Raw genomic sequence first — 60,948 nt, forward strand, 5'->3', positions numbered from 1 at the left:
ATCAATCCGCCCCCTCAGACCCTTGCCACGCTTGCAACTGCTTTACAAGAGCAATGGCTCTCACTTCCTATTGAACTGATAGACCGCATAATTGAAAGCATCACACATCGCTGTTTGTGCTGTATTGCTTCTAGAGGCAATCATATTCCATATTAAAGGTACTTTTTCTATTGCAAACCGATACTTCCAATTTGTTTATTTTATACATGTGCTAATTTCTATACTACTATTAATGTCTGATAATTTCTTTTTATGTTGTTTAATACCTTACTATGTGTTGTATATTGTGGGTAAGTTTCATAAAATTCCATGTGTAATTTCTTGAGTTATCGCGATTTTTGTGAATTTTCCTTAATTTATGATAACCAGTGTATAATGTTCAAACTCACAACAAATGTAGGGCTCCATGGGCCGAACACCCGTGCCAGAGAAAATTTTCATAGAGCGTTTAGGGAGCCCATGGTGGGCCAAAAACCTACTTTATTTTTTTTTTATCTCTATGTCATAAATTCAATCAACAATAGTTCTGCAATTGACTGATTGTTGACACGGTTTCCATTAGATGATTACTTGCCGATGTCAGCCTGCGGGTGAAAGACTGCTCGGATCAATCTGTGAAGGAATCGAGGGTGTGCGGTATTGATCCTCGTTAAAATGTTTTACCGAAGTACTTGATTTCGCGCCTATATCTTCGGTCTAATGAAGGGAGGCATCACCTCTGCAGAGTTCAAAAAATTGTGATGGCAGGTCAGTGGATCATTTTCAGGGATGCTTCCTAGATCGTTGCCCATTGAGCAGCTTTAAAGCGACATAAATTAACTACAACAACAACAATGAACAAAATTTACGTGGTAGCACTATGTCACCAAATTACCTCTAAAGTAATCTGAAATCAAGCATTTAATTTGTTTAAAGTATTTTCGTAAAATGTTTTTCGGTAAAAGTAAATAATTTAAAAATAGCGATAATTGAAATTAAAAAAATATTCTTATGCAGTGAAAGGCAAAATTAATGGGAAAGTGGTACTAATTTGCTTAGTAGAAACGTAGAAAATTACCATACTATTATTAACCGTGATCCCCCTTTTTTTCTCCGGCTTTTTAATTCCTAGTAGGAATGTAATTTTTTTTTTTTTTTTGGTAATCTTTAAGAATAAAAAACAGTCAAATAGTTGTTAAAAAAGATTTGTTAGATTACGGAATTATATATCTTTACTGAAATATAAAATTAAAAATAATTAGTTTGAGAAAAAGGTTTTTTGATTTATATTCAAAAATGTATTAATAATTAATTTTGTAAATTAAAGAAGCTTCAATTATAAACGCTAAGATAACTGAATATTTTTAAATTGTTTGGAAATGATCAGCCTATGAAAGATTTTACCTTTTAGGTAGAAGACGTTAGATTTCATTACCATATATTATTAAAATTCTAAATATAATATTTCTCCTTTATTCTGACATAAATACGAAGAATTAACGAAAAAAAATATGTTTAATGAAAATTCTGTGTCCAAGGGTTAACGGTCAATTCATTTAAGTTGTGTAGGGGATGCATATTGAAATACTAAAAAATAAGCTAGGTAATTTGGGAGCATTTATGAAGTTTGGGTACTCAATCGTTTAGAGAATAATCGTAAACAAGCGCCATGTTATCGCCAATGATGCTTAATTAATATGGTTAATAACTATTGTACGAATTTAAAAAATTACGTATTTTCAAATATTCCAAGTTAATGGTAAATTTCAATATTATGTCTAGTAATGCTGAATACAGTTAATTCCATTTGAATGGGCTGAACTGCAAAATAAGGTTTTATTTTGTTTATTAATTTTGTCAGCATATACCGCTCAGTTTTGTTCACGATTTCATTGCATTGTTCCGAGCTATTGTTTTTCTTATTTTATTAATTCTGTTCGAAGAGCGGATATTCAGCTAGTTGAAAATAAGAAGATGTTGAATTATAGTTGTAAAAATTAGTTCGTTAAAAAATTAGTTAACTAACTTTTTTCGTTTCCCGAAACTCTGGCTTTTCCACAAGTCAAAGGCAAGTTCAATACTCATCAGTATTTAAATCAAATAACTTCTACTAAACTACTATTAGATGTATTTTCTAAATTTTATGAAGTTTTTAATTAAATATATTAGCATTACATTCTTATTTGAGATTCATTTAAACAGAAATAGTGATATAGTACTTGTATATTAAGTGAATTGGTTACATAATACTATAAAATAGTAGCTTTCTCTTGATCTTCAAGGAAGGATAAATAAATGATTTTCTTTTGAATATATTTTCTATTCATTTATTTATTTTTCAGTGGTAAGTAAGAGTACAGCATATGTAAAATGTATAATATAGGAAGAAAGAAAAGAATCAAGTTGGATCTGAGAAATTTGAAGCATGTCAATTTCCTTTCATTCTTACACAATAGACAAAGAGTATTGGTAGCTAGTTTGACTCTATGATGGTGCACAATCACATAAGGCCTATGACCGCTACTAGTGGCAACATCCTGAGAAAAGGAGCAGCTAAAAATCTGCTTGGTCAGCTGTAAAATAGAAGCATATTTCTTGATAAAAAATTAGAAATCATGTTACCTAAAAATTCTGCAGTGGGTCAAAATCCAACCCAAGACTTCAATTATACTAATAACTGTGTCAGAAAATAAAGAGCTTAATTGTTTTTACGAATGTTAAGACACAGAGATATTCTTCAAAGTAAATGAGAATCTGCGTAAACCATTGTAGAAACATAAAATCCTGGAAAACATATCTCACAGAAAAGCTTTTAGCAGACAATGCTGTGAGGCTATTCCCCGGGACAAATATGAATCATCAGTAGAACAAACTACATTGTGAATACTAATTACATTTTTAGATTAAAAACAAACTATATTTATTACAGAAAACTCCATATATGATCCAGGCAAAAGCTAGAAGAGAACAAGTTGCTTCAAATTACTATCGCAATCAAGATACCTTGTTAAGATTTCAACCAATGGTTAAGAATATAGTTAAAAGCATAACTCTTCAAATTGTGAATCCAATATAAGATTGCATACATTAGTTTGAATAATCTTGAATTACAGAGTGAAAAAGGGACATTTAGGGGAGAGTCGGGTAGCCCCCTCTCACTTAAGGAGTATTGCTTATATTTCTGTATAATATTGAGTAATAATCAATATTTTTGTATGTTTCTATTGTTTTATCATCTAATTAAATAATGCAAAAAGAATAAACCAAAAAATAAGAATAGCTTAACTTAAAAAAATGGAAATTTAAAGAAACATGTTTTTCAGCTCTTTTCAAAATATGTCGGGTAGACACGCCCAGTTACAAAAATGATTTTGATTGTTTTTTCAGGTGTAAATGAAAATGACCAATGTATTGACAATAGGTAAACCTCGTTTATCATTTTTATCACAAAATTATTTTATTTATTACATATTTATATACTTTTAGTGAATTCTATCATTTAATAACAATCATTTAATAACAACAATATTTGTTGTTAAAAATGCATATAACATTCAAATTTGAAGCAATAAAATAATAATCTTTGCAACCGTACATTTATCGACGAAATAAAATTGGGCGGTGATACCCGAAATCCATTTTTTTTTCGTAAATTTGTAATTAATCGAGCAATTTTTCACATATAAACTTCTTTCTTTGTGCAAATTAAACTTAAGACTACATACTTTAATGCTGCATGTATAGAAAAAATTATTTTTTTAGTATTAAAATGAAGTTCAATCGAAACATTCAACCAATTTTTCTTAATTTCATGACTACTGTATTCAACATATTTTCAAAACTATTGTTAATCATGTTAACAGCTGCATAAATACTTGAAACTTTGAAAATAATCTTTTTTTAATATAACAATTAATGTCCGATGGCCCATTGACTTAAAAAAATATTCTATACATATGAAATTGACAGTGGGTGGGAGTACCCGCTGGACGGGGCTACCCGACTCTCCCCTAACACAGATCGTCAAAAGAAGAATATTTTTGAAAAACTAGTCTATTAAGATGTTTACTGAATTTGTTATTTATTTAACACATTAATTTGCTATTCATTCTCAACATTAGTTTTATACAAATTTAATTACAGCTTTAAACACAGGAGAATGATCTCCTTGTGTAATCAAAAATTTTTAAGCGCAATTTTTTTAATATATAAGATAGTCTTATAATATATAAAACAGTTTTAGTTTTAAATACATAAAACAGTTTAATATATAAAATAAAATTTTTTTGTTCTTAGATTATTCTCAAAATAATAAAAACAGCCAGCATTCCGAGCTTATTTAGCAGAAAAACTTAACTTTAACTTATACATTTTAAGTTTAAGCAGTGACTAGATTACGGAAACAAAATGAATGATTAATAACCACAGCAAATCCATAAACAAATTGAGCAATAATCAAATTAATAGAATAGATTAACATAATACAGAAATATGCCAAATCTAGGAACTTTTTTTTATACCATAAAATTAGAAATATTGTAATACAAGCAAAACACATACTAATAGTCGAAATCTAACAAAAAAACATAAAGAAATAACAGTGGTTAAAAACAATTAGAATAATTAGACTGAATAATAGTATAACAGTAAGATAAATACAATATAATATTACTAACAGTATTAATCCGTAATTATATAATCAGTACAAAATTACTAACAGTACTAATCAGTAATTTTATAGTAATAGTAATTTTACTATAGTAATAGTCAAATTACTATTACTATAAAATTACAGATATAACAGTATGATAAATAAAATATTAAAAAAAAGAACTGAAGATTAAGAGTATAAAATGTAATGATATGAAAAATCTAAAGAAAGTATGTGAGTCCAGAGTGCGTGGCCAGATTTGTCAACAAAAAATAAGCACCTTTTAAGCACTCACAAAAATATTTTAATCACTTTCCAAAAAAAAAAAAAAAATCATAATTAGGTTCTATGCAGTAATAAAAAAAAAATTTCTCTCTACCGTTTAAAAGTTCTAAATTTATAGACATAAAATCAATAAAATTCAAAAACTGTGCATAATCATGATAAAATAATTAGTTTCTGATAAATGTTGCAAAGAAAAATGTGAGAAATCATGCATCTTTTGTCATTTAGAACGACAATCGGCAGGTCAAAGAAAAAAATCTCTATTTTAAAGATAGTGTGTAAAATTAGTAAAATAGTGTTATTTATTTAGATAGTAAAATAATGTTCTTTATTTACTACGAATCACAGCATGTTATTAAAATATATAATTTTAAGCATTTATTTTCAAATATTCCGTTCTTCCACTGAGTTCTTCAATTCATATTAGGTTATTAAAAAATGTAACAGGTGTAGTTAAAAGTTTATTTGCCCTTGAATCACAACAACAGCATTGCCACTGATTTTGTCATCAACAAACTTCATATATAAGCAGAATATTGTCGAGAAAGAAAAAAAACATTTCAGTGAACCTAGGACATTTATTCTATAAATCTCACCTTTTTACGTCATTGTCATAGTTGCCAACAGGGATAGGGAGAAAATCCAGTAGATTTTACGAAATAATATAAATTTCATGATAATTGTTGAACTAAATATTTTACACATGGGGAATTTTAAAGACTTTTAAAGCAATCAAAATAGAAAAACTGCAATAGTTTTCAGTTATGATTGACATTAAACATACTTGAAATCTTTTGTATTACGTTTACTTACAATTTCGAATAGGCATTTAATTCATCAAAGATAGTTAAAAGATTAAATTTAAAAAGAGAGTTCTGAATAAAAATAAACAGAACATTTTAGAACAAAAAAAAAGTTTTGAACTGATTTCTATAAATGAGGTTCACTTCATTATGCATCAGAGTAATACTTATTTTAATATTCAAGCAGGCAATAATCTGTTCAAAAATTCTATAGCCGTAAAGATTTTTTTTAGAAAACTTACTCAATTTTAGGGATTTTTCGAAAATTTACAAATTATACATGCATCTAATGTTAATTTGAATTCGCATGTCGAAGAGTTTTTTCTAAAACCTTGTTACCACAAATAAGTTTAAAGTAAACCAATTATTGTCTAGTTAGTGCATAATTACTTTTGTCTTACATTTAAAATTAAAATTATCATTGTTGTATTTTCACTTGTAATCAACTATCATTACGTTCGTATTTAATAGAAGTTATTCTTATGTTTCATGATTCTACTTTTTAGAGTCAGATTTTAGAATATATTTTTCTACTTTCTAGAACACATATTTAATTCTGAACTTGTTATCGTGAAAACTATCCTGAAAATTCTTAAGTGTCCTTCAACTTGGAGATTATACTGTAATTGTAAGCTACTATTTCTTATATAAAAGAAAAACATTCTGACTTTCACTTAAAAAAATAATGTAAATTCTTGCGAACAACAACTTCTAATGTTTGGTAACATGATAAGGCTTGTACCAGTTCCAGGAAGAAAAAAATTTGATGACATCAAGATAAATTTTCATAAGCTCTTTTACACAAAAATTTGCTCATATTTTTTGACAGATATTATTCAATGTGTATAAATGTTATGGATAGTATTTTACATTCACGTGATTATTAAAATATAAAAAGCGGAAGAAATGTTTCGATTTATTGGATGAAATGCTTGTGCATGCTTTTCTGAAACATCATACATTTTTCAAGTATACATATGGAATAATACTGAGTTAAAAAAATTATTCAAGTATTGTTTTTTTTTTCTAAGCACAGGGATAATTTGGCAGTAAAAATTCAACCAAGTCCAAAAATAGATTTACAGGATCTGTCCCTCAAATCTGGGGAAAAAAATTTCCTGTACTTTCCCTGCATAGATTATATAGAATATATTAAGAGAAATCACACAATTATTTTGCTCTTGAGTGACCTAAATTAGGCTAACTATACTAGTTTAAGTTGTTTGAAAAACTTAAAGAAATAAGGAAGAGTTAAAACATATAATGCTATAGTAACTGCTTAGTATAGATGAAATATCCCACTAATTGTGTCTTGACTGGTCACCACATTTAAAAGAAAATAAGAAATAAAATTCCCTGCATTTTTTCTTCTGTTGTTTTAGGTGACTTCCAGGTATTTTTCAGGTTTTCCCTGTTCTCCCTGCAACCCTGATTTCAAATATTATGCGACAGTTCTGAATTAAGGAAAAAAATCCATTCTAATAATAAAAATATGTCATGCAAAGACAAGTAAAGAACTTCTGAATAATTTCTTCTAAAGGAAAAATAATGAATGTTTTGAGCAAATTTAGGAAAGAATATATAAATATATTAAGAATACAAAATTTGTGTTTCGCATTTCTAAAAAATTTAGAAATGAGAACACCCATGCTAGAATTTTGTAGTGATTTAGGTGATAAAAATAAATAAACGTCTTGTGGCAAATAAAGAGCTATTTAATAATGGCAGGGGTGATTGTGAGCCCAACTCAGAAGTCCTGAAAATTTCTCGAGTAAAATCACAAATCACGCATTTAAAAAAATTAATGTCTCAATAAATTTATATCATTGATATTTTCTAGACATTAAATTTTAAATATTTTATATGCAGCATAATTTAAATGAATAATTATGTTTACTTTTATCTCTGATCATGTTTATTATTCTACCAGAAAAAATATTTACAAATGAAGAAAGATGCTAAGTATATATTCTAGTTCTAATATTTGTAAATAAAATATACAAGAATTTTTATACATAAATGTGATCGATAATTTCTTGAAACTTCTTGAATTTCTGGATAGCGAAAAATCCGAAATTTTTGCAAAGCACAACCATCTCTATAATTATATCTTTTCACTGCAACCAAAGTTTCTTTCTTTGACAAATTTAAAATATTACAAAAAAGTTTTATTCAATCATGGGAGACAAAACAAAATATACTAATTCATGAGAAAAACAAAGATCAATTTTCAGTAAAATTTGAAAAATTCATCGTTCTCCAAAAATTTCAGGACAAGCATTGAATCGAATTTTCAAATACAAAATAAATTGAACCATATGAAAAAAAAACTTAAATGTCAGGGTGACCAACCTTTTTGAGTGATGAGCGCAGGTAGATTAACAAAGGGCCGCATGCATATTTAGTCATTTTAGAGGCAAAGATTTTTATCTAAACATTATGAAGCGCTAAATATTTTTTATCAGTAAACTCAATAACATATTTGCAGAAAATTAAACTCTTTTAACTATTTAAATTTATTTAAAACTAAAAAAACTAATACTTTTTTAAAAAACTTTTTTCATTTTTCACAAAAACTAATTTATTAAAAATATATGTATACATAAATATTGAGGGAGGGATATAAATTCTAGTAAAAAAGAAGCTCAAAGAATGAAAGATCAAAAAATATATGCATTTTATAGAGAAATATAAATTTGAATTAAATATTTTAATTAAAGAAAAATCATAATGCTTAAACAAAAACCAAATGAAAAGAAATTTTTTATTGCGTTCAGAAGCTCCCGCCGGTCGCAGGCTGTGCACCCCAGTAATTAGACTAAATATAAAAAAATTCTACATATACAGATTTTACATACCATAAAAGGAATTCTGTTGTAGAGTTTTAGACCAATATGGATCAAGCACTGAAAGAGCAGAACCTGAAAAGTAATTTAATTTTAATAAATGGCCAAAACATTTGATTAAAACATGAAAATATCATTTTATTTTTATTTTTAACTGAAAAAAAGTATTACTATAGAATTTAAATTAATCTGAAATGGAGAGAATATTGAAACAACAGAGTTTCAAATTATAGAATGAAAAAAGGTGAAAAATCTTTAACATTCAAAGTAATTTGTCAATTATTTAAGATTAACAGAAAGATATCTTTAATTGAAAAAATTACAAAACCAGGGCTCAGAACTTATGATGGCCCGCGACCGATAAAATTTAAATCAGACCATCATAAAATAAATAATCCATGGCATGCATATATATATATATATATATATATATATATATATATATATATATATATATATATATATATATATATATATATATATATATATATATATATATATATATATATATATATATGTATCTACGCAGATGTTTTTTTAAGGTGAAGTGCCATTGCCATTGCCGGTGCCGTCAGTAAGTATTAAAATATAGAATAAATATAGATATATCAAATAAATATAACAATGTCAACGAATAAATTAATATAAAATTGGATATAACAAATATTTCGGACATTCACCAAAGGGACTATGTGATTGTTGACATTCACCGGTGAGAGTCGACATTCTCCAGATTTCGGTCATTCACCGTAACATATATATAAAATCCATAACAATTCAAGTGAAGGAACGTAATTTTTTTTTTTTTTGCGTTATTTACTAGTTTTTTTTTGTTGCTTTATTTTGTATTATAACATTTAAATGCATGAATGAATTTCCATAGCAAGTCTTCGTTATCAACCATTCTATGTAGTTACTTTATGAATTAATAGATGGCGCAATTAAAATTCTTATAAAAATTTCCAGCTAACATTAAAATTTTTTTAAAATTTTTTACTTGCCATAATTTAATATTTGTATCAGTGAATTCTGATTATTAAAATACAATTAATTAAAGTGACTTCAATATTAATGCATTTGTATTAAATATATAAAATAATTGCTTAAAAAAGGAGTTCGCTAATTCACTTTTTGTCAAAACATTTCATTATGACAGGTGTAAAAAGAATTAATTTATTTTTGAAAATGGTAAATCTTATTAGTGAAACATACGATAAATTCAAAATAACTTGTACATTTTCGATGCATAAAATTGTTTTGCTTTTTATTAATTGAAGATTTATTAGCTATGTTTCTTCTGGTCAGAATAGCAACAAATATTAAAACAATTGTAAAAGCTTGCTTATCAATTCACGATTAATTGGTATAAAATTCAGTTAAGTTGTTTTTTAAAACAATATATATTCTGTAAATTGTAGTGTTTAATCTAACTAACTGCATAGAAAGTACGAGTCATTCCTTATTATAAGAATCAAATTTAAACTAAGAATAACTAAAATATGTAAATTTATAAAAATTTTCTATTTGTGTGTTGTTTGAAAAATAAATCATTTAAAGTAGTCATTCCTTTAATTAAACATTTACTATTGGTAAATGAAGTATGAAAAATTTATACAATTTTACTGTGCAGTCACATAACAGTCATTCATCTAAAATAATTATTCATTTATAAACAATTTAAATATGTCCCTAAAGACCAAAGGATAAAAAAAACTTTTTTAACTGATTTGCTGATTTATAAAATTTGAGTGAAAGTAAAACATCAAGTTAAGCAAGATTTTTTTTCCCTTTTTAAAATTTTTCATCCGATTGCAAGTAAAATATATTTTTATTTGTTTGAGTTACTTTACACTTTAAATGACAGATAGTTATCCATTATGGTAATTGTAAATTAAACAACAGTGTTTCAGACAGAACGCTTTTGATTAGTCAACTTAGTAACATATTTGCATGAAATTAAGTTCTTTTGAACAAATTTATTCAAAGCCGAAGAATACCAAAATCTTACTTTGCAAAATAATATTTCTTTTATAAATATTATTTTGCAAAGCTGTGGTAAATTCTTAAATTTTTTTTTCTTATTTTGTTTATCTTACATTATATTATTTATTTAATGTGTTTTTCGATACATTAAAGATCCTATAAGGAAAAAAAAAAATTTATTCGGAAAATTTCAAATAATGCTTAAAAACTGGTAAAATCCCGGAAAATTAGTTTATTTTTATCATATTATTTTTTTAAACTCCTTTTACAATACTTTCATGATAGTTTAACAGGTGAAATATGTTGTTCTAAGTATAAAATCAAGGGTGTCTGTTTGTGAAAGAAAGCATAATGGGAAATAAAATAAAATAAAATAAAATGGCGGGAAAAAGGATCAAATTTCAAGCCAACCTACTTCCCTTTAATATTAAGTTATAATTTTCAAACTCGGACCGAATATAGGCCTCTACGTGCCGGACCCCTCTACCAAAGCAAAATTTTATAACCCAATTAGGGGGGCCGCAATGGCCCCTTAAGTCTTCCGTTTAGCAAACCGGGAGAGGGTACTTGAAGCTTTGTTGTAGCGCAATCCTCGTATAAGCGTGGTCCAACGGCTAAGACCATGTGCTAGTGATTTACGCATGGAGCGAGGGGGCGTTGGTTCAAACCCCATCCGTGGTCAATTTTTAATTTTTTTTATTTTTTTCTTATTTTGTTTATTTTACATTATATTACTTATTTAATGTGTTTTTCGAGACATTAAAGGATCCTATAAGGAAAAAAAATTTTATTCGGAAAATTTAAAATAATGCTTAAAAACTGGTAAAATCCCGGAAAATTGGTTTATTTTTATCATATTATTTTTTTAAACTCCTTTTACAATACTTTCATGATAGTTTAACAGGTGAAATATGTTGTTCTAAGTATAAAATCAAGAGTGTCTGTTTGTGAAAGAAAGCATAATGGGAAAAAAAATAAAATAAAATAAAATGGCGGGAAAAAGGATCAAATTTCAAGCCAACCTACTTCCCTTTAATATTAAGTTATAATTTTCAAACTCGGACCGAATATAGGCCTCTATGTGCCGGACCCCTCTACCAAAGCAAAATTTTATAACCCAATTAGGGGGGCCGCAATAGCCCCTTAAGTCTTCCGTTTAGCAAAAAGGGAGAGGGTACTTGAAACAATGTTGTAGCGCAAACCTCGTATAAGCGTGGTCCAACGGCGAAGACCATGTGCTAGTGATTTACGCATGGAGCGAGGGGGCGTTGGTTCAAACCCCATCCGTGGTCAATTTTTAATTTTTTTTATTTTTTTCTTATTTTGTTTATTTTACATTATATTATTTATTTAATGTGCTTTTCGATACATTAAAGGATCCTATAAGGAAAAAAAATTTTTATTCGGGAAATTTCAAATAATGCTAAAAAACTGGTAAAATCCCGGAAAATTAGTTTATTTTTATTGTATTATTTTTTTAAACTCCTTTTACAATACTTTCATGATAGTTTAAAAGGTGAAATATGTTGCTCTAAGTATAAAATCAAGGGTGTCTCTTTGTGAAAGAAAGCATAATGGGAAAAAAAAATGGCGGGAAAAAGGATCAAATTTCAAGTCAACCTACTTCCCTTTAATATTAGGTTATAATTTTCAAACTCGGACCGAATATAGGCCTCTTTGTGCCGGACCCCTCTACCAAAGAAAAATTTTATAACCCAATTAGGGGGGCCGCAATGGCCCCTTAAGTCTTCTGTTTAGCAAACCGGGAGAGGGTACTTGAAGCTATGTTGTAGCACGATCCTCGTATAAGCGTGGTCCAACGGCGAAGACCATGTGCTAGTGATTTACGCAAGGAGTGAGGGGGCGTTGGTTCAAACCCCAGTCGTGGTCAGTTTTTAATTTTTTTAACTTTTTTCTTATTTTGTTTATTTTACATTATATTATTTATTTAATGTGTTTTTCGATACATTAAAGGATCCTAAAGGGAAAAAAAAAATTTTATTCGGGAAATTTCAAATAATGCTAAAAAACTGGTAAAATCCCGGAAAATTAGTTTATTTTTATTGTATTATTTTTTTAAACTCCTTTTACAATACTTTCATGATAGTTTAACAGGTGAAATATGTTGTTCTAAGTAAAAAATCAAGGGTGTCTCTTTGTGAAAGAAAGCATAATGGGAAAAAAAATGGCGGGAAAAAGGATCAAATTTCAAGTCAGCCTACTTCCCTTTAATATTAAGTTATAATTTTCAAACTCGGACCGCATATAGGCCTCTTTTTGCCGGACCCCTCTACCAAAGCAAAATTTTATAACCCAATTAGGGGGGCCGCAATGGCCCCTTAAGTCTTCTGTTTAGCAAACCGGGAGAGGGTACTTGAAGCTATGTTGTAGCGCAATCCTCGTATAAGCGTGGTCCAACGGCTACGACCATGTGCTAGTGATTTACGCAAGGAGCGAGGGGGCGTTGGTTCAAACCCCAGCCGTGGTCAATTTTTAATTTTTTTTATTTTTTTCTTATTTTGTTTATTTTACATTATATTATTTATTTAATGTGTTTTTCGATACATTAAAGGATCCTATAAGGAAAAAAAAATTTTTATTCGGGAAATTTCAAATAATGCTAAAAAACTGGTAAAATCCCGGAAAATACTTTCATGATAGTTTAACAGGTGAAATATGTTGTTCTAAGTATAAAATCAAGGGTGTCTCTTTGTGAAAGAAAGCATAATGGGAAAAAAAAATAAAATGGCTGGAAAAAGGATCAAATTTCTAGTCAACCTACTTCCCTTTAATATTAAGTTAAAATTTTCAAACTCGGAACGAATATAGGCCTCTATGTGCCGGACCCCTCTACCAAAGCAAAATTTTATAACCCAATTAGGGAAGCCGCAATGGCCCCTTAAGTCTTCTGTTTAGCAAACCGGGAGAGGGTACTTAAAGCTATGTTGTAGCGCAATCCTCGTATAAGCGTGGGCCAACGGCTACGACCATGTGCTAGTGATTTACGCAAGGAGCGAGGGGGCGTTGGTTCAAACCCCAGCTGTGGTCAATTTTAAATTTTTTTTATTTTTTTCTTATTTTGTTTATTTTGCATTATATTATTTATTTAATGTGTTTTTCGATATATTAAAGGATCCTATAGGGAAAAAAATTTTTTATTCGGGAAATTTCAAATAATGCTTAAAAACTGGTAAAATCCCGGAATATTAGTTTATTTTTATTATATTATTTTTTTAAACTCCTTTAACAATACTTTCATGATAGTTTAACAAGTGAAATATGTTGTTTTAAGTATAAAATCAAGGGTGTCTCTCTGTGAAAGAAAGCAAAATGGAAAAAAAAATAATAAAAAAATAAAATGGCGGGAAAAATGATCAAATTTCAAACCAACCTACTTCCCTTTAATATTAAGTTATAATTTTCAAACTCGGACCGAATATGGGCCTTCTATGTGCCGGACCCCTCTACCAAAGCAACATTTTATAACCCAATTAGGGGGGCCGCAATGGCCCCTTAAGTCTTCCGTTTAGCAAACCGGGAGAGGGCACTTGAAGCTATGTTGTAGCGCAATCCTCGTATAAGCGTGGTCCAACGGCTAAGACCATGTGCTAGTGATTTACGCATGGAGCGAGGGGGCGTTGGTTCAAACCCCTTCCGTGGTCAATTTTTAATTTTTTTCATTTTTTTCTTATTTTGTTTATTTTACATTATATTATTTATTTAATGTGTTTTTCGAGACATTAAAGGATCCTATAAGGAAAAAAAATTTTATTCGAGAAATTTCAAATTATGCTTAAAAACTGGAAAAATCCCGAAAAATTATTTTATTTTTATTATATTATTTTTTTAAACTCCTTTTACAATACTTTCGTGATAGTTTAACATGTGAAATATGTTGTTCTAAGTATAAAATCAAGGGTGCCTCTTTGTGAAAGAAAGAAAAATGGAAAATAAATAAATAAATAAATAAAATGGCGGGAAAAAGGATCAAAATTCAATCCAACCTTCCTCCCTTAAATATTAAGTTATAATTTTCAAACTCGGATCGAACATAGGCCTCTATGTGCCGGACCCCTCTACCAAAGAAAAATTTTATAACCCAATTAGGGGGGCCGCAATGGCCCCTTAAGTCTTCTGTTTAGAAAACCGGGAGAGGGTACTTGAAGCTATGTTGTAGCACGATCCTCGTATAAGCGTGGTCCAACGGCGAAGACCATGTGCTAGTGATTTACGCAAGGAGTGAGGGGGCGTTGGTTCAAACCCCAGTCGTGGTCAGTTTTTAATTTTTTTTACTTTTTTCTTATTTTGTTTATTTTACATTATATTATTTATTTAATGTGTTTTTCGATACATTAAAGTATCCTAAAGGGAAAAAAAAAATTTTATTCGGGAAATTTCAAATAATGCTAAAAAACTGGTAAAATCCCGGAAAATTAGTTTATTTTTATTGTATTATTTTTTTAAACTCCTTTTACAATACTTTCATGATAGTTTAACAGGTGAAATATGTTGTTCTAAGTATAAAATCAAGGGTGTCTCTTTGTGAAAGAAAGCATAATGGGGGAAAAAAATAAAATGGCTGGAAAAAGGATCAAATTTCTAGTCAACCTACTTCCCTTTAATATTAAGTTAAAATTTTCAAACTCGGAACGAATATAGGCCTTCTATGTGCCGGACCCCTCTACCAAAGCAACATTTTATAACCCAATTAGGGGGGCCGCAATGGCCCCTTAAGTCTTCCGTTTAGCAAACCGGGAGAGGGCACTTGAAGCTATGTTGTAGCGCAATCCTCGTATAAGCGTGGTCCAACGGCTAAGACCATGTGCTAGTGATTTACGCATGGAGCGAGGGGGCGTTGGTTCAAACCCCTTCCGTGGTCAATTTTTAATTTTTTTAATTTTTTTCTTATTTTGTTTATTTTACATTATATTATTTATTTAATGTGTTTTTCGAGACATTAAAGGATCCTATAAGGAAAAAAAATTTTATTCGGGAAATTTCAAATAATGCTTAAAAACTGGTAAAATCCCGGAAAATTAGTTTATTTTTATTATATTATTTTTTTAAACTCCTTTTACAATACTTTCATGATAGTTTAACAGGTGAAATATGTTGTTCTAATTATAAAATCAAGGGTGCCTCTTTGTGAAAGAAAGAAAAATGGAAAATAAATAAATAAATAAATAAATAAATAAAATGGCGGGAAAAAGGATCAAATTTCAATCCAACCTTCCTCCCTTAAATATTAAGTTATAATTTTCAAACTCGGATCGAACATAGGCCTCTATGTGCCGGACCCCTCTACCAAAGAAAAATTTTATAACCCATTTAGGGGGGCCGCAATGTCCCCTTAAGTCTTCTGTTTAGAAAACCGGGAGAGGGTACTTGAAGCTATGTTGTAGCACGATCCTCGTATAAGCGTGGTCCAACGGCGAAGACGATGTGCTAGTGATTTACGCAAGGAGTGAGGGGGCGTTGGTTCGAACCCCAGCCGTGGTCAATTTTTAATTTTTTTTACTTTTTTCTTATTTTGTTTATTTTACATTATATTATTTATTTAATGTGTTTTTCGATACATTAAAGGATCCTATAAGGAAAAAAAATTTTATTCGGGAAATTTCAAATAATGCTTAAAAACTGGTAAAATCCCGGAAAATTAGTTTATTTTTATTATATTATTTTTTTAAACTCCTTTTACAATACTTTCATGATAGTTTAACAGGTGAAATATGTTGTTCTAATTATAAAATCAAGGGTGCCTCTTTGTGAAAGAAAGAAAAATGGAAAATAAATAAATAAATAAATAAATAAATAAAATGGCGGGAAAAAGGATCAAATTTCAATCCAACCTTCCTCCCTTAAATATTAAGTTATAATTTTCAAACTCGGATCGAACATAGGCCTCTATGTGCCGGACCCCTCTACCAAAGAAAAATTTTATAACCCATTTAGGGGGGCCGCAATGTCCCCTTAAGTCTTCTGTTTAGAAAACCGGGAGAGGGTACTTGAAGCTATGTTGTAGCACGATCCTCGTATAAGCGTTGTCCAACGGCGAAGACGATGTGCTAGTGATTTACGCAAGGAGTGAGGGGGCGTTGGTTCAAACCCCAGTCGTGGTCAATTTTTAATTTTTTTTACTTTTTTCTTATTTTGTTTATTTTACATTATATTATTTATTTAATGTGTTTTTCGATACATTAAAGGATCCTAAAGGGAAAAAAAAAATTTTATTCGGGAAATTTCAAATAATGCTAAAAAACTGGTAAAATCCCGGAAAATTAGTTTATTTTTATTGTATTATTTTTTTAAACTCCTTTTACAATACTTTCATGATAGTTTAACAGGTGAAATATGCTGTTCTAAGTATAAAATCAAGGGTGTCTCTTTGTGAAAGAAAGCATAATGGGAAAAAAAAATAAAATGGCTGGAAAAAGGACCAAATTTCTAGTCAACCTACTTCCCTTTAATATTAAGTTAAAATTTTCAAACTCGGAACGAATATAGGCCTCTATGTGCCGGACCCCTATACCAAAGCAAAATTTTATAACCCAATTAGGGAAGCCGCAATGGCCCCTTAAGTCTTCTGTTTAACAAACCGGGAGTCTTCTGTTTACTTGAAGCTATGTTGTAGCGCAATCCTCGTATAAGCGTGGGCCAACGGCTACGACCATGTGCTAGTGATTTACGCAAGGAGCGAGGGGGCGTTGGTTCAAACCCCAGCTGTGGTCAATTTTAAATTTTTTTTATTTTTTTCTTATTTTGTTTATTTTGCATTATATTATTTATTTAATGTGTTTTTCGATATATTAAAGGATCCTATAGGGAAAAAAATTTTTTATTCGGGAAATTTCAAATAATGCTTTAAAACTGGTAAAATCCCGGAAAATTAGTTTATTTTTATTATATTATTTTTTTAAACTCCTTTTACAATACTTTCATGATAGTTTAACAAGTGAAATATGTTGTTTTAAGTATAAAATCAAGGGTGTCTCTCTGTGAAAGAAAGCAAAATGGAAAAAAAAATAAAAAAAAATAAAATGGCGGGAAAAGAGGATCAAATTTCAAACCAACCTACTTCCCTTTAATATTAAGTTATAATTTTAAAACTCGGACCGAATATGGGCCTTCTATGTGCCGGACCCCTCTACCAAAGCAACATTTTATAACCCAATTAGGGGGGCCGCAATGGCCCCTTAAGTCTTCCGTTTAGCAAACCGGGAGAGGGCACTTGAAGCTATGTTGTAGCGCAATCCTCGTATAAGCGTGGTCCAACGGCTAAGACCATGTGCTAGTGATTTACGCATGGAGCGAGGGGGCGTTGGTTCAAAACCCATCCGTGGTCAATTTTTAATTTTTTTTATTTTTTTCTTATTTTGTTTATTTTACATTATATTATTTATTTAATGTGTTTTTCGAGACATTAAAGGATCCTATAAGGAAAAAAAATTTATTCGGGAAATTTCAAATTATGCTTAAAAACTGGAAAAATCCCGGAAAATTATTTTATTTTTATTATATTATTTTTTTAAACTCCTTTTACAATACTTTCATGATAGTTTAACAGGTGAAATATGTTGTTCTAAGTATAAAATCAAGGGTGCCTCTTTGTGAAAGAAAGAAAAATGGAAAAAAAATTAATAAATAGATAAATAAATAAAATGGCGGGAAAAAGGATCAAATTTCAATCCAACCTACCTCCCTTTAATATTAAGTTATAATTTTCAAACTCGGACCGAATATAGGCCTCTATGTGCCGGACCCCTCTACCAAAGAAAAATTTTATAACCCAATTAGGGGGGCCGCAATAGCCCCTTAAGTGTTAACAGGTGAAATATGTTGTTCTAAGTATAAAATCAAGGGTGTCTCTTTGTGAAAGAAAGCATAATGGGAAAAAAAATGGCGGGAAAAAGGATCAAATTTCAAGTCAACCTATTACCCTTTAATATTAAGTTATAATTTTCAAACTCGATACAATTCAATTGGGATAGCCCAGTTAAAGTGTACCATTTTAATTTTGATAAGGAGTATTTTAGCACTGGTAAATAATTTTTAAAAATCTGCTACCTCAACATTTAAAATACAATTACAGTCATCTCCCTAAAAATTAAAAACAATTGCAATAACAATTGTATTTATCTAATTGTATTTAGATCGGTTGTATTTAGCTGAACTAGAGACTCTCAAAACAGAATCAGAAATATTCAAATATGAGAAATAATATTTTATGCACATTAACTTCTGATCTAAAAATAATTTGCTGTAAGTTATTGTATTCTGAAGTTACTGCTACTACAATCTCTTTTCTTATAATATACAGTCCCTGGCCCGCACTCTAAAATTCTATGTAAAATATTAATCATCAGGTGATACTAAATAGCTCTATTGTTCTTACAGGACTAAAACCCGTTTGCACTTGTTTACGTTAGTGTATCAATTGGTTAAATTAGGCGATATATAATGTTAATTCAACGATTGGATAAATTAGATGATATATTAGATAAATATAGAATATTTAATACATCAGGTATTATATAAGTATATTATAATAAATATACGAAATTATTAGAAGCACTGTAGTTTTTTAATAATTACATATTTTCCACTAGTTTATAGGCAATACTTTTGTATTTAAACATACATGCAATGGGTTTTAATTCAAGAGATATTTATTGCCTAATTTATTTTAAGTTTAAAAATATAATGTTTAAGAATTTAAAACTCGATTCTATGATAGCACACGTCTTAATCAATAACAATGGTTTTCATAAATGAAACATAGTGTTTTCGATATTCTGCCCGAACCACGTAATGCAGAAATGAGCTGATTGTACACTTCACCCCACTCTGTTACCACATTATCCGCATATCTCACTTTCCCCCTACCCCGTAATTATAATAATATAAAGTTATAAATACTCTTTAATAGCAACGTGAATAATAATAGTGGCATTGTTGCTGTCACATTGTTACCATAGCGACGAAGGCAGTAAATGTGACCTTGAGTCCCCAATTTTAATTATAAGAGAGGGCAGGCATAGAATGGTCAGTAAGGTACTGGGAACATGTCGAAGACCGAAGACTCTCCGTGTAGTAAATAGTGACTGATGCACGTTAAATATGTCGGGTCAACAAGTCCTCCATGTTCCCATAACAAATCAATACTTCTGGGGGTACTGATCCAGGAGCTCTCTTGTCTGCTGGATTGTGATCAAAATTACAAGGATACAGAATTGAACAATGGTAATCGTAAACTCAGAATTAGGTCGGCTATTCAACAACTGTTATAAAATTAAATTATAAGGATTAAATCGTGGTGGCTCAGGAGATAGAGCACTCCCCTCCCATTAATGGTTCGATTCCAGGGATAACTGGTCGATAAGAATTCCGTTCCCGACTCTCACCGACCACGTTCTGATGTAAAATATCCTTAGTGGTAGACGAATCATGGGTTATAGTCCCCTTGCCATCAGGCTAACAAAGGGAGGTTTTCCTCTCCATGTGGGATACCTAAGCGTGAGATAGTTGCATCAAAAAGTCCTCTACGAAAGCAAATTTCTCTCAATACTTGATCCAGAAAGTTCCCTTGTACTCTAGATTATGTCCAAGATTACAAGGCTACGGAGTTGAACATTACTAGCCATAAACCCTAAATTGGATCGGCTGTTCAAGTGATGGTTATAAAGTCAAATTAAAAGGATTATAGCCGACCGGCCTGTGTAGGGGGCAGGGAACTGTCCTTGCATCAGAAAGGTCCTGGGTTCGAATCCCGGGCAAGGCATGGATGCTTCTTTCTCTCTCTCTCTGTGTTCTATGTCCTTTCTCCTTTGTGTGTGTGAATGTGACCCGCCCTATAAACGGGATTGTGGTTGTGTGAATGGTGTGGCAGAAGTCTAATTCTTGGCCATAGATGGCGCCACTGAAAAACAAGATCAATCGCACCCCCTCTGCCTAAAAAACAGACATACGACAAAAAAAGGGATTATAGATGAGAGATGATTATCTACTCATATTAGTAGAATACAAAGAGCAGATATCTAAAAAAGATGTTTTTAGTATTAGATTAGCAATGTTTATTATCGATTGAATTACTTTATTAATTAAGTAACGTTTCAAAAACGATGATCAAAGATGATATCTTTGTAACTAATATTTTTCTGGGAATCGGTGAAAATTTTATATCAGTCAAAATTGTTTACGAGTTTTTAGGAAAATTGGAGTTATAATCGAACATTTGAACTACCAACTCCACTGCAATTTAGGCAGTGGAAGATTTCTGTATCGTAATCTGTAGCCGAATAATTGCCAAGTCTTGTCAACTTCCGGGCAGAGGCTAGCGAGAAACTAAAAGAAACATCACGGAAATAAACCTACTCGAAATGTATAATCTCGTAGCCGATTCAGGGCAAACATCTAAATGTTTTTTCTTTCTTTTTTCCCCTGCAAAATCAGTTTGGTGCCTCGACGATTGTAGTTGGCGTGTCAGATCACAATACGTAAATATCCCTTTTAGCAGAGTAGGACATCATATTATAATATCCAGGAAAAGCGGGATTCGACCTGCTACCTCCACGCTTAGAATAAAGTTATTTATTCTTTTTTCTGCTCCTTTTTAAGATGTTCATTTAATAGTTTGCTACCCGCTTTTGTCTCACCCCGTATGAAGTTTGAATTCAAAAAATAAAATAAAAAAATAATAATAACTAACTCCGCAGTGGACTGATCGTTAAGACACGGTTCCCAGCAGATCACCGAAGTCTGGCATCACTGCCTGCGGTCAGTGAGCAGGTGGGTGATCACTTGGATCGGTCTGCGTAGAGACCAAGGGTGTGCACTATTGGTCCTCGTTAAACTGTTCTACCGGAATGTGCTCGACTTCGCGCGCAGGTCGTCAGGGTACCGAAGCGGGGATGTCATCCCCTCTGCAGTGATTGAAAATTGTGATGGCATGTCTTCGGATCATCCTCAGGGATGTTTCCCAGACCGTCGCCAGTAGCCCATTGTGCAGCTCTAGCGCGACGTAAATGAACTACAGTAACAACAGAAACTAAAAACGTCACAGAAAACAAGTAAGCTAAAAGCGTGAAAATATTTTCGCACAATCTTTCGCAAATGATTTTAAACCAATACTTTAGTTTGGCTTTTTAAATTAAAAAAATTTAATGAAAATAAAAAATGCATTTTTTTCTTAAATAGTAATTAATTATTTCAGGCTGCACTACCTTTTTAAATTCAGTGTTACTTGCGTTGCAAGTTCACTAATGAAAGGTCGCATGTTCGAGTGTTTGGACATGTTGACGTACATGTAGTAATTTTTTTACAAATAATATTGTTTTCACTAAATTCTTAACATCAATTGACTTAGTTACATATTTGCATAGTATTTGGCTGTCTCTGTTGCTTGATCTGTTGAATGTGCCTTGTGAATGAACCGTTTTAACTTAATTGTAATTGCTCTGCTTATGTTAATCAGTGTGAAAGTTCTTTTGTTTGTTCTGTTGCATGTGTGTGTCTTTTGACTGAATTGTAATAGCCCTTGACGTTAACTGGTGTGAAATTCCTTCTGCCTGTTCTGCTAGATGTTCCTTGTGAATGAAATGATGAATCTGAATTATTATTGCCTCAATGAATATAATTTATGTGGATGTTTGAGCGATTATGTAAACACGTCAATTAAGTCCAACAAAATTAGTTATGAGCGTTTTGAAATAAAAAGATTTTTTTATATATAATTATTTTGGTCATTTCGAGTAGCCGCTTCAATTTAAAAAGTCATACTTACTGTGTGATTGGTTTTAAGGAAGAGTATGTAATAAAAGTTATGTGTACAAAAATTGTATATGGATATCATCAGATCGAAAAACTGTTTTTTGCTTTTTTTACGTGGATTAAAATTTTGTTATTTAGGGTTTAATAAATAGGCCAAGTAATGAAATACTTGCATTGCTTGACCCATTCGCTTTGAAACTTCTCGAAGGCAGGGCTGTCTTCTTTAAGTGTTACATACATGGTATGCTTCATCTAAAGTTGCTGTGTCACTTTGCAATCGGACAACGTATATATCTATATTCAAGAACACTTTTATTTCATTCATGTTCAGTTCCTTTAACATAGTGGTGATACTTCACCAGTGTCAGTAACCGAAACTGATGTAAAGCCCTTCAAAACTGTTAATACATTTTTCAATTATTTTGTATTTTAAATTTATTGTGTTTTTAAAATTGAAACAGATATGCTAAATATAAGTTTTCAAATTCTAATATGCCTCATAAATTTTTAATGAAAAGTCTTATTGGTTCCAGTCTTTAAAAGTTTGCATGTATGCTTATGTCAATTAGAGATTTTTTGTTAATCTTCAAACTTAATTAGGTAAACCACAATGCAACTGTCAAATCATTTGCATTGGTAGATGTGAACAACACATATTAAAAAATTGACAAAACTATTAAGCAATGTAAAATTGATACAATTTATATATGCTTCAATGTTATAAAATCTGGTTGACATGTATTTTAGCATACTGACTGTTACTGAGTAGATAGTAGGTCCTTCAAAGTCATTGAAAAATCCTTAAAAAATTTTTATTTTTTTATATATTTTGAAAATTGAGTGGGAGTGAATTTGAGGGGGTAAATTTTGAAACTGAGTAAATTTTGAAAATTGAGATTTTTAATGAATTCTGTAATGAAACTTTCATTGTTTAAGCGAAAAAATTAAGCTAATGTTTTTCATAACCTCATTTCTATTGAATATTTGCATAAAAATAAGTGATAAAAAGCATATTTTCTTATGTATTTAATTTATTATTTTTATTGATTCCTTTTAAAAATGCACATTTTTATAATATTTAAGATATTTTTAAACATTTGATCTATAAGTTTTGCTTCTTTAATCAGTTTGAATCATGCATGTGTATTTGGTGCTTTGTAACATCTAAGAAATTGGAACACTGCAAGCAAAAAACTCAATGACGTTTTTTAATTGCGTTATATTTGTTTGAGTATTTAGTTATTTAATATTGTGTTTATTTTCTTGTAAAATTTTTCATTAACTGTATAAACTTGCAGTAAATCATGCTAGTAAATGATATAACTAAGTAAAATATGGAACGTAAAAAAATCAAAAATACATATTGCAAATTGTATACAAGTTTCATTAGGAGTACACATTTGTATACATTTAGTACATTAAAACATCTTTAATGCAGAAAACATTACAAAAAAACATACGTTAGAAGTAGTGTGAAGTATTCAAATCAGCCTAATTATGAATGCTCCATTGTAGCTTTGAAGCTTGTGCATTATTTTAATTTATTTTGATTTCTTTAAAACTCTTATACTTATCAATCTTTTGATCATAATTTTAATAACTTGTAGGATTCATCTTCACTGTGCTGCTTCTTGGAACAATTCAACTATAATAAAATGCTTGCTGGGAGAACTTGAGTAATCATGAAACAACCTGGGAGAGAATGAAGAATGCTTTGAATACCTCTACAGTAAGTTCTAAGTAATATAAAATTTGTATCACATGATATTTGTAAATAAGAATGTATAATAAATGTCTGTATCACATATACACACTTAAGAAATCAGATGTTCTACAGATAACCTTGGTGATGTGCAGATTAACTCGAGTAACCTCCTTATTAAGTACGCTTTAATAATTTTTTTTTTAAAATTCGTTAAATTACTTTTGTAAATTTGTTTTTTAATATTACGTACAAAACTTTATATATGAATCCCATGTAGTGAGATACTTGTTGCTGAACTTTATTCAGCCCATTTAATATCATGCTCAAGATTCTCTGTAATCTGGTACAAAACAATTTTTACAAATAACTATATAGAATTCTTCATGAAAGCACATGCTCACAATTTTGTGCTAATTTACTTCTGCAAGTGTTTTAGTATTTTGCAATTTAATTTGGGTTGTCTCTTTACATCTCAATACACTCGCATACCTTATTTGAAAAAGTCATTCTCAATCAATTAGGAATTCATCTCATTATGAACTTAATGTTGATAATAGATTGAAGTTTTACAAATCAATGACTAAAAATGAAGAAACTTTTAACACAAAAATTTAGTTGCAGTTTTAAATTGCCTTTGTATGAGAAAATGTAATTACTGTTTCCTCACTAAAATGCTTTAAAAACGCACAAAGATTATAAACTTTTTTCTTATAACTAAATAATTAATTAAAATAACATAGAAAATATTTTAACTGAAATTTTTTTCTGAAAATTTTCGTATATTTTGTGTCTACAACCAGTGAACCTTTAAAAATGTATCATTTATGTTTTTAAAAAAATTGATGATGTGTGTCATTTTTAAGTGCTTTGTGGATTGTGCACGAATTTGCTAATTCGCACTTCGTGGACCACTTTACTCCGCGAATAAATGGAAGTTTACTATATAGTTAAAAAATATCGACAAATAACTAAAACTGAAATAGCTAACTTTTGCATTATGTAAGACTTTTTTTCTTTTTGTTTAAAGGAACCAAATATCTTTTTATTATGTTTAATATATATATATATATATATATATATATATATATATATATATATATATATATATATATATATATATATATATATATATATATATATATATATATATATATATATATATATATATATTTATATATATATATACACACACATAATACAATAATTTTTTAATAAGACTAATTAAAAGATCATAATTGAAATTATAACATTTAGATCTTAAAATAGTTAAAATTACAACCTGAACATTTATGAAACTATTCTAGTTCTTTTAGTACAAAAAGGAAAACAAAATATATTGACCGAACTTCCAATAAAAATTATGAAAACAAAAATACATTAAAGCTTTTAGAAGATATAGTTATTTTTAGCTAATTAGTTTTTTTTTCTTCTTTTTCTACGCAAATGTTTTTAAATCAAAATTATCTGTTTTACACAAAACAAAATGTATTCATATTTTTCATAATTATCTAAACATGTTTAAATAAATTATGTTAACCTTTTCTCAATTAATAATATTATTAACAGTCATAAATTTGTTCTTTCATTTTAAAATTTTGTATTATATTTACTGACTACTTTCTTATTGTTGAACAATAACATTCTTATTTTAATATGTTTGAAATCTGACAAAATAGAAACAACATATGTAATTACATTATGAAAGTTAAAACATATTAAACACATTAAAAATTTCAAATAATTTAAAAATTACATTCCCTTATTCGGTAATTACTTTCTCTTTCAAGTGCAATTTAGGTTGATACAGTAGTTGCAAAACAATAGTTTTTTCTTATAAATGTAAAGCTATTTCATTTTGGTAATTAAACTATTGATGTGTTCTTATACTTGCTGACTATTTTCTTATTGTTAAACAATAACACTCTTTATTTAATATTTTTTGAAATCTGACAAAGTAAAAACAACATACAATATTACATTATGAAAATTAAAATATATTAAACACATTTTAAAAATTTAAAAATTACAGTCCCTTATTCGGTAATTACTTTCCTAATGTAATTATTTTGGTGGCAAATATGCGTTGAAAAAAAATTGCTATAAAAGTAAGTTATTATGTAGTTTGTGCAAATTAAATTTTCTTTTGACTCACTTGCAATTTATTGAAAGCGGCTATTTATTTATTGCCCCTTTATCTATTTGGGATAGTTTATACACAAATATTGGGGATATATTCAAAATGATGTGTAGAGCAAAATTTCAAATTATTTTAAAAATATGAGTTATGTATACTTAAATCAAGTAGAAAGTCATACTAAATCAGATTCGATGTGCTTTCATCTATGGAACTGTTGATTGATGTTATAAATTACTTAAAAATTCAAAATTGCATTTTGGGGACAAAGAAACAGTCATGACATCTCATTTGTATTATTTTCTTAAAAATGTAATTTAAATACGAAGTGTAATTGGTACATATTTTTTTTTTACTTGTTTTGAATTTTTAGGCACAGTTTAACATGAAATAATAATAATTAAAAAATAAGAAATGTTACTTTAGCATGGAAAAGAATTGAGAAAATGACCCTTTACCTACACCTTCAATTTCTGACATCTATGAATTTGATTTAAATATGGTTTTCCTAGCATTATAAAATATCAATCCAAACATGATTTAACCCTTCTACTAAGATTTCTTCCACGAAGAATTTAAATATAATTTGTCTCCTGAAATCCTAAGTAATATTCTGTCGGTACCTGAAAAATAAACAAAATAAGATCTTTATTTCTAATTAGCTAAATTTCTCTTAAGTTAAATTTATTCCAGTTACAAATATAAAAATAACCTTCCTTATGATGCAACTTACAAAATGTATATCGCACACTTAAAAAAAAATTTTATTCATAAAAAGCATTTTTTCATAAATAAAATAGTTTTGTTTTAATTATTTAAATTATGAATTCTAAAAGAAATAAAACTTATTTCTCATTGTTCAATATTGTTAATTTTTAGTATACATTTTTTTATTAAAGCATTTAATTAATTTTTCCTAATTCTTATGCGAAATTTAACAATTTTTCTTTTTAATAAAGTTATAACTCAGAAAACAGATTTATTTGAAAATATGCTTTAGTTCTTTAATAACTTGTTCTATATCACTAACTTATATTGCCTGCTTTTAAATAAAATTAATTTTGAAGCAAAATTTTCTACGTACTCTTGAGAAAAGGTAATAGATATTTTTACCAGAAAGTTCTTTAGTTTAACATTTACATCAACCAAGTAGTTAAAATCACAAAATTTGCTTTTAAAGAAAAGTGGCTTCTGTGGAAAATTGTGATATGTTGATTGTTCCTTTTGTTAAATAACTCATATAAAATAATCATACCCTGGGGAACAAATTTTTTGTTGTATTTATACAAGTACTTGATCTTAATTAATTCCAATAATATATGAATATCATGTATGTAATTTCCAGTTTTGTCTCTTTTTAGCTGAATCCACAACTAATATATATATATATATATATATATATATATATATATATATATATATATATATATATATATATATATATATATATATATATATATATATATATATATATTACTTAGAATGCCAACTGAAAAAAAGTTGGGGATTTGTGTTCCTATCTTGAAAAGATAAGGGATCTATCTTTATGAGATTAGGGAAAAAGTAATGATGATAATAATAATTTTGGAAATTTTGAGTTCTTTGTTAGAAACTAGTTATTTTATCGGGGTCATGTAAGGTCTTTGAAAATTATTTCACATTTTGTAAATGTATATAGTGCTTAAAAATATTTTTTGAGTGCTTAAAAAGTATTTTTTTCACTTATTTTTGAGATGTTTGGCTACACACCCTGGAAAAGTTTGTTGAGTACTTAAAATGATCATAGTACAATAAAAATTGCTAAATCCAAACTTGTGCATGATAAGTAAGTATGTTTAGTAAACCTATTTGCATGTAAATACCCTTATAACTTCCGAACTATGAAACTTTCAAACTTCAATACCTTTACTTGTTTTTATATCTGATGCATATTAATTAATGTTTTGTAAATAAATCGTAATTTAAAAGTTTTTATATAAAAACTTTTAGTTTTGTATTCTTGGCTCTTTTTAATCATATTCAGAACAAAACAATAGGCAGAACCTATTTAATAGCAATTTTAAACACACAAATGCGTAGAATTGTATTTTTTTACACACTTATTTCTTCTTTCTCTTATTATTTCTAAATTTTAAAATCTAACTTTTTGGTTTTTGCCTTTTTTGATATTACTTAAAAAAAAGCACATGAAAATATACATAACTTCACTTGACAGCTATGCGTTGAAAGGTGTAAATCAAAATATAAAGCTTTTAAAGCTCTTGTCTTTTGAGCAAACAACTTGGTTCGGATTTAAAAACAATATTTTTAATTATTTATTTTCTTTTGATCATGTTCAATTTAGAATAAAGAAAACTTACGAAACGCTACCTCACTTGCCCAGACAGCAGCGTCAGATGCTTAAATATTTATTAGTTTAAATTAGTATTGTTTTTTTTTTGATTAAATCACATTAAGTATTAAACTTTTGGTTCTATTGACATGAACAAATTCCTGAGAAACAACACCTCCCTGTAAAGATAGCACAGTTTCAGTTTTGTACCACTCTGACCTCTTCTGTAAATTCAAGTTAGCTGCAACAGCTCACATTGAACTTAAAATATCTACATTTTTCTATAACTTTATTAACAATAACTTTTGAAACAATTAACAGCTTTACTCTAAATATTTTCATGTTCACTTATTTTTATAGAATGATTCTAGAAACTTTTTTCCAATTCTAAGTAATAAAGGCTCCTAGTTTTACTAGTTCCTTAGCTTTGTGATTACATATTTGTGATTAAAGGAGTAAATATGTAATTACTCATTTTTCCAAACATAAAAGTTTTTTAAAATTTTAATAATGTCGCTAGGAAATAAAATTATCTATATATAATGAATGAATGTTTATGTGTCTTCATGTTAATTCTGTGTACCAACAGCTATGAAATTTGGCATATTTATAATTCAAAGCACTAAGAAGGTCACTGTCAGTGTTATAGCATTCTATTATGAACTGTTCAAATGGGATAAGCAAACATTAAAGTAGAATTTTCTGACTAATTAAGCATTACCCATTCTTTTGAATTTAACTTTTGACAATTCAATTTTTCAAATATTTTTAATATGACATTACGACATCAGTAGTGATATGTGTTAGCTTACAGAGCTATTTATAAAAAAGAAAATGAAGGAAAGGAGTTTACTGCTAATATGTTGAATTATTTTTTAATTGCTTTTGTAGTATTTTATTTATTTTACAACCTGATAACTGTGATGAGTGCTCGACTTCGCGCGCAGGTCGTCGGGCTACCGAAGCGGGGGTGCCATCCACTCCGCAGAAGATCAAAATTGTGATGGCATGTCTTCGGATCATCCTCCGGGATGTTTCCCAGACCGTCGCCAATAGCCCATTGTGCAGCTCTAGTGCGACGTAAATTAACAACAACTAAAAGTTATATTTTCGTTCAAGTTTTATGTATCTAACTTTCATTGCTTAAAACATTTTGTTTCTCAGCAGGTGAGCTACACTGATTCCCTTCTAACGGATCCTCCTTCTTCTACCAGTTCATTTTGTAGGTCAACGTCTTCTTCTGAATCCATACCTCCAGCCAGAGTCAGAAGTAAGTTATTTATTTGTCTATTTTTTTAAATTTTATTCTAACGGCTTTTTCTCATTCCAATTTAGAAAAAAATTGCTTTCATAGAATTTTTTCATTGTATTTTAAACAGTTACTTTCTTGTATTTTTGGTGGTCACCCAACAATTATCTATTCAGAATTCAACTAAATTATTTACACTAAATTAATTTATACATTTTATAATATATTGATCATTAACTTTTGTAGCGAAGTAATGCAAACCCTTTCTTTTTGAAGTAACAAACTTTTTATGTCCTTCCTCTTTCCTCATTTTAGTTTATTTTTACATGAAAGACTAAATTACCTTATGTATAGTGCGCAAGATAAAAAGGACAACCCTGAATAGCTTTTGATTTAATATGATCGGATCTTTACCTTTTAGGACTCAATCTTAATGGTTCAAGGGGGTGGCCTAAAATATGCTGATTAAGTATTGCAGACGATATTTTAAGTCACACACATAAATGTATTTTCTCTGTATGAACATACTTTTTTTTTGATGGTTTTGAATTTCAGACTTCTAGAATATTGGATCTGACGGTATTCTGGAAAATATAGTCCCAATAGTCAAGAGACCCTTCCAAAGTTTGAACCCCTTAATATTAATTTTACCTTTTGTGTATTTCGCCTTCAGTCTGAGAACTTTTTAAGCGAATTGAAAAGTTTTTGCTTATAATTATAAAAAATTTTTTTTATATAGATTCCATGCAAAATATAACTTTTAGTATGCATATATTATTTTTTTTATTTACTAGTAATAGTAAAAAAAAAAAAAAAAACTATTGGATTGTAAGGTATATAAGTTTTTAGATCATTTTAAAGAAGGCAGTAGTAAATTTCTAAATGTACAATTTTAGCAAAATCATTCGAATAGTTTCTGAAAAATCCGATTTTGAAGAAGATTTATTTTCAAAATTTAGTTCCTCTAGAAATTATTTGATCAATTTTTGCTCAAATTTTTTATTTTTCCAGGCTGAAATACAATCTTTAAAATAATGTTAAAATTTTATACCGTATAATTCAATTTTTGTTTACTACTAAATAAAATAATAAAAAATAGTAAAGTAAATACTCATTAAAAATATTTGTTGTATGGAATTATCTCTGACTATACTAAGTTAATAATTATAAGTAAAATTCTTCAATTCGCTTAAACATTTTTCGAGATATGGCGAAATATGCTAAAAGTAAAATTAACATTAAAGAGTCCAAACTATTGAGACCATATTTCCCAGACTGCTGCTACTCCTATATTTTAAGTGTCAGAATTTCAAATCTTTCGAAAAGTTTATTCAGAGAAAGTTTGTTTTTATAACTGATTTCGTAACTTAAAATATCATCGGCACTAATTAATTAGCAATATTTGAAGCCACCCACTCAAACCATTAAGTTTAGTTCTAGAACTGATCATTAGATCAAAAGTTATTCAAGGTCCATTTATTTTTTTGTGCACTGTACATATTCATCATCTTTGTAATTATTAAAATAAAATGTTGTAGCCTAACAATCCCTGAAACTTTATTTTATAAAAATTTAATGGTAATGAGATACAAATCTTTCAGTCTATAGAACTAGGCATCACTTGTTTTTCTAAGTTCTGGAAATCACTCTGACGTTAGATCTGAATTGCAGAATCTGGATACTGTTAAAACTATCCGACTAAACAAAGTTTTAAAACTAAAAATAGCATTTTTTGTTATTCTTTTGTGATAAAATTCACTCTTAATGTACTTAAATCAAGAATTTTTTATTTCTTTTTAAAAATAGTCTGGTGTATAAATACTTCAAAAGAAATGTTCTGAATTTTTTTCTTTGGCTATCACAAGGACAGGACGACTGTTAGTTCCTGTCCTGAAGTCCATTTAAATACTAATACTTTGTGAGTATTTATTAATTTTTATTTAATACAGTACAGAACCCGTTATCCGGAAATCGGAAAACCAAAAAACCGGATCAAAATTCGATAAATTTTCCCGCCATTTTAAAGAAGAAAAAAAAAATTTTTTTTCCTCATAAGATTTTAGGATTTTTCTTTCTTTTTTGAAAGATGTTTACCTTACCATCATTTTGGAAATAATCATTAGTATATTACTTCATCGTTTTTTCTTCTTTTTAAGATTATTTCCCAATTTTTTTTTTTTTTTTTAGTTGGGTTTAACAATAAAAAAAAGGCTTTCTGTAGCGATTCAGAAAACAGGAAAAATCAGTTATCCGGAATAGCGATGGTCCCGATCGTTCTGGATAATCGGTTCCCTACTGTAGTAGTAAAAAAAAAAATTTAACAATAAGACATACAATTTTTTACATCGTTTTTAAGAATCTATTTTTGCATTACAAATTACAATATTTCAGCGAAATTGATCGAATGGTTCCTGGGAAATCGAATTTTAAATATACGAAGTTTTCAAAAGATGATTTCTCAGAAACCATTCGATCGATAATCACTCAATTGTTGTACTTTGCCCTTTGAGATTACATTCTTTAAAATAATGCAAATAACTGTATACCTTACAATTCAAAAGTGTTTTGACTATTAAATAAAATAATAAATACTCACAAAAATTTATTTTTTGCATGGAATTATCGGTGTCTAAACCAATGATATAATTGTGTCCAGGAATTTTTTTAATTTGCACAAAAATTTCTGATCTTATGGAGAAATAAGTAAAAAATAAAATTAAAATTAAGGATCCAAGCTTTTATCATCATATTTCCCAGATAGCGAGAAATATTCCCCTTCATTTTGGGGGTCAGTAATTAGAATTTATCAGAAAAAGGGTGTGTTTGTTCAGAGAAAGTACGTTTTTGTGTCTGATTTCTTAACTTAAAATATCATCTGCACAAATTAATTAGCATATTTGAGGTCACCCAACCAAACCATTAAGATTGAGTCCTAGAACGTGAAAATCCGATCATTAGATCAAATATTATTCAGGGTGCTTTGTTTATTGATTTACTAATTGCAGATTAGCTAATTTTTGTATGGATTTTTAAATTTTATGGCATTTAAAATTTTAACTTTCATGTTTGAGACACCCAGGCTGTAGCTTTTTTTTCTTTTTCTTTGTAAAAGAGTTTCCAAAAATACTCTTAATCTTGCAGGGCGAGAGTTTTTTATTGGTAGAAAAATAATTGTTTGAAAAACTTATTTTTAAAAACTATTTTGGAAATCATTCCTTGTTCAGAAAGGTCTTTTGCAGTTACGAAGTAAAAAATCAGTCAGACATGTATGCAATATTGAAAAGCAGCAATTATTGAAAAGATTGCTAGTGACATGCCGAGAAAATGTTTTTTTTTTTTTTTAACTTTGCATACACTTTTATTAATCACATATAATTTTTAAAATCATTCATTCTAAAACGTTAAAAAAATGTGTAAATTTTTAAACGTGTAAAATCATTTTAAAATGTTAACAATAATGGTATTACTTCAAAGTTATTTAATGGTATTAATGAAAGCTCATTTATAATTTATTGTATGATATTAGAGATCTGTAGCAATCACACTAAATTGTCACATTTGGTTATGATCATCCACAAGGAATGCTTCAAAATTTTGTAGAAAATGTAACCTTGGAAACATGTCACACAGGAAGGAGAAAAAATCTTCAATATTTTCATCAATCTTTCCCTTTTTATTTTGCTGTCCTCACTCAAAGTTTTTATCATTATGAAATCGCCTTCCCCCTACCCCTTGTTTGGATATGACTTTGATTCTGGTATATATTTCTGAGTTATTGTAATAGTCTTTCACTCCCACTCCCTTTTCACTTGAGATAGTAAACATTTTTGGAAGGAAAGTATAGAATGTATATAAGTAGTTTATAAATAATAATTTTTTATTATAATGATAACAGAAAATCTGATAAACAGAAAATTGTCAAGATCTCAATATAGGATGTAAAGAGTTATGATTGCGTTAAAGAACATTTCTTGAATTTTTCTTAGCTTGATTTTGTCTCATTTCATGGTTTGATACTAACACAATTTGTTTCGAATATTTTTTTTTTTTTAATCCTGTGTCATACTTCCTTTTAATGTTCAGAAAAATGACCAAATTATTTCTGTTATTTCTAGAAGTAATTCTCTAATAAAAATACCCATGAAAAACATACCTTAAATGCTCTTAAAATGAAATAAAAAATTCCTTTGTAATTAAATGAAAATTTTAATCTGAAACATGGTTTCTTTCCTGAAATTTCATATAACATTCAATTGTATTTAAACAGTTGAAAAAATTAGATGTAATTTGCATTAAATTTTGAAATTAATATGAAGATCTAAAATAACAAAAGACTAAGGAAAGAAAACTTGTTTTGATACATGTGCACTGTCAAACATTGTTCATAAATAAACTTCCACAAAAGGCTAGATTTAGAGGGTTTAGATTCATATTTAAATCAGGGTTTGTTGATTTAAATCACGATTTAAATCAAATGATTTTTTTAAAAAAATCATTGATTTAAATCAACTGATATTTTCATAAATATATTGATTTTAAAAGTTGAAAAACAATGTTTTAAACCAGTGGTTTCCAACTGGCGGCCCGGGGGCCGCATCCGGCCCGCGAAGTCTTTTTTTGTGGCCCTCTAACTAAAATATATTAGTTGTTATTTTTTTGCGAACAATTTTCGTAAAAATTCTATATGGGTTTAAAATACTTTTTTCCTTAATAAAAACCTAATTTCTTCGTTTATGTAAAATTTAGCATACCAACGGTGCAAAGAAATTAATTTTTCTGGTTTTGCATCCAAGAAAATATTTTAAATACAAAAATAATCGTGTATGTTGCTCTTTTTTATTTCATTTTTTTTGTATTTTGTGAATATAATTTAGCATGTGTGTATCAGAAATTTTTTCAAAGAAATTCTCCGATTTAACTTCTTGAAACCACTCATTTTGGACGAAAATATTTACACACACATTTGTAATTTTTAAATTTCAATTGTAAATATCTATTCTCTGGTGGTTGCAGCAGACAAACCTAAATTTTTTCATTGAATATTTTGTATGCTACTATGTAAGTTTTAATGCTTTAATAATTAGATATCTGTTGCACATTAATTGTTTAATACATAGTTGCACATTAAAGTTATTGTAGCCCGAATTTTTATTATTGATTTAATATTTTTAAAATATTATTAATAAATTAAATATTTTTAAAAATCTGCTTGTAATTTTTATTTGTAATTCAATACTTTTGTTTTGTACAACTTGTTAAAACTCTGACAGTAATATTTGATGTTCCTTCAAACATAAGAGTCCTGCAAAAAATTTTGATAAAGTTGCAGCCCACCATTTGATTTGTGTTTTTAATTGTGGCCCCCGGCCTCATGTAAGTTGGAAACCCCTGTTTTAAACTATTGATACTTTAATTATTTTCTTTTCTTAGTTTTAAAATTTATTTTAAATAAATTGCTGCATTAAATAATTTTAGTTAACGAAATTACTTTCTTTATGTGTGTTAAATTCCAACACATTTGAAATTACAATTTTAAAAATCTTTTGATTCTTGAGATTGAAAGTACAGATTGAAGTAAACATTTAATGCAGTCTTAATATAGACTTGTGTAACTGTAGAAAGTAATTAATAAACATGAAATCTTTTCCAAAAAAAAATGCAAATAATGTTAATTAAAACTCTACGTTTAGATTGAAAAAGCATGGAATTAAAATCTACATTATATTTTATTGGTGAAAAATGTATATTTCTAAAACTATATATTAAAAATATTAAAAAGATATATATTAAAAATTATATTAAAAAGAAATTCCTCTAACATGCCAAAAATATACTCTATATGCCTTTCAAACTGTTTCAAAGTCTATTTGATGCAGTGGGATTATTAACTGATAACTGGTATTTTTTCTCATAATATGTTTACAGTATCTTTGACATTTTCAGATTTTCTATTAAGAAATTTTGTGGGAAAAAAATTCCAAAGAGTACATAGATTTTTAGAAAAATTTATTAGCGTAACTTATCTATTTTGATAGAGGATTAAAAATGAATATTTTAATATAAAAATATACAGATTAAATATTTATTTTTTGATAAATGAATACATTTCATTTATAAACACAATCTGTTACATTTATTTTGGCATTTTAAAAATCAAGAAAAAAAATTTGAAAATCACAATTTTAAATTAAAATTATGGTTTGCTAATTGAAACTTCGTTAAAGAACAGGGAAAAGAAAATGGTTAAAGAACAGGGGTCTGTCCAAGCCAAATTTACTACCGTTTAGCGGTCCCTTCAGAAATTCAACTTTAGGAAAAACGGCAGTTTCACAAAATACTTTTTTTTTAATTTTATTTTTTAGTTTCGTAAGAAACGATAAATATATATTTTTACCGTATTTTTGTGTTGATTTTTAAATATAATTTTTTATTTTCACAAAATATGTACCTCTCAGAAAAACCTAGACAGACCCCTGAAGAATTCTTTAAATTCTCTATTTCATCCAGTCTTTAAATTTCATTCATGCATTTGTTTCAAAATGGTTGCTATGCATTCAAAGCTATGTATTATAATGAAAAATTATTTTAGTAAGTTAGACTTTCCAAAATATCGTTATAATATAGTTTTAATATTAATTTAATTTTTTGATTAAACATTTATAAAGTTTTCTGAATCAAAAATTAAAGTTCTTATAATGTATTTGAATAAAAATCAAAAAAAATCTGATTTAAATCAAAAAAATCCGATTTAATTTTAAAAAAATCACAAACCCTGATTTAAATAGACTGTACTTTTGTATCAGCTGCAAATTAACTTTGAAGTTATTTATAACTAGAATAGTCTTCTGGAGTTAAATTCTGTGGAAGGTGTAAAAATGATATTAGTACTTCCAAAAAATAAAAATAAGAAAAAATGCATTTGCTCTGAAAAGAAAAAATTACCTCCCAAAAACAAATTATATGCCCCAAAAATTTAATAACTTTCTCTAATATTGCAGAAGTATCCAAAATTGCAAATGCCATCCAAAATCTTAATTTTAACTATAATATGTTGTAGACCAAAAATGGACCATATGCCATTGAAATTTATAATGCCTTTACAATTGTGGATAATCTTTTTAAGTTTATGAAGTAACTGTTGCTGCATTTAATGATTGCGCCTAATATTTGTCATATGGTATATTGAACCATTCAAAAAACTTCATTAATTATCAATTATAAATTAAAAATATTTCTGAAAAGAGTTTAGTTAAAATAATATAACCAAATATCTTTATATATATATGTATATATATATATATAAAACAAAATAAATAAATACAAGAAAACGCGAAGAAAGTTAAGAAAAACAATAAGTTTCATTTATTGCACATAAGCTGCAAGTAAACAGAACTCATTATACATATATATATATATATATATATATATATATAATTTTTTAAATAAAGCTAATTAAAAGATCATAATTGAAATTACAACATTTATTCAAATATTCTAAATTCTTTTGGTGCGAAAAGAAGGAAAAAAAAATATGTTAAGCAAATTTCAAATGATAATTATGAAAACAAAAATACATTTAAGTTTTGAAAAAGTATGTTTTTTTTTTTAGCTCATCATTTTTTCTAACTAATTTTGTTTTTAAATCAAAACTATCTGGGGTACACAAAACAAAGTGTATTCATAACTTATCTAAACATGTTTAGATAAATTATTTTGACTTTTTCTCAATTAATAATATTAGTAAAAGTCATAAACTTGTTCTTTCATTTTAAAATTTTATATTATATTTACTGACTATGTTCTTATTGTTAAACAATATCATTCTTATTTTAATATTGTTTGAAATCTGACAAAATAGAAACAACATATGTAATTGCATTATAAAATTAAAACATGTTAAACGCATTAAAGGTTTTTTAAATAATAAAAAAATTACTGTCCCTTATTCAGTAATAACTTTCCCTTTTAATTGTATTTTAGGTTGGTACTGTAATTAAAAAACAATAGTTTTTCCTATTAGTTGTAAAGCTATTTTTTTTTTTTAAATTAAACTCTTGATATAGTTTATAATAATAAGTTATTATAGTTTGTACAAAAAATTTTTTTCCTGCTCACTTGCAATTTATTGAAAGAAGGCTGGAGGGACAGTAATTACCCTCAATAAAGTAACACATAGAGTTTTTAACATTAAGTATAACTTATATACCATAAAGGAAATGTTAACCTTTAATATTCTTTAGTGAGAAATGTTATTTCTAACCTAGAACAGGGTGCGCAGCATTTTTAAAAAATGCTTAAAGGTGCTTATTTTTTACTTACAGTTTTTAAATGACCTTAAAAGTGCTTTTTTTTCAGGGTTTGTAAAAAGTGCTTAATTTTCTTTCTTTTAAAAAGTTTTTTTTTTTCATTGCCGTATTGATTGTCATTTTAAATTATAAAAAAATGTGTGATTTTCACGATTTTCTTTGCAATATTTATCAGAAACTAGTTATTTTATCACGATTATGTAAAGTTTTTAATTTTTTTAAAAAAATTTATTGATTTTTTGTTTATATATAATTATAAGCAAATATATAAATAATTATAATAATTTTTTTGAAATTTTATTAATAAACTTTAAAAATAGAAAAAAGTAATTTTTATTACTGCACTAATCATAATTATGATTTTTTTTTAAAAGTGATTAAAACAATTTTTTTGAGTGCCTGAAAAGTACTTAAAATGTGCTTTTTTTGTTGTAAAATCTGGCTATGCACCCTACCAGGAGTTTTGTTCTATTCATCTAAAGCCACCAATATAGTTTTGTTTGCCACTTTATGTATTTGAAATACACAAATATTGCATTCAAAATGATGTGTAAAACAAAATATACTAATTATTCGAAGAATATGTATGTTATGTAAACAGTCATACTAAATCATATTATATGTGTCTATTTATCCTTTAAATATAGTAAAGTATTTAAAAGTTCATTTTTGTGACAGTCATGACATTTCACTTGCGTTTTATTTTCTTGAAAATATAATTTAAATACAAAATGTGACATATTGTTTTTAATCATTTGGTAGAGCAGTTTAACATGAAATAATAATAATTAAAAAAAAGAAAAGAAATAATGTTACTTTAGCATATAAAACAATTGAGAAAATGACCCTTTACCTACACCTTCAATTTCTGACATCTATGAATTTGATGATGCTAGTATTTAAATATGGTTTTGCTAGCATTATAAACTATTAATACAAGCATGATTTAACCCTTCTACTGAGATTTCTTCAGTTCCTTCAAATTTACTTATTTTGATTGTTATAATAGAATTTAAAAAAAAAAATTCTTGTCCTTTTGAATCCTGTTAATTAGATTTCATTATTTTATAGGCATACTAACTTTTATTACAATACGTCAATATGACATTTTTATGAAATAGTACAGTAATGTAATACATTTAAATAAATATGTTTATCAAAACCAAATTACTGGGAAACTTTAAATCTTAGTTTAAATAGCATAAATATCGAATGATTTTTTATTCTACTGCCTTGAAATCATTCCGAATATTTATTTATTCACTGTGATTGTAATTATTGATAAACTTGCTAGTGCTTAAATCTATATTTAAAAAATTGTAATTAAAGCTAAAGAATTAAAATATTTGTCTTCTAAAATCTTAAGTAATATCTCATTACCTGAAAAATAGACAAAATGGAATCTTAATTTCAAACTCTGCTTAATTTCTTTTAACACAGTACAATTTTGATATCCTAATTTTCTGGGTACAAGAAAAAGAATTAAAATGCCTCAATTACAAATAAAATGAGTTAAATTTAATATGGTATTATAACTAGGTATATTATAACTAGGTAATGCCTCTAATATCAAAATAACTTCCTTTTCTTATTATGCATCCTACAAAATGTATATCATACATATAGAAAGAAAATTAATTTATGAAAACCATTTATTCAATTAAAACTTGCATTATCAAATTCATGAAAGCTTTTGTTTAATAGTCTTATATAGTTTGCTTTAGAAAAACATGAGATTGAAACTTAAATTTATGAAAATGCTGAATCGATTTTTTTTAAACTACGTATACCCTCTAGGTACCCCCACCCAATATCCTACTCAGGTTTCAGCCACTATTAAAATAATTACTTCTATTTTCTATAATTTTGAGCATGAATAAATTTTATAAGAAATTGAATATTCTAATGTTTTGATATTTAACAATAAATCATTTTATTAAGAAATGTGCAAATTTTAAGTTAGTGAATTTGTATGATTTAAAATAAATTCCTCTCAAAAAAATTGTTTGCATATATGCATTATGTAATGCTTAAAAATTAAATGTTTAATTTTTATCTGATAAAAACGTTTAAGAATTGTCCTATGTTTCATTAATAAAGTGTGTGGAAACATAAAAGCTACTGCTGTGTACTTTCTATTCTTAAGTAATTCGGAAAATAAAAATAGTATATTTTATTATTCTTTTTTGAAGACCTTTAATATATTTAAGTAGAGCAAATTATATATTTTTAGTTTACCGCATGTCTATTTTAAAATTAGTCTTTCATATGTCTGCTGTTCCAGAAAATCTCCTTATTTTTTCTTTAATTTCTCCTTGGTCCACTACAAAACCTCTATTGTATCACATTATTTTTTTCTATGTTTAAATATATTTTTTCTCGATTATTTTAAAGTAAGATAATCGTTCATATCATTATAAATAAAATATTAAGAAAATGTTCCAATATAATAACTCCCTATTTTACTCGTAAAATAAGCTTATTTTGGGAAAAAGATCGACCTTTAAAGGAAATGAATGCAATCATTGGGGATTTCTCTTTAAGTTTGTTTGAACATTGACTAACCCTATATTTTTATTTGAAAAACTTTTTGTTAGACTTCTAAACTTAAATATCCGTATTTACGCACTAACTTAAGTGGATAGTTTTTATTCAGTAAGGATTTTTATTCAGATATTATAAAATCATTTAAATGATTGGTTAATTTTATTTTTTTCATATATGTAACATTGTTTATTTTTTTAATTAAAGTCTATCAAAAACAGGTGAGTTTCTGTATAAAGCAATAACAGTCTGTATACATGGTGCTCAGAAAGGTTCAAGTCCCAGTGCACTCTTTTAACTTTTGTTTTCAAACAGCTGCAGCTATTTAAAGGTGTCTGCAGTTGTTGGAGTGTCTATGTATTGTAAAATAGTTATGTACTACATGATTATATTATCTAAAATGCCAACTGCAGATTTGTGTTCCTATCCTGATAGCGGTATGAGATATGGGAAAAAGTAATGATGATGATAATAATAATTTTTAAAAATTTGTACATTTGAAAGAATACAAAAGAGAAACTCTTTGAGTACTTAAAATGATCATAGTACTGTAAAGATTGCTGAAAAAAAATATAGTAAAAACCAAACATAAAGAAAAAAAATTTTTATTATAAAGAAATATTATCTTACTTACTTACTTACTTATCCTCTATGTGCCTTTGGGCACTTAAGGCCTCTAGCATATCCCTCCAACGCCTCCTGTCTCTAGCAATAGATCTTGCTTCCTCCCAGCTAGATATTCTACATTCTTTTAATTCGTTCAAAAACATGCGCTGGATGGTAAGTCTGGGTCTTCCTCTTGTTCTTTTACCATCAGGGGCTCATGTAAGCGCAACAGGTGTAATTTTTTCTTTGGGCATTCTAAGGATATGTCCAAGCCAGCTCCATCTTCGTTTTTTAATTTCATCTTCAATTGTTTTTATTTCAGCTTTCTTTAATAGATTTTGATTTGATACTTTGTAAGGCCAAAAAATTTTAAAAATAAATCTTAAACATTTGTTTTGAAAGGTTTCTAATTTTTGTATTTCGATCTTAGTCTGTTTCCAGGTTTCTGCGCCATGTAATAGTACTGCTCTAGCAATAGCTATGTAAACAACTATTTTTGTCTTTATTTCAATATTTGACTCGCTCCAAAATTTATGTAATCCCTTAAAACCTGTTCTTACTTTGATTATTCTCTGTCTAATATCTTCACTACTTCCACCTTTTTTATCTACAATAGAACCAAAATAGCTAAATGACTCTATGTCATCTATTTCGTGATTTTCGATTTTAATTTTGTCTTTTTTCTTTTGATTTATTCTCATTACTTTAGTTTTCTTGTTTATAAATATTTGTTGTATTTGTCTGTTTTAAGCTGGAGGTCTGTACATTTGGATGAAATAAGTACGATGTCATCAGCAAAATCAAGGTCTTCTAAAGTAGTTGTGAAATTCCACCTTATTCCTCTTTTTTCATTTTTCAAGCAGTTTCGCATAATCCAGTCTATCACCAGTATAAATAAAAATCCTGATAAAACACATTCCTATCTCACGCCAGTTTTTACCAAAATTAATTCAGTTAATTCTCCATTTACTTCTTATACATGCTTTGCTGTTATCATACATATCTTTGATTATGTTAATATATTTCTCTGGTATATTATAAAGTGATAAAATTTCCCATAATTTCTCTCTCTTAACTGAATCAAAGGCTATACTGAAATCAAGCAAGTTTAAATATAAAGAGGTGTTAAATTTTAAGCTTTGCTCAATGATATTTCTAAGTGTGAAGATTTGCTGCATTGTTCCATTTCCACTGCGGAAACCTGCTTGTTCTTCTCTTAAAATTCCATAAATTTCATGTTTTAGTCTATTCAAAGTTATCCTTCCAAATATTTTTCCCGGTATGGAAAGTAGGCTAATTCCCCTCCAATTTTCGCATTTTGTTAGATCGCCTTTCTTGGGAATTTTCACTATTACTGCTTCTTTCCATTGTTCTGGTATTCTTTCATTTCTCCAGATTTTATTGAAGAGCTTTTGCAACTGTCTTGTAGCGGTTTCAAAGTCTGCCTTAAGCATCTCTGCCACGATTCCATCTCTCCCTGCAGCCTTCTTTGGTTTTGTGGCCCTCAGGGCATTCTGCTCCTCATCCAGCGAGATATCTTCCAAAGAAAAATCTACAGTAGATGCTACATTTAATGTAACATTTGGGAGTTGCTCAGAATTTTCAACATGGTGTGCATTAAGCGTATCTTCAAAATATTCTGTCCATCTTTCTTCGATCCTCTTATCTGTAGTAAGTAACTTATTGTTTTTGTCTCGTATTGCACATTGCAAATTTCATTTATTTCCTTTTATTTGTTTCACTTTCTGATAGAAAGTACTTATTTGTCCTTTTTACACTGCATCTTGAGCTTCAGTAACAAGGTCTGTGAAATATTTCCTTTTGTCTTTTCTGGCTGACTTTTTTACTTCTCTATCAATTTGACTATATTGCTGTGTATACCGATTAAATAATCTTTCAGACTTTGTAGTTTCCATCTGTATTTTCTTTTTCCTTCTGTTTTCAATTAGTATTAATGCTTCTCCCGTTATCCATTCTTTGCTTTTCCTTCCTTTCTTTTTACCCAACACTTTTTCTGCTACATCGCAATAAATGTTTTTGATATGTTCCCAAGTCTCTTCAACTTTTTCTTTTACCTCATTTTCTGATTGCTGAGTGTTGCTATGATTTTTTTCTTCCTTTAACAGCTCAAATCTGTTTTTCAACTCAATTGAAAATTCTTGTCTGCACTCTTTGGCTTTTAACTTAGCAATGTCATAGCTTATTCTTTTATGTCCCGTCTTCTTTGGTGATTTTCTTAATTTTAGTTTTAATATTACTAGAATCAAGTAGTGATCTGATCCAACGTCGGCACCTCTCATCGCTCTTATGTCTCTTGGTGAGCTCCTGAACTTGTTATTAATTGCAATATGATCGATTTGATTTTTTGTTCTTCCGTCTGGTGAGGTCCATGTACATTTATGTATCTCTCTATGCTTGAATCTGCTCCCACCTATGTTCAGACTATTTAGTTCGCACAGGGAAACAAACCGTTCTCCATTTTCGTTCTTCTCGCCCGGTGATTCGTTTCCCATGGAGGTTTCATCATCACTAATCCGTTTTCCAACCTCAGCATTAAGGTCTCCCATAAGAATTATCATGTCATGTTTTGGAACTCGATTTAAAATACATTGTAGTTGATCATAAAATGTCTCCTTTTCCTCCTCATCAGCATCATTCGTTGGTGCATACACTTGAATAATTGATAGTTTAATGTATTTTGAATAAAATCGTGCTCTTAAAATTCTATCACTGATTGGTTCCCATTCCAAAAGACTCTTCGCTGTTTCTTTATTAATGATTAGCGCCACGCCTCTTTCGTGCTTTTCTTCAGCTCCTGAGTACAAAATGATTTGTTCATTTCCAGTTTTAAGCTTGCCAAAACCTGTCCATCTTAGTTCTGATATTCCCAAGATATCCAATTGGTATCTATCCATTTCTATTGACACCTGTCTGCTTTTTCCACATTGGTACATAGTTCTTACATTTCAAGCACCAATTCGTAACTTGTTTTTAGGTTTCATCAATGACTTCTTCCGCTTCAAAGGCTCCAAATGGCTTTCCATTCGACACTTCATAGGCGTGATTTCCTCATTCCAGGTTAGATAACTGTCATTTGGAATTTCACAAGTCATTGCTTCCGCTAAGAGAATTTGGCCCGATATGCTTTTGGTTTCTGTAGTCAGGGATGTTTTATGGGGTAGAGGGACTAGCCTTACGACCAACCCTCCTCCTTTATCCAGGCTTGGGACTGGCGCTCGGAATAGCCGAAGCTATCCATGTGGCAGAGTTAATATTATCTTAGTAAGTCATAAAAAGTTGCATAATATGTAAGCTGGAAGATGTGGAGGGAACTTAAGCATTATCTAGCAAATTAAGTATGGATTAATAATTTTTTTTATGCCAAATAGAATTAGATCAAAACCTCAATGAATAGAATAAACAATTTAGCAAAGCCTGATGTATATTAATTAGTTTTTTTTATTTAAATAGTAATTTAAAAGTTTTTACAGGTAAAACTTCTAGTTTTGTATTCTTGACTCGTTTTAGTCTGAATGTGATTTAAAAAAAAAAAGATGCAAAAAATAATATCTCACGTGTTTAAATGGCAATTTTGAACTCACAAATAGGTAGAATTGTATTTTTTGTTCTAAATTTTAAAATCTATTTTTTGGGATTGTCTTTTTTGATCTTCAAAATCACTTCTCTAAACCGCTATGCATTAAGAAGTGTAAATCAAAAAATATAAAGCTTTAAAAACTCTTGTCTTCTGCTGAACACATTTTGGACTGTTTGGGTTTCTTTTGAAAAAAAAAATTTTTTTTTTTTAAATATGTTTTTCATTATTAACTTTTTGAATATCTTCAAATTTTGGTCTAACTCTAACAACTTGGTTTGGATTTAGAGCAACTATTTTAATTATTTATTTTCTTTTGATCATGTTCAATTTAGAGTTAATGTAACATATGAGACAATACCTCACTTTCCCAGACAGCAGTGTCAGATGCTTAAATATTTATAAGTCTAAATTTGCATTTTTTTTTATTAAACCGCAATAACTTCTAAACTTTTAGTTTCATCGATTAGGATTTGATTTCTTTTTTTCCATTTAACATGAACAAATTCATCAGAATCAATACCTCCTTTGTCTAGATAGCAAAATTTCAGTTTTGCCCCACTCTGACTTCTTCTGTGGATTTAAGATAGTGGCAAAGCTAACATCAAATATCAGCATTTTGCTTAAAATAAGACTTTTGTAAGAAATAAATGGTTTCCTCTAAATATTTTCATGTTCACCTATTTTGAAAGAATGTTCCTAGATCCCTAGCTTTGTTCCCTAGTTTTACTAGTTCCCTAGTTTAGTGAGAAAACGAGTTAATATTATGTAAGTACTTATTTTTCCATCCAAGCATAAAAGTTATTTTAACTTTCATTAGCTATGGTCTGATCCTTATAATTAATATCACTAGAAAAAGAAATTCTATATTTATATAAATGAATGTCTATGGGTCTTTTAGAGATTCATAAATCAGCCGTCCGAAAACAATGACATTTGGCATATCAATAGTTTGGAGCACGAAGAAGATCACTGCCAATATTCAAACCATCTATGACGAACTGTTCAAGCAGAATGAGTAAAAAAATCGAAATGGAATTTTCTGATTGGTTAAGCATTACCCATTGTTTTAAATTTAGTTTTCGATAAGTGAATTTTTCAAATATTTTAAAGATGACCTCATTAGTAATATTTATTAGCTTATAGGTCTAATTGTTAAAAAAAAGAACGTAAGCTTATTCTAGTACATTAATATTTAATTATTGTTTAATTGCTTTGTCAGATAAATTTGATGAACATTAATGGTAGCATTTTATTTATTTTTTTAAATTTTACAACTTGATAACTATTCAAATTTTATTCTTGTCTCCTGATATTAGTTAAGTTTCTTTTTTTAAGGTAGAAAAAACACTATTACATTTAAATACAAATTTCATGTTAAATTTTATCTCCAAGGCCTGTGAACAGTTCTTTCTTGGTTTGAATGCTGTGGGGAGCATTGGATATAGCTTTGGTGGCTGTTAAAAAGCTGGCAAATGGTTAAAATTTTGTTATTAAATTTTTATTAAAAAAAAAATTATCTTGCCAGACACTGAAACAATTGCTCCTATAAATGTTTGATTGTCTGGTAATAAAACTCAAAAACATAAGATAGTGGGATTCTCCAGAAATATGTTTTATTAAAAAGATTTTTTACTTCTTAAGGTTATATTTATATTTTTGTTTAAATTTGTATTTTTATATATCTGTCATTCATTATCTTATGTTTCTCAGCAGGTGAGTGGCACTGATTCGTTTCCAGTATTTGAATCCCAGTCCTTCATCTTCTCCTCCTCCTTCTTCCAGTTCTTCTCAATGTCTTCCTCCGTATCCACACCTCCAGCCAGAGTCAGAAGTAAGTTATTTATTTGTCTTTTTTTTTATTCTAAAGGACTTTTCTTATTCTAATTTAGAAAAAAATTGTTTTTATTTGATTTTTTTTCTTTTTTTTTTTTTTTAATTTTAAATCACGAATTATTATATTACAATTAATTTCACGAATCTTTGGTGGTCAGCCAACAATTGCGATTCAGTATTCAACTAAATTAAAGAGTACTTTTACACTGAAATAATTTATACATTCTATGAGATATTAATCATTAATTTTAATGATGAGGAAAAGCAAACACTTTCTTTTTGAAGTAACAAACTTTTTACATTCTTTATTGTTTTATGACACATTTTCAGTTAATTTTTACATTAAAAAGTTTAACTGAGTTGCCTTAAGTATAGTGGATGAATTAAGAAAGAAACACTCTGAATAGCTTTTGATTTAATGTGATCGGATCTTCACCTTCTAGGACTCAATCTTAATGGTTTGAGGGGATGACATCAAATATGCTGATTAATTAATGTAGACGATATTTGAAATCACATACATAAACATACTTTCTTTTAATAAACATACCTTTTTTTCGATATACTCTAATTTTCAATCCCTAGAATATAGGGTCTTAAAACGTGAAAGGAGTTTTTAAAAAAAATCTGAGTGAAATAAAAAATTCCAATGATAAATCTGTATTTTTTTTAACTGAACAAAATTTTAACCTTGATTAAATGTTTGGCCCAGGGCTACTTAAATCCTTAGTTGTAGGGTACAAATTTTTGTTGCTGTGTTAGTCAGTTATTTGTTTGCTAAAAATTACTTATGTAGAAAAGTTTTAACTAATAATTTTTTTTATAATAGAAAAACTTGACTGATAGTTTTTGTTTTCTTAGAATTAAGAAAGAACTTCAAAAACCTATTTTTTCAAAATAGGTTTTTGAAAAAATAAATGTAAAATTCATCTCGTTGATTAATTTAAAAAGGAAAAAAAAAACTCTTAAAATATTTTTGTTTATTTTGAGTGATCAAAATGCAAGTGAACAATGCAAGTTATTAAAATTGCCTTCCTTACTTTTTATTCAAAATGAACATTATAAAACTTATATAATAAATTTAAAATTTCTTATTTACTGTTTCACTCAGCATGAAACCATCAAACAGTACAATAAAGAGCTTTATTTATGCCTGAAGTTTTTTAATAAGTTTTCAGTCAGTAGCAATAATGCTTAATTATTTAATTAAAAAAAAACATTATAAAAATGTCTTACTAATTTAAGAGGATCTGTTTCAATACTTGGAATTTTAACAAAAGTGAAAAAATACTCTTAATTATTAGTTAAGTAAAAAAATCATTTTATAATTTTTCTATATTTGTCTCCGTCTGGTGTATACCATCTACGTAAATTTTTTTTAAACTGCTAATACTGTAAGGAGGGAAAGCAAATATTAAACTAATACCAAGTTTATATATGATTGTAATATGCTTGGATGTGATCAAAGTTATTTATTTATTTAATGATTGATTATTCTACACAATTTTATTCTGTACATATCAGCAACAATTTTTTTTTTGATTCTCTCTGCAGTAGATAAAAGAATTAATTTAAGTTATTCATGGTCCATCTAACATAAGGGCTTAGGTTATGTTACTTACTAATAGCTTAAAATGACTGTTTTTTAAAACTTCTAAGCTAATATGTCATTTTCCTGGCATTCAAAATGTGGTGAATTTCTATTTTATTTTTTTCTTGAGCAAATGTCAATAAACTACCCTGCTATCTGTAAGAAATTAATAAATGTAACTAAATAAATATACAAAAAACATGTATTGATTGTGTTGAAGACTTTAAATTTGGAGAAATTTTTTGGTCCGAATTGTCATGTTTCCTAAGAATCACCCATATACCACCTACGTCATCTACTAATTTTACTAAAACTGCTCATTTATACTAAGCAATAATGTTCCTTTAAAGATTTTTTTCGTGGGGAAACTTATTATCCCAGAGTGTTTCTCTTTAAGCTGAAATGGTCATTAATGCTAATGTTGGGTAATTGATTTTCAGCAATTTTTGTCAGAAGAAATTTCTCTTGTGCATAATATTTTTTATTCTGATTATGGGATTGCTAACCTATAGAAGTAATTAAGTAGTAAGAAAAAGTTAATTTTGAGAGTTTATGTATAGTAATTTTATATTCAATTTGTCAAGCTTTATGGACATTACTTATTTTTATGAAAATAAAAAGTACATCATAAATGTAATTTTTTTATTACTTTTGATGAATATTTTTAATGTAATTCAACTGTTTTAATTATTTTGAAACAATTTAAAATTTTTCTTAATAGAAAAATGGATAATCACATGCTATTTTTAATTTTTTAAAAAAATATCATTCAATATAAATATTTTACATCACAACATCTACAATAACAATCTCTTATTTTAATTCCAATCTAAAAGTGTCTATTTATCAGGGTGGCCATCCACCTTGAAAACCTGGAATTATTAGGCAATTTTTTTATACTGGAAAAATCAGGGAAATTTGGATAAAAACCTGGAAAAATCAGGGAATTTTAAAGAAAAGATGGAAATTTTTTCTTTCATAATTTTTTTAATTTCACTAATTTAAATTATTTACTAATTTTCTTAATTTAAATTATTTAATTCATTATACCCACTCTTTTTAGACAGAAATGTATCTCCAAACAGTTGAAATATCATCTACTTAACGATACTTTGCTTGCATCAAAATTTGCTCCATTACAGCTCTGCTAAACTAGAAAGCCACATAAAATTACATTTTCCCACTGTTGCTAAACGAATGTAGATACCTTTGACCACTATGGGACTGTGCAATTTAGGAGAGATTGTGGTGGAGGTGGAAGAAGGGATTAGGATATTAGCTTCTGTTTTTAAATTCTGTCCTTGGGCTGAATCCATTTACGGCTCAAGTTTATTCCGATGCTTTCATGGTAATTTTTTTCCATTTTGACAAAATGTTTTTGTATTTTTAACTTTATAAAATTCTCCAAAAATTAGTTGGTTATAATCTAATAATAATAGATTTTATATTCCACTCTTTTTCTGAAAGTTTTTGTATTCCCATTCAAAGAAATCTGTGAATTATTTTTTCTCAGCAAACCAACCAATCACACATTTTTTTTTTACAATCGCTAACAGCAATGTTTGTCGACAAATTGTTACAATTATTGCATTAATGCTAATTTTTTCTATTTCATTTTAATCTTTTATAACATATTTTAATTTAAGAAAAATAGGTTTCTTTAAGAACTAACTATATATTAATATTTAATTCTACTCTTTTGTTGGTCAATATATGATTTTTATTCAAAATTTTGTACCAAAGCATTAAAAAATAAATAAAAAATCTTGCCAAATTGTCAAAATAAATAATTTTTTTCAAGATGATATGTTAAAAAAATAACATTTTGAATAAAATATTTTATAATATAGACACTTTTCTTGTACACACATCCTACACTTTATAAGAAAAAAGAAACAAAAACCTGGAAATTTTAGGATTTTTATCTGGAAAAATCAGGGAAATTTGAAATCTTATTTGAGTGACCACCCTGTAGCATTCTAATGGCATGTGAACTCTTAAAATTAGAATAATTTTCACCTTTTTCCACCACTACATTTAAATATTTTTAAAGTCGGATAAAGAATTGATCTTGCTCAAAATTATATTTCTTGGTCCTATAAAAATTCTATTTCAATTTAAAATTTGGGCTTTAGTTTGCTTCCAATGTTAAATGTATTTTGTTCAAAACTCAAAAATTGAAGTGTTATGTAATAGGTACTAAGTATACTAGTATAGGTTCAAAGTATTATATTAATATATATTTGTTATTTATTAATACTGTACCTATACTGAGCAGTTTTAATACTGATACTGTGAAAATAAGTGTCTTATAGCCCCTAGAAAGGACAAAATATGTACGAGAGAAAAATTACTTGACAGTGGCAAATATCGACTATCGTGAGTCTGCTGCAAGCAGTTGCTGCCAAGTTATGCAGAATGCAGTTAATCTTAATTCTGATAGGATGATCTACAAAAAAATGTGTTTTACTTTTAATTTTATAACTTTAAACCACCAGATAGGGGAGCAAATAATAAATAAAGTTATTCAGTACTGATTTATTGAATATTTTCTTTTTATTCACCTTGTATCAAAATGGTTATTCAGCTAGTATACATATTGTAATGTGAGATTTTTCATTCCTAAATTTTTTAAATTTTCTCTATGGGTACAGTTTTTTATTTTCTTAGAAAGGCAAGATATATACATATACATATATATTTGGGGAACTACAAATGTTCATAAAAGATTATGTTTATTTTAAAGCTAACAAGGCCTGATTTTATAAATTTGTCACAAACTGTCATTATCATTCTTTGTCATAAATCATGTATAAATTCGAAAAATACAGTTTTTGTAAGTTCTTTTAAAGTTAATATTAATGTGCCTCTAATAACATATGAAAATGTAAGTTTTTTTTTTCATATAAATTTAAGCAAATTCTAAATTTATTCCAATTTTTCAAATTTAGAATACATATTTTATTTTTATTTAGTATTTCAAAGTCTTATTAGTCAAATAATGTTTATTTCATTAAATACTATTAAATTAGGCATTTGAAAAACTTAGAGTAAAATAATTCAAGCATAAATAGTTTGAAGACAAACAATTTAGTATAATGGATGATAATTATTGTGGAAACATGGATTCATGCTTGAAATCTAATATCTTAGATGTACTAAAGAATAAAGCACAAAAAATTTCAGAATTTTATGTTGAAATGTGCATGTTTTTTACACCTTTACTGATACATTTTGCTTTACAACCCTGGAGGTGTTTGCTTGACAAAATGTTGACTATGATACACAACATTTAAAAAGAATTTCCTTAGCAAAGGTTTTACCTTATCTACAAGATATTCCTTTTTTTCTTACTTTGCATTTTATTTATAATCTCTCTTTTTTTGTGGGTCAATGTAGATTTTTTATGATCTTACAAAAATATATAAATAATTTTTTTCATGGAAGTATATGATGAAGTAACTCTCTTTGGTAATTTGGCACTAAAGCATTCTTCTTAGATCTAAAAATCATTGCTCTTCTTAACTTTATAAATCTGTAATTTTTTTTTTATTTGCAAATTTTATGAATGAAAATTTTCATTGTTTTATTTTCTTTCATTTTGAATTTGATCAAGTAATGCTTTGTAAAATAAAAACATGTGTAACAGTTAAAATGCCTCTTGACATACTTTCACAAAGAAGATTATAAAGTTAACCACAGCCTTACACTCTAAAAGAATTTACAATTATATGCAGTTGTGAAGTCGAAATTCAGGTGTGGTTGGAAGTTGTATGATATAATTGACTAATTGAAGATAGTGATGAAAAACAGGATAATGAAAAATGAAGTTGAAGATGAAAACTAAATCATAAATTATAATAAAACTTTTATTTAGTAGTATTTGTAGAGCTCAAGATACAAAAATCATATTTTGTCAATAAGACTTTAAGTTAATTTTGCACAATAATATTGATAAGGATAGGCCATAGGAGTTAAATCTCCCATGACCTACTTAATGAAAAGCTAAATTAAAAAGTAATTGAATTGTTCCCCTCAGACAGTTTGAATCATGAGAAGAGATCCAAGGTTGGTGATTTATCGAAAAATAACATAGCCGAAAATAAACCCAGTCCCCCATAATCAATATTAGGTTTGAGAAATACCTTGGCAGTCACAAATCGCCAGCAAGACTGTGAGAATTACTATGACTGTGTAACTGGAACATATTTGTGATAAGAATTTTAAGAATAAAGAGTTATAAATAAAATAAAAAAAATTCTATTAGGCGCAACAGTGAATTCATGAGTCTGCATTATTATTGAAATAAAAAGTTAGCCGTTACATTGATCAATGAAAAAAGAATAAAATATTTTATATTCGCTATTTATAAAAATGAACTAATTGCTTTAATTTAATTATAATTTGATTAAGAATGAGTAAAAAAGCAAGTTTACGAAATTAAAGAAATTTTAAAAGCTAGAAAATATGTAATGTCCATTGTAGCATCACAACACTATCTTGCCCTAGTGAATTATCCTGACTATAGAATGGGCAAAAAATGTAAATATTTTAAAAGTTATTCAGCTTTTTTAAAACTGTCAACTTAGAGAAATTTTTCTTAATGAAAATTATTTAAATCGAAGACTTATTCTTAGCCCAGATAATGTAGCATTGGAATAATTGTTCAAGTATTAAAATGTAAAACCAGTTTCCCAAAAGTGACTTTTCTTCATATTGATGCTTTACTTCGTTTTCAGAATTAGCATGGATAATAATATTGGCTAAAGAAAGGTCAAACATGAGCGGGGCTTTCATGTGTTATAGATAACAGGGAAAACTTGGATTTCTCAGAGAATTTTATTTTAACTCTAAAAAACAAGAAATAGTCAGGGAAAGTTACAGTTTTTTATAAAATACCTAGAAAATTCCTACATCATACCTAGAAAATAACCATTCTCAGAATTTTCAATAACAATAATCAGTTATTGAGATTCGAGTTAAGTAATTCTAATGTTTATTACAATTATTTTATAAAATTCTACTTTTAAGTGAAACTTTTCTATGTATCCATTCTCATTCAATTATATGGTTTTGCTCACAAAATCTAATTTTTGACATAACGAATAAAACAAATCAAAGTTTTCTGATAAAAAATTGCATGGTATTAGTATAAATAAAATATGATATGAATTTCCATTGAAATTTATCTGATATACCTGGAAAAATCAGGGAATTTTTTTCTGAAATTGAGTGGCATCTAGGATGACCCAACAGTTGTTGCAAACTCACAGCAGTTATAAAAATTGCTTATTATTCACACAAAAAAAGGAGATTTATTTCATTTTATGACCGAGTCTTTAAAAAATATCCTATAACTTAATCCTATGGCCAATGACTCTTTGAGATGAATAAAAAAAATAGTGTATCCCTGATGGTTACAAATTATTGTAGCGATTTTAAATCATAAAAAATAAAATCAAACAAAATGCAAAATTATTAAAAATACTTAGAGACATTTTTAATGAGTTTAACATTAAATAAAATATTAAAATTCAAAATTATTATACAAAAAACGGCCAAAATTTTGGCATGTAAAATTATGTATACAATTCAATGTACTAAATTTAAATTAAGATTGTAAAATAAATAAAAATTGCATTGTATTATTCTATTTTGATTTCTGTCATTAAAATTCTCAAACTGTCATTACCATTCTTATACAAATTTAAGATGTATGGTAATGATATAGTTTAAGATGTATTGAATTTGTCCTGCAGCATAGCTGCCAACTCTACAGGATTTTGCCATTTTTTTCTGGATGTAATAAAAATTTTCCTGATTTTTGTACATGCTTGAAAATTCTCTATAATTGAGGGAGTTTTCTAGTTAAAAAAAATCCCTATTAGAATAGAATTTTTATACATTTTATGTCTCACTTGAATATTTAGATAAGTATTATGAATACATAATGAAGTGGGCCTCACTTAGAGTAATCAGTTTAAAGCTTTCGTATCTTTCTTTTTCTTTGTTCTAAAAATTTCAGTTTCTTTTTATTCAGAACACCCCTTTTAAATTATAAAATCTTATAATTATCAATGATTATTAACTTTTCTACTGCTATTTAAAATTATGAGTTAACATGAAACAGAAAGTTTCGAATTCATATAATGTAAATCAAAAATGAAAAATATTGCAGACCATTTATGTATATTAGTGTAATAAAGATTTCGTATTTTGGTGACAATAAAAATCCCTAAAATTCCCTGTATGTAAAATATTTAGTATATTCTGCAGGAAACCAAATATTGTTACTTTTATATATTTTGTACAAAGACTTAAAAAACAAAAATTTACAACAATATTAAAATCAACTCATAAAGGGTAAGGATGTTAATGGCAGCAATAAAAATGGTTCAACTTACTTTATTATTCAATATACCTAAGCAAGATTGTTAAATATTTCCATACAAATATTCTTTTTTCATTCTAAATCAGCTGCTACTAAGAATAAATGTTATTTGAGTTACTAGTGGCCATGAAACTGTTGAATGGTAAAGATGTTAAATGCTGGGAAGTCAAACTTAGTGCAAAAATATTTTTAAAATGCAGTGAAACATAAAGAAGCAACTTAGTTTTAAATTTTTAATATATGTGGTAATCATAGTTTTTTTTCCATGATCCATTTTAATTTTTATTTAAAGAATGGACAGAGCATGTATTATAGTATTTATATTTATCCTGATTAAAGAAAGGTAGTATGTAGCTCTGTAAAGTACATGCAAATGACGAATAAATACAAACAGAAATTAGATGAAAATACTTCTTTCTGTGGTTTCTGTTAACAGGACAGTAAATCGCACAATTCTAGAAAAGCCGTCCCCAATTTTTTCTGGCTATGGAGCCCTAAATTATTAAATTATCCGGTAATAATTAAAATAAAATACTTTATTTTTATTTTGAACTTTTAATATTTAAAAAGAGAAATAAAAAATTTTCATTTTTTTATTTTTAATAATTTTAGTTTAGATTTTATGTTCAACAGTTCAACACTATCTTAGAGATGAATCTAGTCTAGTTGAAAATTTGTTTTTATATTGCTATTAGAAACTGTTTTAAATATTGAAAATAATTATTAGGGAAACATTTTTCTTTATTAAAAAATTCAGTTGTTTTATTTTTATTTGAAAAGCGCAATGTGAAATACTATTGTAAATTCTTATAAATGCATTTTTTTTCATACTTTTTCAAAAAATTAGAAATGAAAACTTTTAAAAAAAGATTTAATTTTTCTAACAACAAAGTTTTTATTTCTAATTTTTTGACTTATTACTATAAATACAATTTCAGATTTCAAAAACTTTTTAAAAAGTCTCAACTGTCGAAGCTATTTTGACTCTTCCACGGAACCCTAGGGTTCTGTGGAACGTTAATTGGGAACCGTTGTTCTAGAGTGTGATCCATGTATATATATATTTGAATTCGCAAACTATTTTTAATGTATTTCAAGATATTTTAATTGAAATCCAGCCTACTGAATCCATGAATTGTATCATTAAGAATGAGATATAAATTAAAATAAATTTCATCCTGAATCAAAACAAAGGTATAATATCTCACTTTAATTCATAATAGCCATTGTTGTACTTGAAAATGCTCGTTTTTTATTTTATTTATTTATTTATTTCAAACGGTTGACTGTGAACAATTTTGGTTACGGACAACTTTAGCTAAGATCCTAAAGCATTTGTAGCCTACTGAAGCCTACTCAGTTAAAAGTTTTCATAGTATTGCCTTGATATCTTGTGTTCTGTCCTTTTAGACTTGTTCTCTGTTAATTTATATACGGGGTATCTGTGCACCTGAAAAGTAATGGATTTCAGTATTGAACAAAATTTGTCATGAAATGTCATGATTTTAACTATTTTTTTTTTAAAAAAATCATGGAAAGTTCATAGATTTAGGTTGCCAAAATATCTATTTTTTAAAATGTAATCCCCCCCCCCCCAATTTCAGAAAGTTCGGATGCTCTGAATATCTGAATTAGTAACAAAATCCCCATTCACAGTCAAATTTCATTTACATATAAAATGTTTTTTTTTTTTTCCTGTTCTTTATAAAATTATGGTGTTCTTTCAAAAACTGAAATAAAGAACATCATTTCTAGAAGGAATTATCTTTCAAACTCCAGTGATTTCAGAATATTTTTATTTATTATTTTTATTTTATGCTTTTAAGAAGAAATTGAACAGCTTTAAATAACTACATATATCTGACTGTATTTAGTTATTTGCTTTTGTATGTTTTTCAGCTATTTTATTGCTTCAACTCTTTCTTTACTCTGTTTTTTTTTAAATCAATAAATATGAAAATGCATAGTATAACAGTTTGGTTATACCTATCATTTCAATTAATGTTGTTATAATGCTTTTTTAAATTTATTGTTGTGTTTTTGTCAGAGAAAATTTAAACTTCGGTAAGTCATGAAAGTTTCTTGGAATTATTCATGGAAAGTCATGGATTTGAAAATCTAAAATGTAACAGATACCCAGTATACAAAAGATTCTCTTATAGCTAGGCACTATAAAACTTCATTATCATTCTATAATTGTTAAACTGTATTATTAAAAGGTAATAGCAATTTACTTTTTATTGCAGTATATGTATCGAGAACCCTGTAAAGAAGCTAAGTCTGAAAAATCTTCTGAGAAAAGATACAAGAAATAATTATATTAATGTTATTTTTTTCACTTGTTGCAGAATATATATTACTTAAGAAATAAAGAATTTTTTTTAAATTGAGTTTTATTTCTTTCACATTTATTAATCAAAGCTCAGATAAAAGTTATATTATTTACTTAATAATAATTAAAAACAATACAACTAAGCAGTTACTGTTTCTAACTTAAAGTAGTTAAAATTAATTTACAATTAATACAAACTAATCACTGAATAAAGTTGTTATACATGGTTGCTTTTAATCAAGCCCAACACTCTCATAAATTTGTGGATCTAAGGTCAGGTTTGTGCTTAAGATATCGAATAAGATTCACTTCTAAACGACAAACTATTCATATCTGAACTATATCAGTTATATAAGTATGACACTCCTTGGTCCCTTCGCTGACTGATCTAAGATGGTTACACTCCCGCACACTAAAGCCAGTGATGCTTAACTTCGGTGATCTTGATGATAAGCTCTAGTGCTACAACTAATTATTATTAATAGTTGCCTTTGAGGGGTCATTCAGCGAACACTAATTTCTTTTATAATTTCTGGATCAAAAGGGATTGATATTAATACCAAATCAATGGATACGTGTCCAAAATTTTCAAAAACACACGTATGTTAGAAAATATTTTTAAATTTTTTTATTTTGTCCATTTCACCCTAGATAGCACTGGTGTCGCTAAAATTAATGATGAAGCAAATAAGATATGATGCGGGTTAAAAAAAAAATCTGTGCACTCTACATTTCATGTCTACTATAGTCTATTTCGGATATTGGCATTGTTCACTTTTGTTTTCTAATTATTATTAAATGCTGCATTTGAGGGGATCCTTTGATAGGCACTTAAATGATTTTCAATTAATTTTTGGTTCTCAAAAGAACTTTGATATTAATACTGAGTCAAAGGACAGGTGTCAAAATTTTCAAAAACAGATAAATATGTTAATTAATAATTATTGAACTATTCTAAAGATTTTTATTTTGTCCATATAATTATTGGTAGTTGAAACAGGTGTAGCTAAAATCGATAATGTAGCATTTATGATATGAGACTGGTCAAAAAATTTATGTGTTGCCTATATTTAATGTTATAGTCATTGTTTTTCTTGTATTATTTCATTGTTATTAATGCTAGCTGCGATTGAGGGAAACATTTGGCGAGCATCTAATGAAGCGTTGTAATGATTTTTGGTTCACAAGGGAACTTCCATATTAATATTAAATCAAAAGACTGGTCAAAATTTCTTAAACGCATACTCTAAATGATATTTAAAAATTATTTTTATAATTTTATTTTGTACGTGTCGCACTAGATAGTTGACACAGTTGTTGCTAAAATCATTTATGTTGCAATAATGATATGAGACGGGTTAAAAAATTTTTTAGTAGTCTACATTTAATGTCGACAATTGTGTATTTCGGTTACAGGTACTACTATCATTAACTTTCTAATTATTATTAATAGCTGCATTTGAGGGGTTCATACTTTTTTGGTTCCCAAGGGAACTTCAGGCAGATTCAAGGGATAAGTGTCAGAACTTCTAAAAATATATGCATATGTTAAAAAAAATTTTTTTTTTTTTTTTTGTCCTGTATATCACAGGTGTTGTTAAAATTGATGATGATACAAATGTGATATGAGGCGGTTATAAATTTTTTTTTCTCAAATTACTCATTTTCAAAAAAATTTCCCTCTTCCCTTAAGATTTTTATAAGGTAGAGAACATCTTAAAATTCATTTTACAACATGGCGAGACCAATGCACTGCATATCTTGATATCTATGGGTGAAAGTTATAAGAGAAAGATAGGGATAGAATTTTAGAGGGATAGTTCGTCATAAGTAAAAAGATAGATCATCTTGCCTAGAATTGTGTTTGAACATTTTTATAAAATCGAATATATTTATTAAAATTAAAGAAATTGTAAATTGCTCAGAACTAAAACTTTTCTATAATTCAACAGAAATTGCTCAGTGGATCTAGTATTGTTAGAAATGGGTTGATTCCAATAAAATCCACGGGGAGTGAAACGAATTATTGTTAAAAAGGAATCGTCTTTGAGTTTCCCCTTTCTTGGAATGGATGGGAATAGTGCATGAAGTAAAGCTTATGCTTAATTCGGTGTCAAAGACTTACTAAAGAGTACAAGTAAAGTAAAATATTTCAAGAAGGCATCCAAAAGATGATTAGAATGCACATGGGCTTCCATTGTCAATTCAGTTCAATATTAGAAATCTTACAAAAACCTCTTCCATTTATTAAAACTAAAGTTACTTTGAATGCGAGTTTTTCGTCATTGATTAACACCAATGTTCATACCATTTATTCATATATATTAACTTCGATATCAAGTCAATGGATAGGAGTAAAAACGTATACATATGCTAAAAAGTATTTAGTAATCATCTAAATTTTTTTTTTTTTTTTTTTTGTCCATCTCCCCCTAGATTTTCAGCTCAGTTGTCGCTAAAATCGATAATGATGCGAATATAACATTAGAGCATTCTTTTTAGCCTACACTTAATGTGAACTATTGTCTATTTCGGTTATAGGCCAAGGCCCCATATGAAGAGACCACATCACGTTTTTTCGAAATTAAGCACTCTAATTATATGTATGTAGGAAAGAAATGTTCTTTTTTGTAATAGCATATCTACTTTAACAAAAGGGACCTTTTCCCTCTTTCTTAAGCCCGCAGTGGACTGATCGTTAAGGCACGGTTCCCAGCAGATCACCGAAGTCAAGCATCACTGTCTACGGTCAGTGTGCGGGTGGGTGACCACTTGGATCAGTCTGCGTAGGGACCGAGGGTGTGCGGTATTGGTCCTCGTTAAACTGTGCTACCGTAAAGTGCTCGACTTCGCGCGCAGGTCGTCGGGCTACCGAAGCGGGGGTGCCATCCCCTCCGCAGAGGATCAAAATTGTGATGGCATGTCTTCGGATCATCCTCCGGGTTGTTTCCCAGACCGTCGCCAATAGCCCATTGTGCAGCTCTAGTGCGACGTAGATTAACAACTAACTAACCCTCTTTCTTAAAAGAACACATGATTGTTAACACTTCTGACATTTTGTTTCCTCCACTGGGGGGAATGGCAGAGTCTAAAATTTTAGTGATGGGGCAAACACACTCACAGAAATACAATTAATTAAAAAAGAAAATTTCCGATCTTTTTCAGCTCATCGTATTTCAATCCGTTGCCTTTCGCACACCTGAAAGTTGCCCAAAGTGCATTCTCGCTATCACGATATAAAGCACCACCCGTTTTTCAAATAAAAAACTTTATGTTCCTCTAAAATTTAAGTGAACGGTCGAATAATGTGCTTTGCCCCTTCTGATATTTAGTAATTCGTCAAGACGAAAGTAAGTTTTTCTTTTCCAATGCTCACCTAGATAATGGTCATTCACGCACCTGTAGGACAGATTTGTTGGCCACTCTTACAAGGGCAATTTTCACTATATTTTCTTTCGAAATCGCAATGAAGAGGGCGAACAAAGTGTTCTGAAATTTCAACGTGCTCAGAAATAATTTTAAAAAATTTCATCCTGAAATCTATTTTCCAAATAGATTAAAGGCATAATAGGAATAGACATAATATTCATTAGACAGCAGAGGATCACATTGCCTATAACCGAAATAGACAATAGTTCACAATGAGTGTAGGCCAAAATGAATGTTATTAACCCGACTCATGTCATGTTTGCATTGTGAACAATTATATCGACACCTGTACTTACAATCGAGGGTGACATAGATTTTTTACAAAATTTTTTAACAATGTTTAAAAAATATTTTTTGGCATATGTATATGTTTTTTGAAACTTTAACACCCATCAAATGACTTGATATTAATATCAAAGCACTCTAGTGAGCCGAAATGTTTATAAAAATCACTAAAATGTCCGCTCAAATACAGTACATAATAATAATTAGACAGCATAGGATCACAATACCTAAAACCGAAATAGACAATGGTTCACATTAAGTGTAGGCGAAAAAGAATGTTATTACACCAACTCATGCCAT

The 60,948-nt window shown here is 28.1% G+C and overlaps 1 long non-coding RNA gene across 14 annotated transcripts; it reads left to right on the forward strand.

Moving 5' to 3' along the window:
- The first annotated feature begins 21,645 nt into the window (after positions 1 to 21,645).
- LOC147809951 (uncharacterized) lies at positions 21,646 to 56,988 on the forward strand. 14 transcript variants are annotated; one of them, XR_015433920.1, is made up of 5 exons: positions 21,646 to 22,695; positions 23,921 to 24,042; positions 29,649 to 29,754; positions 46,498 to 46,618; positions 56,849 to 56,988. It is a non-coding gene; the product is annotated as an uncharacterized LOC147809951 (long non-coding RNA). The 14 variants fall into 14 exon arrangements; XR_015433923.1 differs by having other exon boundaries at positions 29,652 to 29,754; XR_015433925.1 differs by having other exon boundaries at positions 21,646 to 22,427; positions 29,652 to 29,754.
- The last annotated feature ends 3,960 nt before the right edge of the window (positions 56,989 to 60,948 follow it).

This window comes from Parasteatoda tepidariorum, chromosome 5 (assembly GCF_982258835.1).
Source record: "Parasteatoda tepidariorum strain Cologne lab strain chromosome 5, Ptep-v5.0, whole genome shotgun sequence".
Lineage (NCBI taxonomy): Eukaryota > Metazoa > Arthropoda > Arachnida > Araneae > Theridiidae > Parasteatoda > Parasteatoda tepidariorum.